This window comes from Procambarus clarkii, chromosome 12 (assembly GCF_040958095.1).
Source record: "Procambarus clarkii isolate CNS0578487 chromosome 12, FALCON_Pclarkii_2.0, whole genome shotgun sequence".
In the NCBI taxonomy this organism is placed as follows: Eukaryota; Metazoa; Arthropoda; class Malacostraca; order Decapoda; family Cambaridae; genus Procambarus; species Procambarus clarkii.
In genome coordinates this window covers 2,806,751-2,878,839 of record NC_091161.1, presented here as the reverse complement: position 1 = coordinate 2,878,839, position 72,089 = coordinate 2,806,751, and positions in this window count along the sequence as shown.

Below are 72,089 nucleotides of genomic sequence, written 5' to 3'. Positions count from 1 at the left end.
TAATCCTCATATGACAATAACTGCATTCACCTAGTAAATAACTAATGAGTAACAGCATTTAGTAGTAACTATGGAGAGCAAGATTTTTTCAAAGGTCAAAGAAAGATCCATTTCCTCCACATAGACCAACTGTAGTCTTATTTGCATCATATCTTCTGGGGATGGTGGTTGAGTGGACAGCGCTCTACACACTTGGACTTAGGGACTGGGGTTCGATCCCCGTCGCCAGCGGAAAACAAATGGGCAGAGTTTCCTTCAACCTGATGCGCCTGTTACCTAGCAGTAAATAGGTGCCTGGGAGTTAGACAGCTGCTATGGGCTGCTTCCTGGGGGTGTGTGTTTAAAAAAAAAAAATAGTAACAGTTGATTAGTTGACAGTTGAGAGGCGGGCTGAAAGAGTAGAGCTCAACTCCCGCAAGCACAACTAGGTGAATACAGGTAAAACCCAGGCAATAATTATGTAAATTGTCATATGACGATAACCTCATTCATCTAGTAAGTAACTAATGAGTAACATTTATCAGTAGCTAATGAGAGTAGGATTTTTTCAAGGATCAAGGTAAACTCTTATTACATGCAAATAGATCTAGTATATCCTTAATTGCATCATCATGTAAAACCCAGAGTATAATTATTTAAATCGTGATGTGACGATAACCGCATTACCCAGTGAATCAACATATGACAATAACCGCATTCATCTAGTAAGTAACTAATGAGTAACATTTATCAGTAGCTAATGAGAGCAGGATTTTTTCAAGGATCAACTCTTATTACATGCAAATATATCTAGTACAGTGGCATCTTGACATACGATTGCCCCACTTACGATAATTTTGAGTTACTATGTAAATTTCATCGAAAAATGCGACTCGACATCCGATGGTGTCGTCGGCTTCCGATATGTGTTGGTACACATTTGGGTTGACCGAGCGCGTGGTTCCCAGTCACGTGGCTGACCTGCCTCAGTTTACTACAGTTGCCCGCTTAGTGACGATCGCGCCTATAAGAAATTCCGCTTCTGTGGTGATTTTTTGCATTTTGAACATTAAAGTAATTACTGTATATCACACCATGAGTCCAAGGAAAGTCAGTGGTAAGGCTCAACATATGAAAACCCATGTAAGGATGACCATAGAGCAGAAACAAGAGTGAGGAATGTCTCTTCTTCAACAATTAAGAAGATGTGTGTAGCACGGGAAGAATTACAAACCTTTGCTGAAATGACTCGCCCAAATCAAGCTGCAGTAGGTTGTTGCCTTAACCTATTCAATGACACTGTGATGCATCATTACAGACAAATGTTAAAACGAAGGGAAAAACCAATGTCTCTTGACAAATTTGTAGTGAGACAAACAAGCACTGAACCACAACCAGGTCCTAGTGGTATTCAGGCTAAACGTAGGAGAGAGAGTACCCCAGAGGAAACATCACTGCTTGATGTGATAATGGAAGGGGACTCCCCTTCCAAACAGTAACAACTCTCCTCCTCCCTCCCTCATCACCATCTTCCATATGCCATCAAGAGCCCTCCATAAAGGTAAGAGAAACTTTGGTACTGTATTGTAGTTAGAAAAAAACATTGTATTCAGTATAAAATGTATTTGTATGTTAATATTTTGGAGGGTGGGGAATGGATTAATTCAATTCCCTTTATTTCTTATGGGAAAAATCGCTTCGACTTACGATCCGTCTCTGGGAACGGATTAGCATCGTAAGTCGAGGCCCCATTGTATATCCTTAATTGCATCATGTAAAACCCAGAGTATAATTATTTAAATCGTGATGTGACGGTAACCGCATTACCCAGTGAATCAACATATGACGATAACCGTTGTCTAAGGGTTAAAGAACAGATAAGAGCCACATGAGCTTGAGAAACATACATAACCTGATGATTGTATTTAGCACTTTGAGTGTCACTTTTTGCTCAAGATGGTTCATAAACAGATTTTAAAATCCAATCTAAGACAAAACAGGCTGACCTAATGATGGCATCCCAGCATCCCAAACAAATGTGGTAGACTCTGTACTAATTCCAACTAATTCCTCAGAAACCAAATCTAGTAACCCATCTCAGATAGCAACTCTAATCTACAAATAAAGCTTGAAGGTTCTTAGCTTGTATCATAGCAATACTCTACAAAAAAATCACTTGAACCCATAGCCTTTCCAGATGTTCTTAATATTGCTAAAGTAATCCCTGTCCATGTAAGTGGGGATCTCACTGAATTTAAAATTTTTAGATCAATATAAATCCTGCCCACCTTGTCCAAAATATTTGAAAACTAATCTACAAATAGTTGTCCTAGATAAACTCAATGTACTTAGTTCGTGCCAGTATGGCTTCAGACCCCATACCAAGCATTCATAATGTTTTAACACTATCGGTCACTGGGCAGGCGCGAGGTCAACTTAGGGGTCATGCACCCGACGTGCGGGCGAGTGTGCGGGTAAGCCCGCAGTGACACCTAAATGTGTATACTCGTTTCAGCTTTCTCACCTTAATTCTCATGCTACATCGCTTGTTTTGGTATCATTGTGTTCACAATTAAATTCCTTACAGGTGTGTATAAATATAATGTCCAAAAGCCTGGCGTGACTTCCAACAGCAAAGCCTAAAGTCGGCAAAAGTTACCTGTGAGCGCACAAAATCAGTAAAATGTGCATACTCGTTTCATTTTTCTCACCTTAATTCTCGTGCTACGTTGCTCGTTTTGGTATCACTGTGTTCGCAATTAAATTCCCTACAGTTGTGTATGAATATAATGTACAAAAGTTTGGAGTGCCTCCCCGCAGAAAAGCCTAAAGTTACCCGTGAACGAGCACCAATTTGTACTCAATGTGTATACCAATTTGCAACCTAATGTGTATACTCGTTCAGTTTGATAACATCAATTTCGTGTTACGTCTTTCATTTTGGTATCAAATTGTTCGCAATAAAAAGGCGCTTATTTTAAAACTAGTCCCATAATAATAGAGCAATAACTGGAATTTTAACAAATATTTTAATTCTGGAAGCTCGCCATCACAAAATTATTTATATCTTTCCAGTGTTCTGACATAAATTTTTGTGTTACATCTTTCATTTTGGTATGAAATTGTTTGATGTAAAGGCGCGCATTTTAAAACTAGTCCCAACATAATAGCACAATAAATAGAATTTTAACAAATATTTTAAAATTTTGACCAAAAACCTATTTATAATCATAAAAGTGTTCGGACATCAAGTTTCATGTTACATCTTTCATTTTGGTATCAAATTGTGCGCATTCTAAAGGCACTTATTTTGATACTATCCCTAGGTCGATTGGATAAAAAATGAATTTTATACAAATATTTTTGTAGTGGATGCAAGTCCGGTCCAAAGTTAGGATTCAAGAGAAAAATAATTGACGAGAGTCCAGTCCAAAATTACCGATAGTGTTAATTAATATGCTTGACCTGATAGATGCAGCTCTTGATAAAAATGAGTACTGTACCCCATAGATTTATTTGTTTTTCTACAAAAGTCATTGGACACCGATCACCTCAATAAACTTCTCAAACTCCAACACCATGGAGTCAGAGGTTACTCCCTGTGATACTTGCAATTTTACCTCAGCGATAGGGACCAGAGTGTTTCTGTGAACTTTGCCACTTCTCCCAGTCTGCCACTTAATATTGACATTCCACATGGTAGTATACCAACTCATCCTCCTGTTTAGATAGTCCTTTTTGTAACATAGAGCAAACATTGATGTACTAAGTAATTAGATAGTAGAATTTGGTACTACTCACTATACTGATTCTGAAAAAATTAAGCTAAAAAACAAACCTTAGGCTTAGCTTAGGCTTAGCTTAGCACACATATGTACTACATTAGGCCTCAGATTGCATGAATGAGGCCTAGGAAGGTTAGGTTAGGTTAGTTTAGTTTGTCTTTGCATCATAAATACAAAACCTTTTCCAGTTTGTCCAAATTCATTAGTAGTAACCACTCGATTATCCGGGATTCGAACATCCGGAAAACGCCTTTATACAGCCAAAATCGTGACCGGATAAAGTTATCTCAATATCCGGCCAAAATGGCCATGGGAGCCAGATAAAAGCTAGTTTAGCCGGATAAAAAATCGGAGCTGGTTAACTTGCTGCCGATGTTACACTATCCGGACAGTCAGCTGGATAATCATTGAATTGTCCGGATATGAAAGCCATGGGGCGGGCCGTACTGTATTAATCCCGTCTGGCTGTGGCTCGAGGCGCATGGTTGAGGAGGGGGTGGGGTGGGTGGGTCGTATCGGGAGAGAGGGGAGTGTTGGGAGGGACCACCTGGGTACAGGAATTACCATTAATTTTATAAAAATTCATCATAGCCGAAAACAAAAGAAATATTAGTAATTATGTAATAACAAATATATAAGTTTCCTAAAAGCAATTTGCACAGGCTAAAGTTTCCTTAAAAAATATTGAGTTTTTTCCTCCTGGCAGCTTACATAATGTGCTATAGCTGCCCCAAGTGGACATGTCCAATCCTGGTCAACCCATGTGCTCCCGTCCCTCGTGTTATACCACAGTGCTGCGCCATTAGAGAAATATTTTTTTAAATACCTTTTTTATTTTCATAGTAACTTTGAACATTTTTGGCCAAGACTATGTCTGGTAGCAGCATCAATCGTTCTGGAGGTGTTAAGAGGAAGAAGGTTGCCCTAACAATTAAAAGACAAGTTACGTGTTATACAACTTTGTGAAAATGGCCGGTCGACTTCAAGTGAAGTGAAGCCTGAGGCGAACCAAAGAGCTTATCATACAACAGGCCAATGAACACAGAAGGCAAGCTAAACTTTATTTTTATATAGTAAGAAAATCAAGCCAAGCGCCTTCAACAAGTGAGGCGTCACAGGCAAGCCAAGCGCCTTCAACAAGTGAGGCGTCACAGGCAAGCCAAGCGCCTTCAACAAGTGAGGCGTCACAGGCAAGCCAAGCGCCTTCAACAAGTGAGGCGTCACAGGCAAGCCAAGCGCCTTCAACAAGTGAGGCGTCACAGGCAAGCAAAATGCCTTCAACCAGTGAGGCTTCTGCAGCTGGCAGTCAAAACTAACTTTGCTTAACCCTTAAACTGCGCAATAAGTCATATGACGTGTTGAGTAACTTACCGAAAAAGTGCGCATCACGTCACATGACGTGTTGGAGTACTAGGCAAGATTTAAACGGCCCGCGGATACACGGGGTTCACCACACCTTTATCAGGGCTCTTGTAAACAGACACCATTTTTTTTAAAAATCGTGGGCCAAACTCCCGGGTGTTAGGGGCCTCAGTATTGAGTGAGCTACCAAGCCTGACGCATGCAGCATGAGCTCACAGCACTGCTGTTCAGCTTGTGACCACAGCATCGCATAAAAATGCCATTATATACTTCTTCATGCTATTATGTAGCGATGATATTATTACAGAAGACCCCTGACTGTGATAAAACTGACCAGGGTTCTGATAATAGCAGGATTGTGGTGATATTTAGCGTTGTGCGCCATGGAGGGAGGAGTAATGCTGTGGGAGGGAGGGTGGTGGCGATGTCTTCTGACTGTGTGTGGCCACCTTTTATTGACTGCACTCACCATACCAGCTTAGTGGTTTGCTATGGTGAATACAAATGTAGATACTTATATATAACATGTGTATAGAGGGTATAAACAGCAAGAGGAGTAGGTTGGGAGCCGCCATTTTGGTGAGGGCGGTGGCGTCGTCTGCACGATGCCACCGTGCAGACGACGGTGTTGTTTACTCGTTACCACGATGGTTTTTGGGCACAATACCAGTTTACTTGTACAAGTATGGTGAATGAAACAGGTAGATATTTATATATAATGAGTGTATATAGCATAATAACACCACAAACAGTATTGTTGGAGGAGAAATATTAGTGCGTCTGGCCTTGAGGGCAGCAGCCATCAGCTGTGTGAGGTCCTACGTCTTTGTGCCTTTACTCACCATACAAGCTTAGATGTACAGTTATGGTGAACAAAACATGTAAATACTTATATATATAACGTCTGTATATAAAAGCAAAAACAGTATGGTGTGTGGAGAATGGTGGCAAGTCAGGTGAGGTGAGGGAAGGAGGGAGTGGCAGCCAGTGGCGCCTCCACACTGCTTTGTCACAGTTGTGGCCCGCGCTGGTAAAGGTTCCTGCGGTGGTGGTGACGACGGCGGCGGCGGCGGCGGCGACAGCAGCGGCAACAGAGATGAGAGCGACAACAGAGGCGGTGGCAGCGACGTCGTCAGTCAACTCAGGGATGACAGCAGTGTTAGTGACACAGAAACATTAACTGGAAGAGGAAGTCAATCTGCATCAGCATATTTTAAAATGATTCATGACCTTAACGAACGCGCTCAAGCCAAGTACAAGAATGAAAAAGATAATATTCTGAGTGACAGTAATTATGCCATATGACTTACAGAGAACATTCACTCGCGGACCATCCCGAGTTGCTCAGTGATCAAGAAACTGATGATGTCACCAGATGTTCCTGACGACACCAAACGCCAGGTTGGTGTGGCTCTTTATGTCGTAGAGTCACTTATTGGCACATTGTGTAAGTGGGACGAGGACAACAATGGGACCACCAGTCCCAGGGAGGAACAACACCAAGACGATGGCTGCTGTTGACACAAGAACCATTAGGTTTCTCAGTTGGAACATTCGTAGCATCAACAAAAGACTGAATGACCTAATTGCATATGTTACCAGTAACAACATAGATATAATTGCTTTATAGGAGCCCTACACGTCCAACATGATAAACAAAACCCCACCAAAGATCAGAGGGTATTCATCCTATAATAACAGTAATGCCACAGGCCTATTAACATACATCAGAAGTGATTTACCGCACATTCTTGTGAGCACGTCACACAACGTACACACACAGTACCATCACTTTCATGTACAAACTACAGGCCACTTTTCATTCCTCAACGTATATGCCGGAAGCCAGAAACTCAATGTAACATTGCTCCCAGATCTAGACAATCATGGGACAATATACATGGGAGATTTTAATGCTAGACATATTACGCTGGGAGACATTACTAACAACAATAATGGATGCAAATTTATCAAATATGTCTATGACAACAGATTAACTGTATATACTATGGATACCCAAACTCATTTATTGGGAAGCAGACTTGATTATGTAATGGGTAGAAACCTTGTGCAAGATAGGATGGAATGTTCGTTGGTAAATCACTTAGTTAGTGATCACTATGCAGTTTCTGCTTCCTATGAGGTACAGTGTGATGTACCTAATAGACATCAGAGACGGAAAATGAATATTCCATATGGCTTGCATAACCACTTTATTAATTGTATATCAAAATGGTATCAAGATTACACAATAACGAATGTACAAGCCTTCTCCAGAGATCTTGTTGTTACGATTACTACCTACTACGACACATGGGTGTGTTGGGGAACAAGTCGTAAGCCTAGCAGAAGTGGGCAACACCTGCCACCACCCAAGTGGGTCCTTCTTGAGGTTATCTTGAGATGATTTCGGGGCTTTAGTGTCCCCGCGGCCCGGTCCTCGACCAGGCCTCCACCCCCAGGAAGCAGCCCGTGACAGCTGACTAACACCCAGGTACCTATTTTACTGCTAGGTAACAGGGGCATAGGGTGAAAGAAACTCTGCCCATTATTTCTCGCCGGCGCCTGGGATCGAACCCAGGACCACAGGATCACAAGTCCCGCGTGCTGTCCGCTCGGCCGACCGGCTTCCTTGACCCCGTATTTGTTAAAGAACATGAACGAGTAAAGCAACTTGGAGATACGTACAAACGAACCAAAGCACAAGGTGACTTGCATGCATTTCTAGTTGCAAATAGAGAGGTGAGAGACATGAGCAGCATTATACGTAATAAACATTGGGAAGAGTTCCTACAAAGTATAAATGAGCAAACAACACTTGTTGAAGTTTGGGAAAAGATACGAAAAATCTCTAGAAGCAGCCCAACCAAACCGCTGCACCACAGCCCACTAGAACAAGCAAACATTCTCCTTGATCAATGGGCACTAACATCAAGCTACAGCTCACTCCCAATTAACATACAGCAGAAACTTAATGACACACGCCCCAACAGACAACGAACCATCAGTCTTGCCTGTACAGCTATCGACGTGTCGGACCTTAATGATGTAACTGAATGGGAATTAAATCATGCACTAAAGATGGGAAAATCAACTGCTCCTGGAGAGGATGGTATTACTTACAGTCTACTGAGATTAGTCTCACACGTACCAGGTAATCCACTATTAGTGTTGTACAGAATGAGTTTCCGTGAAGGAGTATTACCTGATGCTTGAACAAAGAGTGTCATTGTTCCCATCCCCAAACCACACTCAGATAATTATAGACCCATATCTCTAACATCGTGTGATTGTAAAGTGCTTGAACGTATTATTCTTAACCGACTCATGTATCGTATACAGGGGCACCTGTCACCTCAACTGTTTGGATTTATGCCTGGGCTCAGTACACAACACTGTTTTGCTGAGTACTTCGCACATATTGAAGCTTCCCCTCAAACAGTCTTCATCGACCTAGCAGCAGCTTTTGATACAGCAAACAGAGAAATCATACTGGAACAGCTTGCCGAGCTGGGAATACAAGGAAAATTACTGAAATGGATAAAGGGCTATTTGTCTAATCGAACAGCATATGTTTTGTTTAATGGTGTTAAAAGCATAGCGAGCAAACACTTTGAACTGGGAACTCCACAAGGAGGGGTCTTCAGCCCCTTGTTGTTCAACGTTTTGATGCATAAACTTATTAAAGATCTTCCAACTAATAATGAAGACACTGTCATTTGTTATGCTGATGATATATGTTTACAGGCTGCCTCCGAGCCTAGAATGCAAGTTCTGCTCGATGCTTTTGCTACTAGAGCTGAGGAATGTGGCCTCCTTATCTCTGTACAGAAAACTCGTGCCCTCATTCCATGTGGTATTCCACCACCCAATTATCATATAGATGGGCGAGAACTTGAGAACTGCGAGTCTTACAGATACCTTGGTGTCCCCATTAACGACCTGGGTACCTTTCTTCTCTCAAGAGGAGACTGTGGAAGAGATTAAAGCCCTTGCGGGTCCTTGTTGGTGTCAATCATGGAATCAACGTGATACTTGCTAGAATGTTTTATGTATCATTTATACGCTTTGTGATTGACTACAATGCTCTACATCTCACACTATATACTGACAAAGAGCTGAAATCTCTTGAAACCTTGCAAAATGAAGCTGTGCGTCTCAGCCTTGGGGCTCCAAAGTCCAGGAGAATAGTTAATATGAGAGCAGAGTTAAAATTACCTACCATAAGTGAGAGAATTTTGTCTATTAGCACAGTTTTTGGCATGAAGGCATTGAGTAGATCTAGACAACACATGAAGCTTCAAGCTAAACTTTCTAATATGCTGCACTCGCCTGAGGTCTATAGAAGAAGAACGAAATCTGATTATGTATTTTGGTTCTACAAGGTAGCCAACTCCATCAAAATATTAAATATGTACCCAACTCAATTAATGATTAATCAACCAATTACTCCATGTTAACTGGGATCTATCAGTTGATTTTGTAAATGCGCCCAAGAAAGATAGTGTGCACTCTACATTATTAAAACAGTTAACACTGAAAAGCATCACTGAAAGTACTCAGAGTATGGGTAACGATGTGTATCAGTGCTATACCGACGGCTCTGTAGAAGAAGGTGGACGATGTACCGGATGTGCATGCAATATATTTGAACAATCTTCTCTCGTACATACAGCAATGAAGCGCGTCAATGACTGGGCAAGTACAACTCAAACCGAACTTGCAGGCATATACCTTGCCACTGAATTTTTAAAAGACAAAGGCAGTGGACTTGTATACTGTGACTCGCAGAGTGCACTCCTGGCATTGAACGCAGAGTAGTGACACTCATAAAATAGTCAGTGATATTCAAATGAATGTTTTAGCTGCTAAAGAAAACAGATTTGAAATTAAATTCCTATGGATACCATCACATGTTGGCATCTCAAGGCATGACACTGTTGATATGCTTGCAAAGACAGCCTGTAGAAAACCAGTGGTAGAAATTGATATGGGTGTTTCATTAGCAGTGACAAAGAGAATACTTAAACAAATATCTAATGAAGATCTCACCGACCTAACACATTCACAAAGACCTGAAAGTTGTAGCATTAAATATTATGATAGAAATCGTGAGGAGACATTCACATATGGGACTAATAGAACAAGAACCCGGCAATGTGATGTTATAGTGGCCAGAATTCGCCTGGGATATAGACGTATCTGGCAGCTTTCTCAAAACCCAAATGTCGAGTACACAATGTGTCAACTTTGTGAAAGAGAAAACATGCACTCTCTTGAACATTATATAGTAGAATGTCCCATATTGTCTGACTTTCGCCCTCCTGGGCTGAGGTATGCTGAACTGTGTAATTACTATGAGTACTGGAACACTTGATGATATATTGGACTTGTATCCAAGATTGACCATGTAATGTATTATTTATACAATGTATGTATGTGATGTAACTATATAACCTGAGCTTGTAAAAGCACCTTAATCACTTTCAGTGATAAGTGCTTAATTGCACACTAGTTTCTCTGTCAGCTATCTCACCCTGTCAGAGTAAAAGAGACAAATGTATGTGAATGCACGTGTGTGTATATATGCATGTATATATGTGTGTGTATGTATGTGTATAAAGTACATATGGAAGCTGATCAGAATTGCATTTCACCTTTGTAAATGCACATTAATGACTCTTCGAACACTTTATGTAGGGCATACGTAAATCTGTGTATCTATGTATTTACGTATGTAGGTTAGCTTAGCATTTTAAAAGTACCGAATCACCTTCTGTGGTTGATTGTTCAATAAATCCCTGAACTATATGTTTAACTGATCTCTAACCCTGTACATGGAGGACAGAAGAAAATGTATATATGCTGGTTAGCATTGTAAGTGTGTGGTCACGTCTGTGGTAGAAAAAAAAAAAAAAAAAAGTGGCGAGCTGCCGCTGCCTGCCACTGTCACTGCCACTCAGCATATCAACTTTGTGGTTCGTTATGGTGAACACGAATGTAGATACTTATATATAGTGTTTGTATATAGTGAATAAAAGCAAAAACAGTATTGTGGGAGGAGAATGTGGGTGAGTCAGGTGACTTGAGGAAGGGCGTGAGTGGCTGGCTGGTACACGGCGGTCACTCCTCGTTACTTTTTGACTCATAATAGCAACTTAGTGGTTCATTATGGTGAACAAAACATGCAGATACTTATATATAACCTGTGTATATAGTGTAATAACTGACAAAGTATTTGTTCACTGATTGATGAACATAATTGAATCAACAATATGCACACCATATTTTTGAGTACAGCGATGATTCACTCATTTTATTATATAAATATATCAAACTGCACACTATTGAATAATATTACAGCAAAAAAACTATGAAAAATCAATTAGAGACATTGAAATAATTAGGTAATTATCTCTTTGTGGCAACTCCGGCCTGACAGCTGGCAATCAACAGACCGCCTGGGACGCACGCTGAGTCAGCGCCTGTTTTTTGCCAGACTTCCCCGCCCTATAGCGGGCAATATATGCCACTTACGATTTTTTTTTATTTTTCCCATGATCAGTGAACACAAATTAACAAGTTAGGAAGAAAAAAAGATTTTTTTTTTTTCAAAATTACATGCGCCTGTGGGGAACAAAGGATGTTATATTCCTAGCATGTTAAGGGTTAATGAACTGTACAGTAATACCAAGTGTCAATTTTAGTGTTGTGTTAGTATAGGTTACGTAAATTGTCAAGAATTTTTAACTTCAAGATGTGTGGCATCAATCAAGAAGACGAACAACAAGATAAGTTGAAGTTTCTAGTTGAATATTTAATAATTATATGTGGCAAGGCAATTCAAATTATGTTGTTTGTAGTATAAAAATAGTTGGAAATGGTTAGTTTTGGACTCAGAAGTGAAAACGTACCATTATCCGGAACACGTGATTATCCGGCTGGGGGTCCTTCCCATATAGTCTGGATAATTGAGTGGAGACAGTATATTGTCTCAAAGCCCTCCAAATGTACTCACTAGAAAGAAGACGAGATAGATATCAAATAATATACACGTGGAAGATACTGGAGGGCCAGGTCCCAAATCTACACAGTAAAATAACAACGTGCTGGAGTGAACGATATGGAAGAAAATGCAGGATAGAACCAGTGAAGAGCAGAGGTGCCATAGGCACAATCAGAGAACACTATAAACATCAGAGGTCCGCAGTTGTTCAACACCCTCCCAGTGAGCATAAGAAATATTGCCGGAACAACCGTGGACATCTTCAAGAGAAAACTAGATGGTTTCCTCCAAGGAGTGCCGGACCAACCAGGCTGTGGTGGGTATGTGGGCCTGCGGGCCACTCCAAGCCCTAGTGGACCAAACTCTCACAAGTCAAGCTTGGCCTCAGGCTGGGCTTGGGGAGTAGAAGAACTCCCAGAACCCCATCAACCAGGTATCAACCAGGTATAGTAGGGCCTCGACATATGAATTTAATTCATTCCCAGAGACAGGTCGCAAGTAAAAAATCTGTAAGTCGAAGCAAATTTTCACATAAGAAATAATGTAAATTGAATTAATTGGTTCCACACCTCAAAAAATATTAACTGAAAAATAGACTTTATACTGAATACCAATCATTTTGGACTACAATACAGTATGTATACCTTATCTTTATTGAGGACTCTTGTTGGCGTATGGGAGGTGTGGAAGAGGAGGAGGAGAGGTGTTACTGTTTGGAAGGAGTCCCCTTCCATTATAATATCAGGCAGTGATGACTTCTCTGGGGTACTCTCTCTCCTACGTTTTGCAGGAGTACCACTAGGACCTGGTTGTGGCTCACTGCTTGTTTGTCTTTCTAAGAATTTGTCTAAAGACACTTGGTTTTCCATACATTTTAACACTTATCTGCAGTTAGACATCACATTGTCATTTAAAAGGTCAATGCAACGGCCTGCTATAGCTTTAACTGGGTGAGTTTTTTCAACAAAACTTTGCAGTTCTTCCCATACTTCATACATTTTCTTAATGAGGAAGGGACATCCTCTACTGCCTCTACTCACAATTATTTTCTTAGGTTGAACCTTACCACCGAATTTCTTGGGCCCATGGAGTGATATATAATAATTACTTTTATGTTCAAATAACAAAAAAGCACAAAAACATGGAAATTCTTCACACTCGCGATCGTCACTAAGCAGGCGGCTCTGGTAAACTGAGGCAGGGTCGCCCGTACCACCTGGAACCACGTGCTCGGTCGACCCAAACATGTATCAACAAAGTCGCTAGTCAAGGCAAAGTCATAAGTTGAGTCGCATTTTTTGACAATTGGGGTCGTAACTCAAAAAATTTGTAGGTAGGGACAGTCATAAGTTGAGGTGCCACTGTACTGTACAGATTTCTGCTTTGTAATTGCATTGTACTTCGATATATGTACTATGGTCCTCATTGTTACTATAAGTACTACCAAAACAGGAGGATGGGCTGAGTATACTTGGTTCACTCCTTTTTCATACTTACATCAATGATCTCCCAAATGCCACTCAACACCTGAAGCAAATTCTATTAGCTGATGACATTACAGTGGCCCCCCGATTCGGTGAATCTCTGGTTAGGACACACATTCTTCTCAGGCCAGATTTATTCACCCGATTTGATGAACTCTGGTTCGCTAAAACCAGAGACAAAGGAGGCAACGAGGGAGGAGACAAAGAGGGGAAGTGGGGGGGGGGGGGGATGATTCCCACCCACAAATACGATGAGAGGATTTATTTTGGATAGAGGGACAGAATTCACAGACTGGTGGAAAATTTGTCCCATGATATCATAGGTTAGAATTAATTAATCTCTTTGTGAAATCAGCCCATAAAGCATAGGCAATATAAGGCTGTTAGGCTAGACATGCTGTCGTGCTTCACATGCTCCTAGGCTATACAAGCTGAATGTCTCGACAGGTAATCAGGCTGGACAGCCTGTCAGGCTAGATACACTGCCAGACTTGACAGACTGTTAGGCTAGATATACTGCCAGGCTTGACAGATTGTCATGCTAGACACTCTGCCAAGGCCTGACAGGCTGTCAGGCTAGACAAACTGGGTCTTGACAGTCAGGCTAAACAGTGTCAGTCTAGACATGCCTTCATGCTATCTAGACAAATTGTCAGCTAGACAACCTGGGTCTTGACAGAATGTCAAGCTAGATAGAATGTCAGGCTAGACAACCTGGATCGAGACAGAATGTCAGGCAAGACAACCTGGGTCTAGACAGAATGTCAGGCTAGACAACCTGGGTCTAGACAGAATGTCAGGCAAGACAACCTGGGTCTAGACAGAATGTCAGGCTAGACAACCTGTGTCTAGACAGAATGTCAGGCAAGACAACCTGGGTCTAGACAGAATGTCAGGCTAGACAACCTGGGTCTAGACAGAATGTCAGGCAAGACAACCTGGGTGTAGACAGAATGTCAGGCTAGACAACCTGGGTCTAGACAGAATGTCAGGCTAGACAACCTGGGTCTAGACAGAATGTCAGGCTAGACAACCTGCGTCTAGACAGAATGTCAGGCTAGACAACCTGGGTCTAGACAGAATGTCAGGCAAGACAACCTGGGTCTAGACAGAATGTCAGGCTAGACAACCTAGGTCTAGACAGAATGTCAGGCTAGACAACCTGCGTCTAGACAGAATGTCAGGCTAGACAACCTGGGTCTAGACAGAATGTCAGGCAAGACAACCTGGGTCTAGACAGAATGTCAGGCTAGACAACCTGGGTCTAGACAGAATGTCAGGCTAGACAACCTGGGTCTAGACAGAATGTCAGGCTAGACAACCTGGGTCTAGACAGAATATCAGGCTAGACAGAATGTCAGGCTAGACAACCTGGGTCTAGACAGAATGTCAGGCTAGACAACCTGCGTCTAGACAGAATGTCAGGCTAGACAACCTGGGTCTAGACAGAATGTTAGGCAAGACAACCTGGGTCTAGACAGAATGTCAGGCTAGACAACCTGGGTCTAGACAGAATGTCAGGCTAGACAACCTGGGTCTAGACAGAATGTCAGGCTAGACAACCTGGGTCTAGACAGAATATCAGGCTAGACAACCTTGGTCTAGACAGAATGTCAGGCTAGACAACCTGGGCCTAGACAGAATGTCAAGCTAGACAAAATGTCAGGCTGGACAGATTTTCACACTAAACAAACTATCAGGCTAGACTTAATACTAGGATTGACAGGCTGTCAGGCTAGATTTAATACTAGGCATGACAGGCTGTCAGGCTAGACTTAATACTAGGCATGACAGGCTGTCAGGCTAGACTTAATACTAGGCTTGACAGGCTGTCAGGCTAGACTTAATACTAGGCTTGACAGGCTGTCAGGCTAGACATGCAGTGAGTCTAAACTTAATGCTAGGCTTGACAGGCTATCAGGCTAGACATGCTGTTATGCTTGACATGCTATCAGGCTAGACAATATTAACAGGCATGACAGACTGTCAGGCTAGACATGCTGTTAGGCTTGACATGCTGTTAGGCTTGACATGCTGTTAGGCTTGACATGCTTTCAGGCTAGACTTACTACCAGGCATGACAGAATGTCAGTCTAGCCATGCTGCCAGGCTTGACAGACTGTCAGGCTAGACAAACTGCCAAGGCCTGACTGGATGTCAGGCTAGACATGTTATCATGTTTAGACATGACATGACTAGATGTCTAGCTTCATAGCTAGACATGACATCATGGCTGACATCATGTTAGCCTAACATCCAGTCTTGACAGGCTATCAGACAAGACAAGCTGACAGGATGTAATATACATGCTGCACAGAGTCTGCCAGACTAGACAGAGACCACAGGACAGCCAGACATGATCACAAGTCTCCTTCCTGTTCATCTCCCCACCCCTCACCTTCTCCAGCTTACCCTACTAGCCGAAGGATGATGTAAAATCATGTGTTTTAAATTATGTCAAAACCCATTTTATTTTCTTGTAAATGCTTATAATCTATATTTATAATATTAGCAGTACCCGGCCACGCGTTGCTGTGGCTCAGCAACGCATGTGCATTGCTGAACCACAGCAATCTTTCCTGTTCCCCACTCCTCCCCACCATTCCCCCCTGTTCCCCAGTCTTCCCCACCATTCCCCCCTCACCCGTCTCCTCGGCCTCCCAACCATTCCCCATTCCACCGTCCCCTCGTCCTCCCCACAATTCCCTACTCCACCATCCCTTCTTCCTTCCCACCATGCCCCACTCCCCTGTCCCTTTGTCCTCCCCATCATTCTCCATTCCCCCCATCCCTTCGTTCCCACCATCCCAAACTCCCCCACCATTATCCCCTCGTCCTTCCCATCATCTCTCACTTCCGTCCCCTCGTCATCCCCACCATTCCCCACTCCCTCGTCCGATGCCTTCCTAAATGGTCTGATGTTCCCATCACTGAAATATAAGAAAAACAAGTAAAATATTAAATGAAAATATGAAAAAATAAAAAAAATAAACTATACTCACAAAATGAACGGTATGGTAAACAACACAACTCAGTTCCAACGCAATTCACACAAAATAATTAAATCAAAATGAAAATAAATCAAAATCTATGAAAATTCAATTTATCAATGCAGTCAGAAACACTGAAATGGAATTGTAACATATTTAGTATAGCATGTGTGCTGCTCTTACATGCAACAAATGGCGCTGTTTTTCAAGTAAGGTATAGTTTTATCTGTCACAGGTGTGGCATCTATACTTATACTTACGAAATGAATGGTATGGTAAAGAACACAGCTCAATTCCAACACAATGTCACACAAAATACAGTGGTACCTCGAATGACGATCGCCTCAAATGGCGAACATTTTTTTTTGTAACGAACGTCCTGATCGCCAACAATTCGGCTTGTTTGGCAGCCGCTTGTTTGAATAACGACGAAACAATATGGTGGGGTCGCGCTGCTTCTTGCACATTCTCGGGCGCCTCCGACAATGCAAATAAATTATGTTGTTTTTGTTTAAAGATGCTAATGATGCTGGGATATAAAGGGGTGACTGCTGAGATGTTGCAATCCAATGACTTTTTTTGTAGAACAAAAGAAATGAAATTTATTGAAAAACAACAAATGTCAAAAAGGTTAATTCGGTGGTTGCCAGGTAGGCTGCTCCATGTTTCTTAAATAAATAAAAAGCGAAAAATAAAAAAACGGTTGAAAAAAATTGAATAATGGACTAATGCCATAAAGGTTTATTCAGTGTTTGTCGGGTAGGCTGCTCCATTATTGAGACGTAAATTAAAAATACAAAACAAATGGAACACATTTGAAACAAAGAAAAATTGCTATAATGGAGCATCCTACCTGACAAACACTGAACAAACCTTTATGGCATTTGTCCGTTTTTCAAATTTGTTCAACCTTTTTTTATATTTTTCGTTTTTTTTCTCAGTCTCGAGTACTGCTCAGTACTCACTTTGCCCTTCAGAGCAGGAGAGATTGCTGAAATAGAGGGAATACAGAGAACATATACGGCACGCATAGACGAGATAAAACGCCTAAATTATTGGGATCGTCTCAAAGCTCTCCAAATGTACTCTCTAGAAAGGAGACGAGAGAGATACCAAATAATATACACATGGACAATACTGGAGGGCCAGGTCCCAAATCTACACAGTAAAATAACACCGTACTGGAGTGAACGATATGGAAGAAAATGCAAGATTGAACCAGTGAAGAGCAGAGGTGCCATAGGCACAATCAGAGAGCACTGTATAAACATCAGAGGTCCGCGGTTGTTCAACGTCGTCCCAGAGAGTATAAGAAATATTGCCGGAACAACCGTGGACATCTTCAAGAGAAAACTGGACTGTTTTCTAAGAGAAGTTCCGGATCAGCCGGGCTGTGGTGGGTATGTGGGCCTGCGGGCCGCTCCAAGCAACAGCCTGGTGGACCAAACTCTCACAAGTTGAGCCTGGCGTCGGGCCGGCCTTGGGGAGTAGAAGAACTCCCAGAACTCCGTCAAGCAAGCAGGTATCAAGAAACATGGAGCAGCCTACCTGGCGACCACCGAACGAACCTTTTTTACATTTGTTGTTTTTTAAATTTTTCATATTTTTTTTCTTTTCTTTTTGTAACCCATAAACTGGGCATGGCTTATATATACGCCATTAGTAACATGTCCCACAATGCGCATGGCGTATATAAACGCCATCGGGTGCCAGGCACGGTTCAGATGGCCTGCGGCTACACATTAGCTTCCTCAGGGCTCTTGTAAACAGATGCCATGTTAAAAAAAATCGTGTGCAATATTCTCCGGTGTGAGAGCCACAGTACTGTGGGAGCAACGAAGGCTGACGCACGCAGCATCAGCTATCAGCATTGCTGTTCAGCTTGTGACCACAGCATCGCCTAAAAAGTAAAAATAAATATGTAACTGCTATTATTTAGCAATGACAGTATTACAGATGACCCCTGTGATAAAAGTTACCAGGATTGTGATAATAGCAGGATTGTTGTGATAATTAGTGCTGTGAGAGCACTAATGAGGGACGGAGGGAGATAGCATCGTTTACTGACTGTGTGGCCACCTGTTATTGTCTGCATTCATCATACCAGCTCAGTGGTTCTCTATGGTGAACATAAATGTAGATACTTATATATAATGTGTGTATATAGTGTAATAACACTGCAAACAGTATTGTTGGGAGAGACATTTTAGTGTGCCTGACCCGCTCCTGACCTTGAAAGAGTGAGGGAAGCAGCCGCCAGCTGACTTTGTGTAGCGACGTTTCTTAGTGCCTGAACTAACTATATCAGGTTAGTTGTACAGTTGTGTTGAACAAAACATATGATACTTATATACAACCCGTTCTCACACAAGACAGCACATATATGACTTAATGCTTAAAGTCAATATGTTGAATATGAATTAGTAAATATGTGATATATTCCCAGTTTTTTTTTTCCAAGGCCCAAACTCTTTCTCACGTACCAATTTATGTCTCACAATACCCGTCCGTCAACCTAGATAGCAGAATAGTCGTGATTGGTTCAATTATAAGGAAAATTGTAGTTTTCAGGTCCCACATGGGTTGTGAAATTTACCTACCATTGTCCATGCTCTTAGAATATTACAGATCAGCTACTTCCTATTGAAGGCTCGTAGTTTTGTTTTGAGAAATATTAATTGTTCTTAGTAAATTATAATAAGCACTAAAAATTATTACATAGAATAACAGTCCTTCACCAATCTATATTATATACCATAGTTTGTGCTTTACAAATCTTTAAAGGATGTTTTGTAGGAACGCTAACAGAAAACGATGTTACGTTGGAATGTCTATGGGGTAAACTACTGCAAACAGGATGGTATTGTGTCTACTATACCAACTACAGGATGGGTATATTGTCCACTACCACTTGTTAGGTGGGTAAGGGGTCCAAAACCACCCACAGGATGGGTATGAGGGTCACATCCATCCACAGGATGAGTATGGGGATCACATCCACCCACAGGAAGGGTATGGGGTCCAATACCACCCACAGGATGAGTATGGCGTCAACTACAACCCACAGGATGGGTATGGGGCTTCAACCACCCATAGAATGGGTATGGGGCTCCAACCACCCATAGCATGGGTATGGGGCTCCAACCACCCATAGAATGGGTATGGGTCCAATAACACCTACTGGATGTGAATGGCGTCCATTGCCGCGAGTTGACCTCGAAAACCGCAGCATTCATCTCAGAAGCATGCCTATTTCACGCAGATTCCTTAATAAACGTAAGAGTTTTATATGTCACAAGAAAGATAGAAATATAAGCTTCATTCTAAATACCTTACCATGGGCATATTTAAATTTAAAGCGAAGATACGTGTACTTTTATAATAGCCGAGCTCCGACCCCAGGCAGATCGATCGACCGAGCAACTCTCTCTCAGAACAATGTTTATTTCACGTGAATTCGTTCATAAACATATATGTTTTATGTCTCAAGAAAGGCAGACATATAAGCTTCACTTTAAACACTTTACCATAGACATATTTAAAGTTCTAATGAAGATACATGTATTTTAAAAATTACGGAGCTCCCACCCCATACAGACTGAACGACAGAGCAACTCTCTCTCAGATCAATGTTTATTTCACGTAAATTCGTTAATAAACACAAATGTTTTATATGTCTTAAGCAAGATAGAAATAAGAGCTTAATTTTAAATACATTACAATAGACATATTGATAGCTCAAGTGAAGATACATATGTTTTTATAGTAGCGCTCAGTAGCTTGTTGGGCATGGAGTGCAGACGCCTACGCACTTGCCGATATATTGTATAATTAACAAAGATACGCTAATAAAGCCTAAAATCTTATATGCCTCCAGAAAGACCGAGATATGAACATTATTATGATTGCACCAAATGAAATATATCATGTTCGAGAACAAAGATATATCAATTTTAAATTAGGTTTCGACTCTTGCTCGGGCGAGAGAGATGGGGCGACTCTCGCCCCATCTATTGGAGATTCTGTAAACTAAAAACCCAAAGCTACTCAAACCCTCCTAGCATTATTTAAGTAATGAAGTAATATGGTATATTTACTCACTATATTGTGGGTGCTGAATGCAGAACATGAGAAAACATATATTTACTCCAAACTAATGTAATTTCATTATGAAATAAGTAAATAAGTAGCATCAAAGGAAGTCAACGGTCCAAGCGTCAATGTTGTGGAGCGACTTATCCAAGATATATCGTTGTTTGGAAAGTGTTTGTTGGCATATCCAGTTGTCGCACTTCTCTGCACAAATTATCACAAATTTAAATTATAATGTTAACAAGTAGAATACGTATTTTTAATATAATCTAACATAACTAACCAGAAAACATTTAACATTTATTAAAAATATATGTTTGGAAGTTAAATCGACTTCATAGGACAATAGTTTTGTTATATATACTCGTTATTCGTTGACATGCGTTCGCTACTTAAACTACCATGTACTGTACTGTACTTATGTAAAATCTCCCATGTCTCTTCACTCATCTCACCGAACCCTACAGGCTCTGTGATATATTGTTTAATTAATTGAGATTCACAAATAAAACTTATAATTGTATATGTTATCAAAAAGGCAGAGCTTAGTTTAGTTCATTTATTATGCACCCCATACCCATCCTATGGGCGATAATGGAGTGTTACAGAGGCACATAATGGGCTCAGGGACTGAGCCCCACAATTCATATAGCCAAGCAAGTTATAATCTTGATAAGCTAGTTACAAAAGTCAATGCACATTGTCACATCAACAATGTGCTCGAGACCGACCACAAGTACAGTTTATAATTTAAGCAACTGACATATATGGAGGGCTAGTGTCATAATTGATATGTTTATCCTACACATAACCCCCTCTCCCCCATCCAATGGGCAGCGGTGGATAGGTTACAATCAAGTCGTTTTTTGCGTTATATTCAGAGATTAGATCTTATTGGGTGAGGAAAGATATTTATATTTTAAAGAAGGCTTCTTGGCTGATGCTCTCCATTGATGGAAAATATACAACCTCTTGAAAATCAATGTTAGTTTGATCTAGATATTGTAATACGAAAGTATTTATGTCATCAGAAAGGTAGAAATATAGGCTACATTTAAAATCCTTTGTCATAAATATAACTGAAGTGAAAACGAAGATATATGCATTTTGATAGTTACTTGATGGTTAGCTCTGAGAGTGTGAAGCCCTGCACACCAGCCAATAAACTGTATAATTAGTTTCTATATATTTTAATTAATCTTAAAAATCTATATGTCAGAAGAAAGGAAGATGTAGCCGTTTATGTGACAACATTTAAAAATATATATCTCTTAAGCTAAATAAATAATACCACCTTATCGCCGGTGTCCGGACACATGAAATCTACCTAAGTATCAGTATCCAGCCAGGCGGGGATCACAGGCTGCACATTACTGATAAATTATGTAATGCACTACTTGTGGTCGATCTCGAACCCATTTATGATGTGACGACTTATAGTGAATTTTGTAACTAGCTCATTAAGATTGTATCTTGCTTAGCTAAATGAATTGTGGGGTTCGGTCCATTCACTTTCTTTATTATGCACCCCATAATACCCATCCTGTGGGCGGTGGTGTAAAGGATTACAGAGGCACATAATCGGTTCAGGAACTGAACCCTCTAGTTCGTTTAGCTAAGCAAATAACAATCTTTTGACTCTAGTTACAAAATTATTAATGTACACATACTTATGCATACATGTACATATACATACGTATACATGTATACATACACATACATATATACATACACATACATATTTAATCACCCACACAAATACACACATCAGTAATCTTTTGTGTCACAAGTGATTCAACAAGAGGCTCACAACAGTCACTATACAAGGCACTTTACATCTATGAGGAGTCGCACAGTTACTAGTCTTGCTCCACACCCACCCAACTGGGCGGCAGCTTTACAGACATGTGCTCCACACCTACCCAACTGGGCGGCAGCTTTACAGTTACCTGGTGTTATTCTTCACCTATATCTTTTTCTGGTTAATCCCTATTTACATTATGCAGTTCAGGTTTCGTCGCCATACTATAGTTTTTAGTTTAGTTAATTTATCACATAATTGGTTCAGGGACTGAACTCACAATTTATTTATCTAAGCAAGTTACAATCTTGAGGAGCTAGCCACAAAATTCATAACACATCGTCACATCAACAACATGGGTTCGAGATCGACCACAAGTACAGTTTCTAAATTAAGCAAATGCCATATGTGGAGAGCTAGTGTCACAATTAATATGGTTGTCCTGCACATTTCCATAGTAGTTTGCTTGGGTTCTTTTAATTATCTTAGATATCATTGAAGAGAACCTCCTAGGTACTATACTGTATATATGCTGGTAAGAAGTATAATAATCCTGAGAAATCGTGTAAATTATGTTGTACGAGTGCTTCCAGTTAAGTAACATAGTTCATTTGTATGCGCGTGCTTGAAGAGGAAATGTTATCCCCCACCCCCCCATTGTAAATATTTGTGGGTTTCAGACCATACGACCGCGGCTTACCCTCGCCGCGGTCGAGGGTAAGAACACCGGATGTATACCCAGTATTACAAGTAAACATTAGCAATAACAATTATGGAAAGTTCCTTAACCTAAACATAGACAAGAGACTGAACTTCAGCACCCACATACAGCACATAAGGGGATGCTCTGAGAGAGAGAGAGAGAGAGAGAGAGAGAGAGAGAGAGAGAGAGAGAGAGAGAGAGAGAGAGAGAGAGAGAGAGAGAGAGAGAGAGAGAGAGAGAGAGAGAGAGAGAGAGAGAGAGAGAGAGAGAGAGAGAGAGAGAGAGAGAGAGAGAGAGAGAGAGAGAGAGAGAGAGAGAGAGAGAGAGAGAGAGAGAGAGAGAGAGAGAGAGAGAGAGAGAGAGAGAGAGAGAGAGAGAGAGAGAGAGAGAGAGAGAGAGAGAGAGAGAGAGAGAGAGAGAGAGAGAGAGAGAGAGAGAGAGAGAGAGAGAGAGAGAGAGAGAGAGAGAGAGAGAGAGAGAGAGAGAGAGAGAGAGAGAGAGAGAGAGAGAGAGAGAGAGAGAGAGAGAGAGAGAGAGAGAGAGAGAGAGAGAGAGAGAGAGAGAGAGAGAGAGAGAGAGAGAGAGAGAGAGAGAGAGAGAGAGAGAGAGAGAGAGAGAGAGAGAGAGAGAGAGAGAGAGAGAGAGAGAGAGAGAGAGAGAGAGAGAGAGAGAGAGAGAGAGAGAGAGAGAGAGAGAGAGAGAGAGAGAGAGAGAGAGAGAGAGAGAGAGAGAGAGAGAGAGAGAGAGAGAGAGAGAGAGAGAGAGAGAGAGAGAGAGAGAGAGAGAGAGAGAGAGAGAGAGAGAGAGAGAGAGAGAGAGAGAGAGAGAGAGAGAGAGAGAGAGAGAGAGAGAGAGAGAGAGAGAGAGAGAGAGAGAGAGAGAGAGAGAGAGAGAGAGAGAGAGAGAGAGAGAGAGAGAGAGAGAGAGAGAGAGAGAGAGAGAGAGAGAGAGAGAGAGAGAGAGAGAGAGAGAGAGAGAGAGAGAGAGAGAGAGAGAGAGAGAGAGGAGAGAGAGAGAGAGAGAGAGAGAGAGAGAGAGAGAGAGAGAGAGAGAGAGAGAGAGAGAGAGAGAGAGAGAGAGAGAGAGAGAGAGAGAGAGAGAGAGAGAGAGAGAGAGAGAGAGAGAGAGAGAGAGAGAGAGAGAGAGAGAGAGAGAGAGAGAGAGAGAGAGAGAGAGAGAGAGAGAGAGAGAGAGAGAGAGAGAGAGAGAGAGAGAGAGAGAGAGAGAGAGAGAGAGAGAGAGAGAGAGAGAGAGAGAGAGAGAGAGAGAGAGAGAGAGAGAGAGAGAGAGAGAGAGAGAGAGAGAGAGGAGAGAGAGAGAGAGAGAGAGAGAGAGAGAGAGAGAGAGAGAGAGAGAGAGAGAGAGAGAGAGAGAGAGAGAGAGAGAGAGAGAGAGAGAGAGAGAGAGAGAGAGAGAGAGAGAGAGAGAGGAGAGAGAGAGAGAGAGAGAGAGAGAGAGAGAGAGAGAGAGAGAGAGAGAGAGAGAGAGAGAGAGAGAGAGAGAGAGAGAGGAGAGAGAGAGAGAGAGAGAGAGAGAGAGAGAGAGAGAGAGAGAGAGAGAGAGAGAGAGAGAGAGAGAGAGAGAGAGAGAGAGAGAGAGAGAGAGAGAGAGAGAGAGAGAGAGAGAGAGAGAGAGAGAGAGAGAGAGAGAGAGAGAGAGAGAGAGAGAGAGAGAGAGAGAGAGAGAGAGAGAGAGAGAGAGAGAGAGAGAGAGAGAGGAGAGAGAGAGAGAGAGAGAGAGAGAGAGAGAGAGAGAGAGAGAGAGAGAGAGAGAGAGAGAGAGAGAGAGAGAGAGAGAGAGAGAGAGAGAGAGAGAGAGAGAGAGAGAGAGAGAGAGAGAGAGAGAGAGAGAGAGAGAGAGAGAGAGAGAGAGAGAGAGAGAGAGAGAGAGAGAGAGAGAGAGAGAGAGAGAGAGAGAGAGAGAGAGAGAGAGAGAGAGAGAGAGAGAGAGAGAGAGAGAGAGAGAGAGAGAGAGAGAGAGAGAGAGAGAGAGAGAGAGAGAGAGAGAGAGAGAGAGAGAGAGAGAGAGAGAGAGAGAGAGAGAGAGAGAGAGAGAGAGAGAGAGAGAGAGAGAGAGAGAGAGAGAGAGAGAGAGAGAGAGAGAGAGAGAGAGAGAGAGAGAGAGAGAGAGAGAGAGAGAGAGAGAGAGAGAGAGAGAGAGAGAGAGAGAGAGAGAGAGAGAGAGAGAGAGAGAGAGAGAGAGAGAGAGAGAGAGAGAGAGAGAGAGAGAGAGAGAGAGAGAGAGAGAGAGAGAGAGAGAGAGAGAGAGAGAGAGAGAGAGAGAGAGAGAGAGAGAGAGAGAGAGAGAGAGAGAGAGAGAGAGAGAGAGAGAGAGAGAGAGAGAGAGAGAGAGAGAGAGAGAGAGAGAGAGAGAGAGAGAGAGAGAGAGAGAGAGAGAGAGAGAGGAGAGAGAGAGAGAGAGAGAGAGAGAGAGAGAGAGAGAGAGAGAGAGAGAGAGAGAGAGAGAGAGAGAGAGAGAGAGAGAGAGAGAGAGAGAGAGAGAGAGAGAGAGAGAGAGAGAGAGAGAGAGGAGAGAGAGAGAGAGAGAGAGAGAGAGAGAGAGAGAGAGAGAGAGAGAGAGAGAGAGAGAGAGAGAGAGAGAGAGAGAGAGAGAGAGAGAGAGAGAGAGAGAGAGAGAGAGAGAGAGAGAGAGAGAGAGAGAGAGAGAGAGAGAGAGAGAGAGAGAGAGAGAGAGAGAGAGAGAGAGAGAGAGAGAGAGAGAGAGAGAGAGAGAAAAAAAATATCCACCGAGGTCTGATAAGTCCTTTTGGGGACCTTAATCATTAGGACGTCCAATGATTAACACAAAGTGAAGCGTATTCAGATGGTATATTGACAACATTCAGCATATCTCATAATGATCTAGTAGTACTTGGTGCACAAATACCTTTTCCAATGGAATCGCAAAACATAATTAAACACAACTGTACCGTACAGTGTTATATATTTATTTCAGTTTGAATAATTTTTAACATTAAAGGATAAATCCTTTAATTGGTTGAAATTGGTTTTAATATTTGAAATCCAATTTGTTGATGTTAAATAATATAAGGTTCAAAATTATTAAGATACATAATTTAATAACTATTTCTATTTGAAATTTAAATAACATAAAAGAGTACAGAATATAACAAATACCGACTATATAAAAGACCCGACACTTGCAGCACTTAATTATGCTATTGTAACACATTGAAAGTAAAATAACATTATTTGATTCAGCAAAGCATTTGGTAAGGTTATAATAATAATAATAATAATAATAATAATATATTAATTAAGTGTTTTAAATTATAATTCACAACTTGCTAGCGCACAAGAAACAAATCCACGAATCATCATTACATTCTGTAACACCTACACATGATCCATGGTGCCAAATATTGCAACGTTCACAGCATACCATCAGCTTCAAATCATTTGGCTTTCTGCAAATGCAGTACACTTCCATCGAGCATGACCGGATGATTCGTTTTCTTCTCAGTGTCTGAGCTGCAGGGAATGAGATGAGACACTTTCCTTCAAAGTTCTCTTGCAGATGTTGTCTCATATTCTGCATATCATACGAGGTTCACTGGATCTACACCACTTGCAAGTGATGCAGCAAACGCCACAGCATACACCCCACTCATACTTGAGTCCCTGTGTCTGCTGACATTCATTATATTGCATATCAGCTTATCATCCTGGCAATTAGCAAGAGCATACAAGATAACTTCAGTAGATTTGGATGGTAATTTATGCCTGGTGTCGTATATGTTAATTTGTCCAGTTACTCCAAAGTTGGAAACGGTGACCCAGTGACAACCATCAACTTGGATAATTTGGTCCGCCACAAGAGCACCACGGAGGTAAAGGACCGGCGAGGTATCAGGAACGAAATTACCCGCTATCATGAGGATACGCTTCCATACCAGTGGCAGACGAGTTTCGGACGTAACGGTAAAGAAATAAGACATCCAGCATGCACGTTTAGCCATACTGATGGTCTTACGGGCCACCGCACTCAGCCGAGGGCAGCGTCATAGAGCCGAGGGCAGCGTCAAAGACAGTGTCATGTAAAAGAAAGAGGGCGCGAGAGAGTGGCAGAACAGAGAGGTAGGAAATAGTAGCACGGAGGGTAAAGAGGCGCCAGTCAGCCTCGGCAAACTGCCACCTAGGGAAGGAGAGAGGAGAGTGAAAAGAGAAAAAGGTAACAAGGATGGGAAAATGATCACTCCCATGGAGGTCATCAAGGACCCGCCACGCGAAATCAAAGTAAAATGATAACAAGCACAGAGAAAGATCGAGGCAGGAAAGGGAGCGAGTCAGAGTCCAAATGAGTGGGCTCACCAGAATTCAGAAGAGACAGGGAAGAAGAGAGGATGAACGGCTTAAGAAGGCGACCCCGAGTGTTTGTCAGCACATCACCCCAAAGTGCACGTCGGCAACTGAAATAACCCAGCAGGAGCACAGGCTCTGGCAAGGAGTCCAGGTGGTGTTTAAGATCGAGAAGAGACTGTGGGACAGTGGGGGGGGGGGGGGGGGGAGATAAATAGAACAAACCGTGTACCATTTACGCACAAAGACACGGGCAGCAGAACAGTGGAGAGGCAATGAAAAAAGTAAGGGGACGAAGGGAACATCGGAGCGAATCAAGAGAGCAGAAGAGTTATGGGCCCCAGCAACAGCTGGGGGGGGAAGAGGGAGAAAAGAATAGCCACGGAAGTGACCAGGACGAGCACCAAGCATCGGCTCCTTGAGACAGACATAAAGGGGCAAAAACTGAAAATTGGAGTTGGACGTCATGAAAATTGGCGTGGTATTAACGGATGTTCCACTGAAGAATAGACATCGACAAAAAAAAAAGAGGACAGCAACAGAGAACAAAGAAGAAATAAAGGTGAAAAAGAAACACAGCACGTTAAAGAAGCACAGGGTCAGGATCAGGGTCAGCGAAGTCAGGGATAGGGGGGGGATGGGTAAACCGAGTAAAGAAGGAGGGAAAGGAGTAGGAGGACTGGCCAGAGGTGGATGAGCAGGGGTCTGGAGGAGGAGGAGACAACCGAGAGGGGCGGGAAAGAAGAGCAGGAGGAGGAGTGGCAGAAAGAGGGGAGCGCATCTCAGCAAGGGCAGTAACCAAGACGGAACCAGGGGCCAAAGAAACCTCTACAGTAGGAACATGGGGCTCTACCACCAAAGCAGGAGGGGAAGGAACGATAGAATCAGAGGTAGGGAGCGAATAAGAAAGTGAAGCCTTCTTACCTGCCGGGGAGGAGGAATGAGAGGAGCCAGGTTTCCGCTTGTGACTCAGAAACACAGGTGTCCCAGCAGCAATGTACTGGGCAACAGACTCTAGCGTCTCAATAGAAGAAGAACGAGAGTGAACAACACGATCACCAGGAAAGCGATGGATATCGGCCCACACAGTCAGGTGGGGTGGCTACCCAAGAGACGGAAGAGAATGATGGGAAGGAGGACTAGAGGGAGAGGAGAAAGAAGACACAGAAGACATGACAGACTGGGTAGAAAGAAGGGGAACCATAGACAGAGAACCAGGAGGGGGACCCTCCGGGACAGAATGGAAAGGAACAGGGGAGGTGGTGGTGGGCGTGTCCAGGTCTAAGGCTTGTGAACGGTTGTGAGATTGAGGAAGATGGGAAGGACGAGGAGAGGAAGAGTGTACCAAGCGAGCATAAGACGCGCCAACGAAAGGAGGGAGACAATGAACTTTGCGCCGAGCCTCAGGAAAAGACAAACTGTCCCGGTGCTTCAAGTTGAGGACGGCTGCCTCAAGTTTGTAACGTATACACGTGCGGGAGAAGGTAGGGTGGGCCTCACCACAATTGAGGCAGCGAGCCTGGGGAGAAGTGAACTCCAACTTAGAGTGACCCTCGCCCCCACACATGGGACAGAGAGAGGGAGACAGGACTAGAGCATTTGAGGGCACCATGCCCAAACCTCCAGCACTTATTGCAGTGCCGAGGAGATTGAATATATCCCTGAACGGAGCATCTGGCACCAGCAAGAATGAAGGAGGGCAGAAGGGTCCTACCATTAAAGGTAATCTTCACAACCCGAAGGGGCAGACGGCGACGACCACGAGGGGGACGAGTGAACGTATCCACCTGAAGGACAGAATGACCTTGGGCCTCGAGGGTATGCTTGATATCCTCGTGGCAGTCTTTTAGATTCCTAACACCGGTTGCAACATGGTGTGGGAGGAGAACAGTGCCAACACTGGCATTTAACCGAGCGTTCATGGAGACCTGAACGGGGGTCTCGCCAATGCAGGATAAGGCGGCCAAGCAGGAGGCTGCATCCTGAGGAGCAGCAGCAATGACAAGTGTACCAAAACGGGTGGGGTTGAAGGATACAGAGGCATCTACTGAATCAACAAGGTGCCTATGAAGAGAAATCGTCAGGAGGCGTAGAATCAAGTGGGAGGAGATCAAAGTATTTGGCCCACAAAGCGGGACCAAACAAGGCTTGAAACGCATCAGTACAGGAAGGAATCGAGCAAGCGTGGCCCGTGGTGAGGACGGCGTTGAGAACCCCCAGAGAGAGGAGTTAAAAGGCGCAGTAGTCACTACTAGAGACTGAGCTGTGCCATGGGACGAGGTGGTCACCACTGGGGGCTTGAGGCTCGATCCAAACAGAGGGGGGAGAGGAGCCGAGGGGAATAGTCAGGAGGGTCGGGAGGAGGAGGAGGAGGGTCGGGAGGAGGAGAAAAGTCGGGGCCCAACACAGCGGGGGCTACAGAGCCCAGTCTTCCAACATGGACCGACTCGGGGGCTTGGTCACCCACCCCACGAGCCTGAGAAGGGATAAGAACAACAGAATTTGACATGAAACTGGAGTCAGACATTCATTCACGAATGTGCCCCCATACCCACCATGGAGCCACAATTAGTGGCAGGACACCCAACAAGAAGCTATCGCCGATCATGCCGGGGCCTCCTAGGGGTGCGTCGTGAGTATACGCCCCACAAACGCCACCTTAAGAACCGTCAGTCCGTCGAGATCGGGTTCAGCGACGAAAGGGGGATTGACAATAAAAGAATCCCCTCGCTCTCGACGTTAGGTACTACAGTTCTACAGACGCAAGAGCACCTGGATGTCAAAATAGAAGAAGTCCAAAAGAATAATCAAAACTAGGAAAAGATCGGCAGGAAACGACAAGTAGATAGGAGAAGAGGGGGGGGGGGGAGAAAAACGAAACATAAGGAAAAGGAAAAGCGATCCGGTATAATTGGAGAAGACAGCAGCAGGAGCATAAGGCTCCTGCCTTATCAAAGGACAGAAGATCGTCCCGTGGAGCATCACACTCCAGCAGCCGGCCACCAAGCCACCTCATGGCTTCAACGGGCTGGATGGGGAGGGGGAGATGTGACAGGTTATTAATTCCTCACCATCTAATTGTAGTGCTTGATAAAGATGCACTTATTCCAGTCAACATCTTTCACAAAACCTATTGCTTCAGAGCAGGTAATAGAATATCTCTGGAATCTCTGGTGAACACTTCAGAAATTTTGCACCATGAGTCATCTGAAATGCGAACTATCAAAGCACAATGTAGTGCATTAAATGTTACCGAGAGTAAGAGACCATTGAAGAACATAAACGAGTAAAGGTTAAAATATTATACAAGATGTAGAGAAATTATTATCAGCACTAGATTTGCAGCATGTTCCACAGACAGATAAAAGTGTTAAGAGGGATTTCATGGAAATTTCCAAAATTGTTTGCAACCGAGGATGACCAGATTGGTCTCCTTGATATAACTGATCACACCATCCCAACAGGTGACTATGCACCTGTTTTCACCCGGCAATGGGCTCACGGAACAGGAAAAGAATGTTATCCAGCATGAGTGCCAGAAAATGTTAAGACAGGACATGATAGAGCCTATAGTATGTCACTATGGTTGGAGCCGGTGGCTGAGAGGACAGAACACTGGACGCATGATCCTGTGGTCCCGGGTTCGATCCCGGGCACCGGCGAGAAACAATGGGCAAAGTTTCTTTCACCCTGATGTCCCTGTCACCTAGCAGTAAATAGATACCTGGGAGTTAGTCAACTGTCACGGGCTGCTTCCTCGGGGTGGAGGCCTGGTCGAGGACCGGGCCGCGGGAACACTAAGCCTCGAAATCATCAAGATATGGTTGTCTCTTATTGTGTTAGTTCGTAAACCAGATGGTAGTTACCATTTTTGTGTGAACTACTGGAAGGTGAACAAAATTACTAAGGGTGATATTTATAATTAATCTCGAATTCAGGATATAATAGAACAATTCCGGGCAGCAAAATACTTTTCCACTCTTTATGCTAAGTCTGCATATTGGGCAATACCAGTGGCTGAGAAAAAGGGAAAAGACAGCATTTCCTGAGGGCAGGCACTCTTATCAGTTTTGTAGGATGCCTTTTGACCAAAAGACACCCCCCTTCATTTCAGAGGGCCATTAATTACATACTCAGTCCAGTCTTGGGAAGGCCCTCGCTACATACCTGGATGATGATGCAATATATGCCTGGACGTTTGGTGAACACTTATGAGACTCCACTGAGACTTCCTTTGTTAGATCGAGCAGGTTTTAAATTAAATGTTCAGAAGTGCACTCTGGCAGCTCAAAAATTAAAGTTTCTGGAATTCCAGGTGAGCTTAGACGGTAACAAGCCAGATCCAAACTCTTGCAGTGCCATTGTTGAAATTCCACTTCCAAGAACACCTCCCAGGAAACAATTTTAGGTTGCCACAACGTATCTGGAAAGTGTTGGAAAGTATTGGCAACGTTTGTTTTCACGCATTAGATGCTTAATTTTGTGTGGATGTAAATAAGTTTCTAAAACGTATTGCACTAATCGTTAGCTAAAAAAAAAATGAAACCTTGTGGCAACCTTAAATGTTTCATAAACGTAGTTTTTATTGCTGCTATTTATATAAATGTAGAAATATAAAAGTATATTTCTACATTTAGTAAAAAGAAACAAGATCATAATAAAGGTTAATTCATCATTTTCATTCATTTTTTTAGGAAGAGGTCGAGGAAGAGGAAGAATTCCAGATAAGAGGATGAGGTCGAGTAGGAAGGAGGAGGAGATCGAGGAGGAAGGGGGAGGAGGTCAAGGCAGAGGAGGAAGGACGATGAGGTAGAGGAGGAAGTTAAAGAGGACGTTGAGGATGAGGAGAGCGAGGAAGAAGGAGGAGGAGGGCGAGGAGGAAGGAGGAGGAAGGAGGAGTAGGAGGAGAAGGAAGGAGGGCGAGGAGGAAGAAGGAGGAGGGCGAGGAGGAAGGAGGAGTAGGCGGAGAAGGAAGGAGGGCGAGGAGGAGAGCAAGGAGGAGGAAGGAGGAGGAGAGCAAGGAGGAGGAAGGAGGAGGAGGAGGGCGAGTAGGAAGGAGGAGGCCGAGGAGGAAAGAGGAGGAAGAGGGCGAGTAGGAAGGAGGAGGCCGAGGAGGAAAGAGGAGGAGGAGGGCGAGGAGGAAGGCGACGAGGAAGGAGGAGGTGGGCGAAGAGGAAGGAGGTGGAGGAGAGCAAGGAGGAAGAAAGTGGAGGTAAAAGAAAGGCAAGAAGGAAAGAGAAGGAGGGTGAGTAGGAAGGAGGAGGAGGGCGAGAAGGAGGGCGAGGAGGAGGGAGGAGGGCGAGTAGGAAGGAGGAGGAGAGCGAGGAGGAAGAAGGAGGAGGGCGAGGAGGAAGGAGGGGGAAAAGAAGGGCGAGGAGGAAGGAGGAGGGCGAGGAAGAAGGAGAAGGGCGAGGAGGAAGAAGGAGGAGAGCGAGGAGGAAGGAAGAAAAAGGAGGAGGGCGAGAAAGAAGGAATAATAGGTCGAGGAGGAAGGAGGAGGAGGGAGAGGAGGAAGGAGGTGGAGGAAGAAGGAGGGCAAGGAGGAAGGAGGAGGAGAAAGAGAGCGAGGAGGAAGGAGGAAGAATTCCAGGTAAGAGGGTGAGGTCGAGGAGAAAGGAGAAGGTAGGAGGAGGAAGGAGGAAGAGGGCGAGGAAGAAGGAGAGCGAGGAGGAGGGCGAGAAGGAAGGAATAATAGGTCAAGGAGGAAGGAGGTGGAGGAAGAAGGAGGGCAAGGAGAAAGGAGGAGAAAGGAGGGGGAGGAGCAAGGAGGAAGAAGTGGAGGAGGAAGGAGAAGGATGAGAGCAAGGAGGAAGAAGGAGGAGGAGGAAGGAGGAAGAGGGCGAGGAAGAAGGACTAGAAGACTAGTCCTTCTAGAAGGACTAGGTGGAGGAGGAGGACGAGAAGGAAGGAATAGGAGGTCGAGGAGGAAGGAGGTGGGCGAGGAGGAGGAGGAGGAAGGAGGAGGAGGGAAAGTAGGAGGGAGGAGGAAGGAGGAGGGAAAGGAGGAGGGCGAGGAGGAAGGAGGAGTAGGCCGAGGAGGAAGAAGGAGGTCAAGGAGGAAGGAGGAGGAGGACGAAGGCTAGGAGGAAGGAGGAGTAGGAGGGCGAACAGAAAGGAGGAGGGCGAGGAGGGAGGAAGGAGGAGGAGAGCGAGGAGGAAGGAGGAGGAGAGCGAAAAGGAAGGAGGAGGAGGAGGAGGGCAAGAAGGAGGAGGGCGAGAAGGAAGGACGAGGATGGCGAGGAGGAAGGAGGAAGAGGAGGAAGGAGGGCGAGGAGGAAGGAGGAGGAGAGCAAGGAGGAAGGGGGAGGAGGGCGAGGAGGAAGGAGCAGGAAGGAGGAGGGCAAGGAGGAAGGAAGAGGGTGAGGAGGAAGAAGGAGAGTGAGGAAGGAGGAGGGCGAGGAGGAAGGAGGGGGAGGAGGAAAGAGGAGGGCGAGGAGGAAGGAGGGGGAGGAGGAAAGAGGAGGGCGAGGAGGAAGGAGGAGGGCGAGGAGGAAGGAGGAGGAGGAAGGAGGAAGAGGAGGAAAGAGGAGGGCGAGGAGGAATGAGAAGAGCGTGGAGGAAGGAGGAGGAGGGCGAGGAGGAAGGAGGAGGAGATCGAGGAGGAAGGAGGTCGAGGCAGAGGAGGAAGGAGGATGAAAAAGAGGAGGAAGGAGTAGGTTTAAGAGGAAGGAGGAAGAAGGGGGAGAGGAAAGGAGGAGGGGGGAAGGAGCAGGACGTCTGGGGAGGGGGGAATTAGGTAACGGAGGAGAAGAGGAGGGGGAAGAATAGCAGGGGTAGGAGTAGTACAAGTAAGAGGGGGAGGGGGAAGAGGAGGAGGAGTAAGAGAAGGGGGATGAGAAGGAAGGAGAAGAGGAGGGGGAGAGGGTAGGGGTTAGAGAAGGGGAAGAGGAGGGGAGAGGGGGTAAGAGAAAGTTGGTAAGGAGGGGGGAGGAGTAAGAGAAGGGGGATGAGGAGGAAGGGGAAGAGAGGACGGGCAAGGGAAGGAGGGATGAGAACAAAAGGGGAGGGGAAGGGGGATGAGGAGGAGGGGGAAATAAAAGGGATGAGGAGGAAGGGGAAAAGGAGGGGGAGGGGTAAGCGAAGGGGGGATGAGTAGGAAGGGGAAGAAAGGAGGGGCAAGAGAAGGGGGGGGGATGAGGAGGAAGGGTAAGAGAAGGAAGGTGAAGAGCAGGGGGAGGGGTATGCGAAGGAGGGGGGGGATGAGGAGAAAGGGGAAGAGAGGAGGGGCAAGAGAAGGGAGGGATGAGGAAGAAGGGGAAGAGGGGAGGGGTAAGAGAAGGAAGGTGAAGAGCAGGGGAGGGGTAAGCGAAGGAGGGGGGGGGGATGAGGAGAAAGGGGAAGAGAGGAGGGTCAAGAGAAGGGAGGGATGAGGAGGAAGGGGAAGAGCAGGGGGAGGGGTAAGAGAAGGCAGGGGCTTAGCAGGAGGAGGGGGTGATGGTCACTACGCGCGGGTATAAATGTTCCGAACCTTAATGGAATCTGACCCATATATCAATCAGGTCAACCCATGTGTTACGTTTCCAAAAGGGTCACCCATGTTAGAATCGGTGAACGCCCAGGTAATATTGTTGAAAACATCTTAATAACTTATTAAACCAAAGGTATTTTTATGTCAAAAGAACGGCAGAAACTGGATCTATATATGGAAACTCTTTCAGGACAAAATTTTAAGTAAAACTAAAGATATTTGTAGTTGTATAAAAGTTGCATTTTTCATTGGTCGTAGAGCTGGAAATCCGCAATATTCATCTCAGAACAATGCTTATTTCACACAGAATCGTTAATAAACGTATGAGTTTTATACGTCTCAAGAAATATAGAAACATAATCTTCATTTTAAATGCCTTACCATGGGCATATTTGTATTTAAAGCGAAGATACGTGTATTTTTATAATCGGCGAGCTCCGATCCCGCACAGATCGAGCAACGGAGTAACTCTCTCTCAGAACAATGCTTATTTCACGGAAATTCGTTAATAAACACATATGTTTTATATGTCTTATGAAAGATAGAAATATAAGCTTCATTTTAACTACATTACCATAGAAATATATAAAGTTCTTATGAAGATACATGTGTTTTAATAATCGCCGAGTTCCGACCCCGCACAAACTGATCGACAGAGCAACTCTCTCAGAACAATGCTTATTTCACGTAAATTCGTTAATAAACACATATGTTTTATATGTCTTAAGAAAGATAGAAATATAAGCTTTATTTTAAATACTTTACCATAGACATATATAAAGCTCAAGTGAAGATACATACGTTTTAATAGTGGCATTCAGTAGCTTGTCGGTCATGGAATGCAGAAGCCTACGCACTTGCCAATATAGTGTGTAATTAACAAAGATACGCTTATAAAGCCTAAAATATTATATGCCTTCAGAAAGACAGAGATATGCTCGTTTTTGTGAGTGCACCAAAGGAAATATATTTTGTTGGAGAACAAAGATATATCAATTCTAAAATAAGTTTCGACTCGCGGACGGGCGAGAGATAGCGCGACTCTCGCCCCATCTATTGGAAATTCTGTTCACCTAATGACCCAAAGCTAATCAAAGCCTCCTAGCATTACTTAAATAATGAAGAAATATGGTATATTTATTCACTATAATGTTGGTGCTTAATGCAGAACACGAGAAAACATATATTTACTATGAAATAATATACTTCCATTATGAAATAAGTAAATATGTGGCCTCACAGGAAGTCAACGTTCCAGGTGTCAATGTTGTGGAGCGACTTATCCAAGATATATTGTTGTCTGGAAAGTGTTTGTTGGCATATCAACCTTCTGCACACAGTGATCCAGTCGTCGTACTTCTCTCCTTAAATGATCGCAAATTTAATTTATTATATTAACAAGTAGAATACGTATTTCTAATAATATCTAACATAACTAGCCAGAAAACATTTAAGACTTATTGAAAAATACATGACTGGAAGTTAAATCGACTTCATAGAACAATAGTGTTGGTCTATACTAATCGTTATTCGTTAGTATGCGTTCGCTACTTAAAACATTTACTGTACTGATGTAAAATCTCCCATGTCTCTTCGCACATGGAACACCGAACCTTACACACTCTCTGATATATTGTTTAATTAATAGAGATTCACTAATAAAGCTTATAATTGTATATGTTATCAAAAAGGCATAGATAAAGTTGTTATCTTGAGGTTATCTTGAGATGATTTCGGGGCTTTTTAGTGTCCCCGCGGCCCGGTCCTCGACCAGGCCTCCACCCTCAGGAAGCAGCCCGTGACAGCTGACTAACTCCCGAGTACCTATTTACTGCTAGGTAACAGGGATATAAACTTACGTTCGGTCTTACGTTTTAGTCACAGATTAGATATTAGTAAAGTAAAGTTCATTTTATTCAGGAAAGTACATAAATAGTCGATTTACAAACATAATATTGGATTTATTGATAGAGCTAGTACATACAATACCTAAAGCCACTAGTACGCATAGCGTTTCGGGCATATTATTGAGAGAGGAAAGATATTTATATATAAACAAATTTTTTTTTTTTACCGACGCTCTCCCTATTGATGGGAACTACAACCTAATGAAGATAAATGTTAATTTTATGTAGATACTGTAATAAACGAAAGTTTTTAATGTCATCAGAAAAGCAGAAATATAGGAAAATTTTAAATCCCTTGTCATATATATAACTGAAGTGAAAGCAAAGATATATGCATTTTGATAGTTACTTGATGGCTAGGATTGAGTGTGTGAAGCTCTGCACTCCAGCTAATAAATTTTGTAATTTGCATATATGTTAATTAACCTTAAAAATCTATGTGTCAGAAGAACGACAGATGTAGACGTTAATGTGACAAAATTTCAAGGAATATATATATATATAAATATATATATATATTGTGACGATAATCTCCTTCAAGAGATTGAGCCTGCTCTTCCCTCCAAAAATACATCGCAACAAATATATAAAACTACTATGGAAGAAATGTCCAACAACGACAACAACATCTCCAAGGTTTGCCAGAGCGCAAAACGTATGCAGCCAGGGACACCTGCTCAGCCTCAAACCGCCAAACTACCTGTCTTGTTGCCGGCTACTCACTGATTGGCCGCCGGTCTGGCTGCAACTGCACTCCACCCCCCCATACTACTTGATGTCTGGGGCCGCCACGACCTCAGTCCTCAGAATATTCAGTGCTTTCATACGGTTAACACTTCTTCCTGGTAGACTGAGCTTTGGCTTAAGTGTACTAAGAGAGGTGATAGCTTAAAGCCAATATTCCCGCACCTCTCATTTTATTGTATATTGCACAGCTTGTTATTGCTCACTTGTCTTAACGTAACTTTTCATTTTGCCATTTAATTATTCTTATTATTTTGATTGATTGATTTTATTATACGAATTTGTATGTCCATTTTATTCATGTTTTGTTTATTTAACGTAATTAAAATTTCATTGTTAAAATTTACTTGTGTTTTGTGTGTCTTCCTCTTACCTTACCACAGACGAAGTTCCAGATTTTCTATTTTTTTTTTATTCTATGTGACGAGGCCATACCCCTAGCTTTGAACAGCCGAACACCAACGCGTTACCGTCACATATTATATGGGGGCCTGTCCGGGAGCTTCACTCAGGTACTGGTGCCAAGTGGTAATTAATGGTAAGCGTATTTAACTTTGTTAACGTAGCTTTTACTATTTTCATATTCAATTTCATTTTTTATATGGTGCGGTGTATTGTGCATTACGAGAGTAACATATGGTGAAGGCGAGACAACTTTGGATTATGTGGTGACTGTAGGCCTCAGTCATACTCTTAATTGGTCATCTCTCCCTCCGTGTTATTACTCGTGTTTACCATCTTTGTGCCTTGGATATTTCTCATTTTGACAGATCATCATATTGGTACCCTGGTACTGTGGTCTGCCCCGGGTCAAGAGCACCCAATCTTCTGCAATCTGACTGTAGGAGGACAAAGAGGGCCATAGTTCCTCTAGCTCGAACTTTAGTTGCTGAATTGGGACCTTAGCAGCAGTTCTCGTCACCAGTTGACACCTCGCACCCCTACACGTCAGTCAGAGATGATGATACATACAACGGTAGGGAATTAGCTTACTTTTTCAGAGCACAAAAGTTCGCTAATTCTGTAAGTATCATATTAAATTCAGTAGGAAAAACTTGCTTTATGTCCTATAGAGACTTGGCAAGGTATGCCTACATCCTTGGACTACCAATTTTACTTTTGAGGCAATTAACTGTTTCATTTGTTTTCGAAACTCTGTTTCATTTGTTAGTAGGATTTTCTTGCCCTTATCCTCTTACATGAGTACCGGGTACCAGATTTCCTGCGCCCTTGATTTAAATTAATCATTTAACACCTTGTACTTAACTTTAATTGTTAAAGATCCCCCAGGATAGGTACCAGTTGCCACGTTGTCCTGTTTCTGACATTCATTATAACTGAATATTCGTTGTACCTTTATTTGCTAAATTCACCATGTTTCGTCTCCAAGCTTTCCGTGCAGATCCAGCAGGTGAAATAGGGACTTTAAGTCGTGCCAAGAGGACTGAATTACAAACTCTTGCACATGAGTATCAACTAGAAGTTCCCTACCAAGCCAACAAAAATGACCTACACAACCTGTTGCTGGATCACTATTTAGAGCAAGGTACGATAGACTCTGAAACTCATGAAACTTACTATCTTGCAGATAAAACTGATTTGGCAACGATGAAACTCAAATTGGAGCTGGCCAAGATTGAACGTGAGCAGCTAAGGGAAGCAGCTGCCATACGAAGGGAAGAACACAAACGTGAGGCTGCTTTGAGGAGAGAAGAACACGAACGTGAGGCTGCTTTGAGGAGAGAAGAACACGAACGTGGACTCGCCCTCCAGGAACGTGAGGTTGCACTACTCCGTGAGCGGGAACGAGTACAGCTTGAAACCAAACAACGCGAGTTGGAGATGCAACGCGAACATGACAAGCAACAAGCGACTCTGGCTCTAGAGTGTCGTCAACGAGAATACACGTTGGAAACTTCACACCTCGCTCAACGCCAGCAAGCTACTGCCAATCTTCCCGTCAGTTTTAATATATCACATGCAAGTAAGTTAATGCCATCCTTTGTAGAAGCAGAAGTTGATGTGTTTTTTACCACCTTTGAAACCCTTGCTAATCAACTCAGTTGGCCTGTCGACCAATGGGCCACACTTCTCAGAGTCCATCTTACAGGTAGAGCTGCAGTCACACTCAGTACTTTGGCGTCTGAGAATGACTACCACACTCTGAAACAAGCAGTGTTGGACGCCTACCTCCTCTCTACTGAAAGTTATAGAAGGAAATTCCGTGACCACCTGAAGGCAAGTACCACTACCTTCCTTGAGTTTGCTAACACAAAACGGAGATATTTCATGAAATGGCTGGAAGCAGCACATGTCTCTACTTTTACAGAACTCGTCAACCTGATGCTAGTTGAAGAATTCTTGAGGCGTGTGCCGCCTCCTGTCCGTCTCTACTTAGCAGATAAAGAAGAAACCGACTACCTGAAGTGTGCTAAGTCGGCTGACACTTACAGCCTCATCCACCGGCTGACACCCGAACCATCCTCCAGTAAGAAGTCGTGGTACAGTTACGAGAAAGTGAGCCCCGATCAAGCTGGTTCGCAACTGTACTGCAAGTATTGTAGACTCTATGGACATACCATAGACAAGTGTGGTAAGTCTCAATACAAGGGAACCACCGACCAACAAAAACCCAAACCAACTCCTCCTAAGTCCGGTAAGCCTGTGATGAATGCATCCCGTTCTCACACAAGACAGCACATATATGACTTAATGCTTAAAGTCAATATGTTGAATATGAATTAGTAAATATGTGATATATTCCCAGTTACTTTTTTTACCAAGGCCCAAACTCTTCCTCACGTACCAATTTACGTGTCACAGTACCCGTCCGTCAACATAGATAGCAGAATATTCGTGATTGGCTCAATTATAAGGAAAATTGTAGTTTTCAGGTCCCACATGGGTTGTGAAATTTGCCTACTATTGTCCATGCTCTTAGAATATTACAGATCAGCTACTTCCTATTGAAGGCTCGTAATTTTGTTTTGAGAAATATTAGTTGTTCTTAGTAAATTATAATAAGCACTAAAAATTATTACATAGAATAACAGTCCTTCACCAATCAATATTATATACCATAGTTTGTGCTTTAGAAATCTTTAAAGGATGTTTTGTAGGAACGCTAACAGAAAACGATGTTACGTTGGAATGTCTATGGGGTAAACTACTGCAAACAGGACGTTATTGTGTCTACTATACCAACTATAGCTAGGATGGGTATATTGTCACCTACCGCCTGTTAGGTGGGAAAGGGGTCCAATACCACCCACAGGATGGGTATGAGGGTCACATCCACCCACAGGATGAGTATGGGGATCACATCCACCCACAGGAAGGGTATGGGGTCCAATACCACCCACAGGATGAGTATAGCGTCCACTACAACCCACAGGATGGGTATGGGGCTCCAACCACCCATAGAATGGGTATGGGGCTCTAACCACCCATAGAATGGGTATGGGGCTCCAACCACAAATAAAATGGGTATAGGGTCCAATAACACCCACTGGATGTGTATTGCGTCCATTGCCGCGCGTCGAGCTCGAAAACCGCAGCATTCATCTCAGAACCATGCCTATTTCACACAGATTCCTTAATAAACGTAAGAGTTTTATATGTCACAAGAAAGATAGAAATATAAGCTTCATTCTAAATACCTTACCATGGGCATATTTAAATTTAAAGCGAAGATACGTGTACTTTTATAATAGCCGAGCTTTAACCCCGGACAGATTGATCGACCGAGCAACTCTCTCTCAGAACAATGTTTATTTCACGTGAATTCGTTAATAAACATATATGTTTTATATGTTTCAAGAAAGGCAGACATATAAGCTTCACTTTAAACACTTTACCATGGACATATTTAAAGTTCTAATGAAGATACATGTATTTTAAAAATTACGGAGCTCCCACCCCGTACAGACTGAACGACAGAGCAACTCTCTCAGATCAATGTTTATTTCACGTAAATTCGTTAATAAACACAAATGTTTTATGTCTTAAGCAAGATAGAAATAAGAGCTTCATTTTAAATACATTACAATAGACATATTTATAGCTCAAGTGAAGATACATATGTTTTTATAGTAGCGCTCAGTAGCTTGTCGGGCATGGAGTGCAGACGCCTACGCACTTGCCGATATATTGTATAATTAACAAAGATACGCTAATAAAGCCTAAAATCTTATATGCCTCCAGAAAGATCGAGATATGAACATTATTATGATTTCACCAAATGAAATATATCATGTTCGAGAACAAAGATATATCAATTTTAAATTAAGTTTCGACTCTTGCTCGGGCGAGAGAGAGGGAGCGACTCTCGCCCCATCTATTGGAGATTCTGTCCACTAAAGACCCAAAGCAACTCAAACCCTCCTAGCATTATTTAAGTAATGAAGTAATATGGTATATTTACTATAATGTGGGTGCTGAATGCAGAACATGAGAAAACATATATTTACTCCAAACTAATATAATTTCATTATGAAATAAGTAAAAAAGTAGCATTAAAAGGAAGTCGACGGTCCAAGCGTCAATGTTGTGGAGCGACTTATCCAAGATATATCGTTGTTTGGAAAGTGTTTGTTGGCATATCCAGTTGTCGCACTTCTCTGCACAAATTATCACAAATTTAAATTATAATGTTAACAAGTAGAATACGTATTTTTAATAAAATCTAACATAACTAGCCAGAAAACATTTAACATTTATTAAAAAAATATATGTTTGGAAGTTAAATCGACTTCATAGGACAATTGTTTTGTTATATCAACCAATATATCTTTGTTATATTGTTTTTGTTATATCAACCAATCCTTGTAAAAATTTATTGTATGTATGTACCTTACCTAAATAAAATTGTATTGTATTGTATTGTATATATACTCGTTATGCGTTGACATGCGTTCGCTACTTAAACTACCATGTACTGTACTTATGTAAAATCTCCCATGTCAAGTTCAAGTTCAAGTATGTTTATTGAGATAAGCAATAAATACATCTCAAAGGGATAGAGTAGCTTAGGCTATTTCTACCCCCCCTCTACTTCAAGTCCCTCAAGGGGCGCACAAATTCAGTGAGTACAAATAGACAAATAACATTACAAGAATCCCATTTAATCTCCCATGTCTCTTCGCTCATCTCACCGAACCCTACAGGCTCTGTGATATATTGTTTAATTAATTGAGATTCACAAATAAAGCTGATAATTGTATCTGTTAACAAAAAGGCAGAGCTTAGTTTAGTTCATTTATTATGCACCCCATACCCATCCTATGGGCGATAGTGGAGTGTTACAGAGGCACATAATGGGCTCAGGGACTGAGCCCCACAATTCATATAGCCAAGGAAGTTATAATCTTGATAAGCTAGTTACAAAAGTCAATGCACATTGTCACATCAACAATGGGCTCGAGACCGACCACAAGTACAGTTTATAATTTAAGCAACTGACATATATGGAGGGCTAGTGTCACAATTGATATGTTTATCCTACACATAACCCCCTCTCCCCCATCCAATGGGCAGCGGTGGATAGGTTACAATCAAGTCGTTTTTTGCTTTTTATTTAGAGATTAGATCTTATTGGGTGCGGAAAGATATTCATATTTTAAAGAAGGCTTCTTGGCTGATGCACTCCATTGATGGAAAATATACAACCTTTTGAAAATCAATGTTAGTTTGATCTAGATATTGTAATTAACGCAGTTACCTTGTGTTATTCTTCACCTATATCTTTTTCTGGTTAATCCCTATTTACATTATGCAGTTCAGGTTTCGTCGCCAGACTATAGTTTTTAGTTTAGTTAATTTATCACATAATGGGTTCAGGGACTGAACACACAATATATTTATCTAAGCAAGTTACAATCTTGAGGAGCTAGCCACAAAATTCATAACACATCGTCACATCAACAACGTGGGTTCGAGATCGACCACAAGTACAGTTTCTAAATTAAGCAAATGCCATATGTGGAGAGCTAGTGTCACAATTGATATGATTGTCCTGCACATTTCCACAGTGGTTTGCTTGGGTTCTTTTAATTATCTTAGATACCATTGAAGAGAACCTCCTAGGTACTATAGTGTATATATGCTGGTAAGAAGTATAATTATCCTGAGAAATTGTGTAAATTATGTTGTACGAGTGCTTCCAGTTAAGTAACATAGTTCATTTGTGTGCGCGTGCTTGAAGAGGAAATGTTATCCCCCCCCCCATTGTAAATATTTGTGGGTTTCAGACCATACGACCACGGCTTACCCTCGCCGCGGTCGAGGGTAAGAACACCGGATGTATACCCAGTATTACAAGTATACATTAGCAATAACAATTATGGAAAGTTCCTTCACCTATTCATAGACAAGAGACTGAACTTCAGCACCCACATACAACACATAAGGGGATGCTCTGAGAGAGAGAGAGAGAGAGAGAGAGAGAGAGAGAGAGAGAGAGAGAGAGAGAGAGAGAGAGAGAGAGAGAGAGAGAGAGAGAGAGAGAGAGAGAGAGAGAGAGAGAGAGAGAGAGAGAGAGAGAGAGAGAGAGAGAGAGAGAGAGAGAGAGAGAGAGAGAGAGAGAGAGAGAGAGAGAGAGAGAGAGAGAGAGAGAGAGAGAGAGAGAGAGAGAGAGAGAGAGAGAGAGAGAGAGAGAGAGAGAGAGAGAGAGAGAGAGAGAGAGAGAGAGAGAGAGAGAGAGAGAGAGAGAGAGAGAGAGAGAGAGAGAGAGAGAGAGAGAGAGAGAGAGAGAGAGAGAGAGAGAGAGAGAGAGAGAGAGAGAGAGAGAGAGAGAGAGAGAGAGAGAGAGAGAGAGGAGAGAGAGAGAGAGAGAGAGAGAGAGAGAGAGAGAGAGAGAGAGAGAGAGAGAGAGAGAGAGAGAGAGAGAGAGAGAGAGAGAGAGAGAGAGAGAGAGAGAGAGAGAGAGAGAGAGAGAGAGAGAGAGAGAGAGAGAGAGAGAGAGAGAGAGAGAGAGAGAGAGAGAGAGAGAGAGAGAGAGAGAGAGAGAGAGAGAGAGAGAGAGAGAGAGAGAGAGAGAGAGAGAGAGAGAGAGAGAGAGAGAGAGAGAGAGAGAGAGAGAGAGAGAGAGAGAGAGAGAGAGAGAGAGAGAGAGAGAGAGAGAGAGAGAGAGAGAGAGAGAGAGAGAGAGAAGAGAGAGAGAGAGAGAGAGAGAGAGAGAGAGAGAGAGAGAGAGAGAGAGAGAGAGAGAGAGAGAGAGAGAGAGAGAGAGAGAGAGAGAGAGAGAGAGAGAGGAGAGAGAGAGAGAGAGAGAGAGAGAGAGAGAGAGAGAGAGAGAGAGAGAGAGAGAGAGAGAGAGAGAGAGAGAGAGAGAGAGAGAGAGAGAGAGAGAGAGGGAGAGTAAAATTATCCACTGAGGTCTGATTAAGTCCTTTTGGGGACCTTAATCATTAGGACGTCCAATGATTAACGCAAAGTGAAGCGTATTCAGATGGTATATTGACAACATTCAGCATATCTCATAATGTAGTACTTGGTGCACAAATACCTTTTGCAAAGGAATCGCAAAACATAATTAAACACAACTGTACCGTACAGTGTTATATATTTATTTCAGTTTGAACAATTTTTAACATTAACATTCCAACATTCATTTTAGCAAGTTCTCTCAGAATGACGTGTGGGTTAGCAATGTCAAAGGCTGACTTAAGATCTAGGAAAGTGGTATATGACCTATCAGTATGCAGGGTGAGGAATGTGGTAATACAGTGATGTACACTCTTTCCATGCGTAAAGCCATATATCTGGGGAGACAACATATTAATAATTTTGTAAAGGAGACGATTGAGAACATCCTCTCAAGACACTTATAGAGACAACTAGTGAGGGAGATTGGGCGAAAAGCACTCGGCTGGTGAGGTTTAGGAATGGGAATAATAACACTGTTGGTCCATGACTTAGGAAGTTCCCCAGTTACATAGCACATATTATACAATTGAAGAAAGGTATTCCCTGGAACTAGCAGAAGCATATGCAGTATGCCGTCAGTAACTCCATCCTCCCCGGGTGATGTAGCTTTGCCTTTATGTAGAGCAGAATCTAGTTCGTATTCAGTAAAAGCATGTCACAGTCATCCTCTTGATGAAGCATGAAGTCAAGGAACCTTGCCCTATCAGTATATCTATCATTTAATTCATTCTGTGAGGGTAGAGGAAGACTGTCAAAGCTGGAAGTCGTGGCCCAAGCATCAACAAGCGCATTTGCTCTGTGCAGAGGATTATGGTACGAGATCTCTGCAGCATTTTTCCCTTTGATCTTGTTGATATCCTTCCATGCCCGACTTAGTGGCGTGTGAGAATTGAGACCACTGACAAAAGTTTCCCAGTCTGTCTGCCTCAGCTCCACCATACGTTCCCTGGCCTTAGCCAGAGCCGCTTGAAAGAGCCGAAGCATTTCAGCAGTGCGGGTCCTTCTACAAGCTAGTCCAATTATTCTGGCAGTGCGTTTTAGTGTCTGCAATTTAGAATCATTATAATAAACATAAGTGCTATGACCAGTGTAATTTGGGTTACGTGGCCTGGACGATGAATCAAGTGATTCTATAAACTGTTCGATAGTACCTGTGAGCTCATTGTTAAAATCTTCAACTGATGAAGGCTCAGATGAACTGCACCAATATGACACATGAGCAACAAGATTGTCTCGTTGATCGATGGGCACAGCCAGCCTCTTCCGCTTGAACACTCCACCAGGGAGGATAGAGCTTCCAATGCTTACAGTGGCTAATATGGCCAGATGATCAGACGCCATAACTGGCACTATTGACGAGGCGCACACGGTGTGAGAGACGTTGAAACCGAGACATAGACCAAGAATACCTCCGTAGATATTCGTCGGTTCAAGGTCACCCACAATCTGTGCATCATCGTGACTACCTAATAGTGACACCAGTTGGTTGCCGTTACGATTACTGAACTGCGAATTACCAATATTCCTATGTCTAGCGTTATAATCACCTCTAATGATGGTAGGCTCAGTCTGAATACAGATAGGAAGGTCAGCATAATTAAAGTTACAAGGAGTCGATTATTTAGTACATAGTTGTTTTTCTCTTAAACTGGATGATAGAGGGGGAGTCTTTAACGTGATTGGGAATACATACATACATACATACATACATACATACATACATACATACATACATACATACATACATACATACATACATACATACATACATACATACATACATACATACATACATACATACATACATACGTACATACATACATACATGCATGCGTACATCCATCCATCCATCCATACATACATACATACATACATACATACATACATACATACATACATACATACATACATACATACATACATACATACATACATACATACATACATACATACATGCATACATGCATACATACATACATACATACATACATACATACATACATACATACATACATACATACATACATACATACATACATACATACATACATACATACATACATGCATACATGCATGCATACATACATACATACATACATACATACATACATACATACATACATACATACATACATACATACATACATACATACATACATACATACATACATACATACATACATACATACATACATACATGGGAGAATGGGGACCCCCATCGTGGTGCAGATACGTGGCGAGCTAAACTCTTGGAAGTGGCAACAAGGAATTTTCTGAGTAAGCATGTCAAGGAACCCACAAGAATGAGAGGCAATGATGAACCAGCTAGACTCGACTTAATATTCACCCTGAATGAGTCAGAAATAAGGGAAGTCAAAGTTGAAGCCCCCATAGGAATGAGTGACCACAGTGTACTGACCTTTGAGTACTTGGTGGAGGTAGGGATAACCTATCCAAGGATGGGAGTGGAGGGGAAAAGACTGAATTACCGAAGAGGAAAATATGACGAGATGAGGAACTTCCTCAGGGGAATACCATGGGAAACAGAACTTAGAGACAAGAATGTGCAGGTCATGATGAATATTGTCACCCAAAAGTGCCAGGAAGCTGCAGACAGGTTTATCCCCGTCCAAAAGGAGAAAAACGAAAAACAACAGAAAAACCCATGGTTCAACCAGGAATGTAAGGTAGCGAAACAACTGAGCAAAAGAACATGGAGAAACTACAGAAATAACAGAACACCAGAGAGCAGGGAGAGATACCAGAGGGCCAGAAATGAGTACATCAGAGTGAGGAGGGAAGCAGAGAGACAGTTTGAAAATGACATCGCGAGTAAAGCCAAGACCCAACCAAAGTTGCTCCACAGCCATATCAGGAGGAAAACAGCAGTGAAGGAACAAGTGATGAAGCTGCGGAAAGGGGAGAACAGATACACAGAGAATGACAAGGAGGTGTGTGAAGAACTCAACAAGAGATTCCAGGAGGTCTTCACAATAGAACAAGGAGAAGCCCCTGCACTAAATGAGGAGGCGGCAACCAAGCAACCTTGGAGGAATTTGACCTCACCAGTGATGAGGTCAAAAGGTGTCTGCTGGAGCTAGATGTGACAAAGGCTGTTGGGCCTGATAGAATCTCACCATGGATACTAAAGGAAGGTGCAGAAGCACTAAGTGTGCCACTCTCTATGGTGTATAACAGGTCACTGGAAACAGGAGACTTACCAGAAAGTTGGAAGACAGCTAACGTGGTCCCAATATACAAAAAGGGTGACAGGCAAGAGGCACTGAATTACAGGCCAGTTTCCTTAACTTGTATATCATGCAAGGTGCTGGAGAAGATCGTGAGGAAAAGGCTCGTAGAGCATCTGGAGGGAAATAACTTTGTAACGCACCACCAACATGGGTTCAGAGATGGTAGATCGTGCCTCACAGGTTTAATAGAATTTTATGACCAGGCAACGAAAATTAGGCAGGAAAGAGAAGGGTGGGCCGACTGCATTTTCCTGGATTGCCAAAAAGCCTTTGACACAGTACCCCATAAAAGGCTGTTAAAAAAGTTGGAGCAACAGGCAGGAGTAAAAGGACAGGTGCTCCAGTGGATAAGGGAGTACTTAAGCAACAGGAAACAGCGAGTAACTGTGAGGGGGAAGACATCAGAGTGGCGAGATGTCACCAGCGGAGTTCCACAGGGCTCAGTACTTGGACCCATCCTGTTTCTAATATATGTGAACGATCTTCCAGAGGGTATAGACTCATTCCTCTCGATGTTTGCTGATGATGCAAAAATTATGAGAAGAATCAAGACGGATGAAGATAGACAGAGACTACAGGATGACCTGGATAAACTGGAGGAATGGTCTAGAAAATGGCTGCTGAAGTTCAACTCTGCAAAGTGTAAGGTGATGAAATTAGGCGAAGGGAGCAGGAGGCTGAACACAAGGTATCATCTGGGAGGGGAAATCCTGCAAGAATCAAATAGAGAGAAGGATCTGGGGGTTGATATGACACCGAACCTGTCCCCAGAGGCCCACATCAAAAGAATATCATCAGCGGCATATGCTAGACTGGCCAACATAAGAACTGCCTTCAGAAACTTGTGTAAGGAATCTTTCAGAACCCTGTATACCACTTATGTAAGACCAATCCTGGAGTATGCAGCTCCAGCCTGGAGTCCATACCTAGTTAAACACAAGACAAAGTTAGAGAAGATTCAGCGGTATGCCACCAGGCTCGTCCCGGAACTGAGAGGATTGAGCTACGAGGAAAGGCTAAAGGAGCTGAACCTCACATCCCTGGAAAACAGAAGAGTAAGGGGAGACATGATAACCACCTACAAAATTATCAGGGGAATTGACAGGGTGGACAAAGACAAACTCTTCAGCACGGGTGGGACACGAACAAGGGGACACAGGTGGAAACTTAGTACCCAGACGAGCCACAGAGACGTTAGAAAGATTTTTTCAGTGTCAGAGTAGTTAATAAATGGAATGCACTAGGAAGTGATGTGGTGGAGGCTGACTCCATACACAGTTTCAAATGTAGATATGATAGAGCCCAGTAGGCTCAGGAATCTGTACACCAGTTGATTGACAGTTGAGAGGCGGGACCAAAGAGCCAAAGCTCAACCCCGCAAGCACAATTAGGTGAGTACAATTAGGTGAGTACATACATACATACATACATACATACATGCGTATACAAATACATGCGTATATACATGCGTATACAAATACATGCGTATATACATGCGTATATAAATACATACATACATACATACATTACATACATACATACATGCATGCATGCGTACATACATACATCCATCCATCTATCCATACATACATACATACATACATACATACATACATACATACATACATACATACATACATACATACATACATACATACATACATACATACATACATGCATGCATGCATACATACATACATACATACATACATACATACATACATACATACATACATACATACATACATACATACATACATACATACATACATACATACATGCATACATACATACATGCATGCATGCGTACATACATACATCCATCCATCTATCCATTCATACATGCATACATACATACATACATACATACATACATACATACATACATACATACATACATACATACATACATACATACATACATACATACATACATACATACATACATACATACATACGTACATACATACATACATACATACATACATACATACACGTCCAGTCAGCATATAGCTATTTCGGGACAAAATCCAATACAGTTTATATTGGTGAGACGCCACTGTGATGAGGAGTTTAAATATCACAGGAACTGTAGGTTAATGTGTGACATAAGTGAGGTTAGATGAGGCATCTACAAGCTTCAGTTGGAGGCTGATGGAGTGTTGTGGAGGCTGCTGGTACTATGTCCAGATGTTGGAGGGTGGATTTGACTCTCCCACCCTCCCTACAACTCCCCCCTTCCCCCCACATTGACCGCAGTACGTCTAAGGTTACTTTCCACTCTCGCTTACCAAGGGTATAACCCCCGCCCCCTCCCCCCCAACACACACACATGCATCAGATTCTTAACTTACAATATTTATGCAGGAGATGAGTCACAATAACGTGACTGAAGTATGTTGACCAGACCACACACTAGAAATTGAAGGGACGACGACGTTTCGGTCCGTCCTGGACCATTCTCAAGTCTCACTATCGACTTGAGAATGGTCCAGGACGGACCGAAACGTCGCCGTCCCTTCAATTTCTAGTGTGTGGTCTGGTCAACTTACAATATTTATGATTTACCAATTTATGTTACTACACTGACTCTCAATTTCACAATATTGTATAAACTTTGATGAATCGCTCGTCTATGGGTCATCCAATAATGTTAGCAGACTTCTAGATGTTACCACTGCTAGGTTTAGGCTCAGCTACAAGTACCTCTGGGAGTTTGTAACATCTGATGATGTAGATTTGACTAAATGTAAACTCTGTCAGCAGAACTATTCGCATACTTTGCGTCATTATATAATGGAATGTGAAAAATCGCGGAATTTAAAGATAACAACATCAATAGTGTCCATGAAATGTGTAAGTACTTCATTCATAATGATGTGCTGCCCGAAATCTTAGCGAAGTATCCAAAATTTGCTTACTGTAGGTAATGCATACACATGACTGTAAAGCTGCCGCCCAGTTGGGTGGGTGTGGAGCACATGACTGTAAAGCAGCCGCCCAGTTGGGTGGGTGTGGAGCACATGACTGTAAAGCTGCCGCCCAGTTGGGTGGGTGTGGAGCACATGACTGTAAAGCTGCCGCCCAGTTGGGTGGGTGTGCAGCAAGACTAGTAACTGTGTGACTCACCATAAATGTAAAGTGCCTTGTATAGTGACTGTTGTGAGCCTCTTGTTGAATCACTTGTGACACAAAAGATTACTGATGTGTGTATTTGTGGTGGTGATTAAATATGTATGTGTATGTATATATGTATACGTATGAATATGTACATGTATGCATAAGTATGTGTACATTAATAATTTTGTAACTAGCGTCAAAAGATTGTTATTTGCTTAGCTAAACGAACTAGAGGGTTCAGTTCCTGAACCGATTATGTGCCTCTGTAATCCTTTACACCACCGCCCACGGGATGTGTATTATGGGGTGCATAATAAAGAAAGAAAATGAATGGACCGAACCCCACAATTCATTTAGCTAAGCAAGTTACAATCTTGATGAGCTAGTTACAAAATTCACTATAAGTCGTCACATCATAAATGGGTTCGAGATGGACCACAAGTAGTGCATTACATAATTTATCAGTATTGAGCAGCCTGTGATCCCCGCCTGGCTGGATACTGATACCTAGGTAATTTTCATGTGTCCAGACACAGGCGATAAGGTGGTATTATTTATTTAACTTAAGATATATATATTTTTAAATGTTGTCACATTAACGGCTACATCTTCCTTTCTTCTGACATATAGATTTTTAAGATTAATTAAAATATATGGAAACTAATTATACAATTTATTGGCTGGTGTGCAGGGTTTCACACTCTCAGAGCTAGCCATCAAGTAACTATCAAAACGCATATATCTTCGTTTTCACTTCAGTTATATTTATGACAAAGGATTTTAAATGTAGCCTATATTTCTACCTTTCAGATGACATAAATACTTTTGTTAATTACAATATCTAGATCAAACTAACATTGATTTTCAAAAGGTTGTATATTTTCCATCAATGGAGAGCATCAGCCAAGAAGCCTTCTTTAAAATATGAATATCTTTCCTCACCCAATAAGATCTAATCTCTGAATAAAACGCAAAAAACGACTTGATTGTAACCTATCCACCGCTGCCCATTGGATGGGGGAGAGGGGGTTATGTGTAGGATAAACATATCAATTGTGACACTAGCCCTCCATATATGTCAGTTGCTTAAATTATAAACTGTACTTGTGGTCGGACTCGAGCCCATTGTTGATGTGACAATGTGCATTGACTTTTGTAACTAGCTTATCAAGATTATAACTTGCTTGGCTATATGAATTGTGGGGCTCAGTCCCTGAGCCCATTATGTGCCTCTGTAACACTCCACTATCGCTCATAGGATGGGTATGGGGTGCATAATAAATGAACTAAAATAAGCTCTGCCTTTTTGATAACATATACAATTATAAGCTTTATTTGTGAAGCTCAATTAATTAAACAATATATCAAAGAGCCTGTAGGGTTCGGTGAGATGAGCGAAGAGACATGGGAGATTTTTCATAAGTACAGTACATGGTAGTTTAAGTAGCGAACGCATGTCAACGAATAACGAGTATATATACAATACAATACAATACAATACAATTTTATTTAGGTAAGGTACATACATACAATAAATTTTTACAAGGATTGGTTGATATAACAAAAACAATATAACAAAGATATATTGGTTGATATAACAAAACAATTGTCCTATGAAGTCGATTTAACTTCCAAACATATATTTTTTTAATAAATGTTAAATGTTTTCTGGCTAGTTATGTTAGATTTTATTAAAAATACGTATTCTACTTGTTAACATTATAATTTAAATTTGTGATAATTTGTGCAGAGAAGTGCGACAACTGGATATGCCAACAAACACTTTCCAAACAACGATATATCTTGGATAAGTCGCTCCACAACATTGACGCTTGGACCGTCGACTTCCTTTGATGCTACTTATTTACTTATTTCATAATGAAATTATATTAGTTTGGAGTAAATATATGTTTTCTCATGTTCTGCATTCAGCACCCACATTATAGTAAATATACCATATTACTTCATTACTTAAATAATGCTAGGAGGGTTTGAGTTGCTTTGGGTCTTTAGTGGACAGAATCTCCAATAGATGGGGCGAGAGTCGCTCCCTCTCTCTCGCCCGAGCAAGAGTCGAAACTTAATTTAAAATTGATATATCTTTGTTCTCGAACATGATATATTTCATTTGGTGAAATCATAATAATGTTCATATCTCGATCTTTCTGGAGGCATATAAGATTTTAGGCTTTATTAGCGTATCTTTGTTAATTATACAATATATCGGCAAGTGCGTAGGCGTCTGCACTCCATGCCCGACAAGCTACTGAGCGCTACTATAAAAACATATGTATCTTCACTTGAGCTATAAATATGTCTATTGTAATGTATTTAAAATGAAGCTCTTATTTCTATCTTGCTTAAGACATAAAACATTTGTGTTTATTAACGAATTTACATGAAATAAACATTGATCTGAGAGAGTTGCTCTGTCGTTCAGTCTGTACGGGGTGGGAGCTCCGTAATTTTTAAAATACATGTATCTTCATTAGAACTTTAAATATGTCCATGGTAAAGTGTTTAAAGTGAAGCTTATATGTCTGTCTTTCTTGAGACATATAAAACATATATGTTTATTAACGAATTCACGTGAAATAAACATTGTTCTGAGAGAGAGTTGCTCGGTCAATCAATCTGTCTGGGGTTAAAGCTCTGCTATTATAAAAGTACACGTATCTTCGCTTTAAATTTAAATATGCCCATGGTAAGGTATTTAGAATGAAGCTTATATTTCTATCTTTCTTGTGACATATAAAACTCTTACGTTTATTAAGGAATCTGTGTGAAATAGGCATGGTTCTGAGATGAATGCTGAGGTTTTCGAGCTCGACGCGCAGCAATGGACGCAATACACATCCAGTGGGTGTTATTGGACCCTATACCCATTTTATTTGTGGTTGGAGCCCCATACCCATTCTATGGGTGGTTAGAGCCCCATACCCATTCTATGGGTGGTTGGAGCCCCATACCCATCCTGTGGGTTGTAGTGGACGCCATACTCATCCTGTGGGTGGTATTGGACCCCATACCCTTCCTGTGGGTGGACGTGATCCCCATACTCATCCTGTGGGTGGATGTGACCCTCATACCCATCCTGTGGGTGGTATTGGACCCCTTTCCCACCTAACAGGCGGTAGGTGACAATATACCCATCCTAGCTATAGTTGGTATAGTAGACACAATAACGTCCTGTTTGCAGTAGTTTACCCCATAGACATTCCAACGTAACATCGTTTTCTGTTAGCGTTCCTACAAAACATCCTTTAAAGATTTCTAAAGCACAAACTATGGTATATAATATTGATTGGTGAAGGACTGTTATTCTATGTAATAATTTTTAGTGCTTATTATAATTTACTAAGAACAACTAATATTTCTCAAAACAAAATTACGAGCCTTCAATAGGAAGTAGCTGATCTGTAATATTCTAAGAGCATGGACAATAGTAGGTAAATTTCACAACCCATGTGGGACCTGAAAACTACAATTTTCCTTATAATTGAGCCAATCACGAATATTCTGCTATCTATGTTGACGGACGGGTACTGTGACACGTAAATTGGTACGTGAGGAAGAGTTTGGGCCTTGGTAAAAAAAGTAACTGGGAATATATCACATATTTACTAATTCATATTCAACATATTGACTTTAAGCATTAAGTCATATATGTGCTGTCTTGTGTGAGAACGGGTTGGATGAATGTTGGTGTTGATGTTAATGATCTTTCTCTTTTCAGTAACCACCTGTATACTGGAACTGTCTCTGCCAACGGTTCAAATCCGGAGAGACGTTTCAAATTGAAGATCTTGAGGGACACAGCGGCTCTTCAATCGATCATCTTGAAGTCGGCTGTGCCCAACATCGTCTACACCGGAGAAACTGTCTTCATCACTGACCTCACTGCTACCACTCCATACCCTCTCGCCAGAGTCCACCTGGATTGTCCCTACGTGAACGGAGAAGTCCAAGTCGCCGTCAGGGAAAAGCCTTTTCCCATGCCTGGAGTGCAACTTCTCCTAGGCAACGACTTGGCAGAAGACCTGCAACCGACCAACCTGATCGTCATGGACAAACCCCAGGTGTGTAACTCTGTACCAAGTAACCTTATTCTAGCGTATGTTCCAGCAGAGGTTCAAGAGAGTGATGAAGTTTCTCCTCCGGTTCTCGTGACCACCCGTGCACGAGCCGCACGTCCACAGCCAGCTGACTCTACTGCTACCGCTGTCCCTCAAGACCCTCAGAAACTACCCCCGAATCTGACCAAGTTAGAGTTCCGTAAGTTGCAGAGGGAAGATCTTACTTTAACACCATTGTTTTTCCAGGCTGAGACTCAACCCGACAGTATTCCTGGGTTCTTCCTAGAGAACGACTTGCTCTACCGCAGATATAGACCCAGTAAACTGAAGGAGGAGGACGATTGGGCCAACATCGAACAACTTGTGATTCCTACCAGCCTGCGGCCCACTATTCTACACCTGGCCCACGGAGCGCTCTCCCACTACGGCTTCAACAAGACTTACCATGGAATTCGTCAAGACTACTACTGGCCAGGTATGGTAAATAGCGTCAAACAGTACGTAAAACAGTGTCATACATGTCAGATGGCAGGCAAACCGAACATCTCCATTCCCAGAGCACCACTGATTCCCATACAGGTGCCTGCGGAACCTATCCACAGACTTATAATAGACTGTGTTGGTCCTTTACCTCGGACCAGTTCAGGTAACGCCTACATCCTAACCATCCTGTGTCCTACCACCAGATTTCCCATAGCAGTTCCAGTGAAGAACATCACGGCTGCTACGGTAGTAAAACATCTATTGAAGATCTTCACTCAATACGGATTTCCCAGGGAGATTCAAAGCGACTGTGGTACCAACTTCACCAGTGATCTCTTCAAAAGGACACTGGAGGAGTTCAACATCAAACAGGTATTGTCCAGCCCCTATCATCCTGCTTCACAGGGTTCTCTTGAACGTAGTCATCAGACCATCAAAGCACTCTTGAAAAAGTTTTGTAGTGAAACCTCTAAGGATTGGGATAAGCAAATCGACCTTATAATGTGTATTTACAGAAGTCTCCCCAATGAGTCCCTAGGAGTATCTCCTTATGAGATGCTCTACGGCCGTAAGTGCGTACTCCCCTTAAGGCTTTCAAAGACTCTCTCCGAGATGCCACCTTCAGTGAGCATCAGAATGTGCCCCAGTTTCTTCAAAACCTTCAACACATTATAGAGAGAGTCCACCGTTTTGCCCATGATAATCTATTGAAAGCCCAGGAGAAGATGAAGACTCATTACAACCAGACCAGCAAAGTAAGAAAATTTAAGCCAGGAGACTTCATTCTAGCATACTTCCCTATCCCAGGTTCACCTTTACAAAACAGGTTTTCAGGACCCTACCGCGTCAAAGAGTGCAGAAGTAACAACAACTACGTCATAGAGACTCCAGATAGGCGGCGGAAGACCCAGCTGTGCCACGTCAACCTCCTGAAGCAATATAATGGTACTCCTCCCACTGTCCTGATTAACTGTTCTACCTCCACAGAACCCTACATCCACAGTGAGACCTTCCCAGCTTCTCCTCCCGAAAGCACTGACAAGGAGTCAGCGCTTTCTAATTCCGAATTCCTTAATGATCTTCCCAAATACTTTCAGGATAATAATCGTGCTCCTTTGCCCTATTCTAATTCCACTCTCACCTCGTCAGATAAGCCCTTCATCCTCCATGTCGACGCCAGTGGTACCGACGTTGGTGGTGTCATGATGCAGCAACGAGGCGAGGAGAATACACCTGTCAGCGACTACTGCTACAAGGAACTACGGAACAATTGGCAAGGAGCTACTCTTCATCATCCTGAAGCACCAGCACTTCACTCCACACCTGAAAAGTGCTCGGTCCACCATCAACACGGACCACACCACCCTACACCTCCTGCAGCACGCCCACTTCTCATCTCAACGTCTTCTACTATGGGCTTGCTAACTGCAGAAATTCAACCTGGAGACACACTATACGAAGATTCCGACAACATCTTAGCCAATGATCTCTCCAGAGTTTATGAAGTAGAAGCGACTCCATCCATTACTCCACCACATAACGAAGTACTTCTTCCAGAACCGCAGGCTTCGAGGGAGAGTTGTGACGATAATCTCCTTCAAGAGATTGAGCCTGCTTTTCCCTCCAAAAATACGTCGCAACAAATATATAAAACTACTATGGAAGAAATGTCCAACAACGACAACAACATCTCCAAGGTTTGCCAGAGCGCAAAACGTATGCAGCCAGGGACACCTGCTCAGCCTCAAACCGCCAAACTACCTGTCTTGTTGCCGGCTACTCGCTGATTGGCCGCCGGTCTGGCTGCAACTGCACTCCACCCCCCCATACTACTTGATGTCTGGGGCCGCCACGACCTCAGTCCTCAGAATATTCAGTGCTTTCATACGGTTAACACTTCTTCCTGGTAGACTGAGCTTTGGCTTAAGTGTACTAAGAGAGGTGATAGCTTAAAGCCAATATTCCCGCACCTCTCATTTTATTGTATATTGCACAGCTTGTTATTGCTCACTTGTCTTAACGTAACTTTTCATTTTGCCATTTAATTATTCTTATTATTTTGATTGATTGATTTTATTATACGAATTTGTATGTCCATTTTATTCATGTTTTGTTTATTTAACGTAATTAAAATTTCATTGTTAAAATTTACTTGTGTTTTGTGTGTCTTCTCCTTACCTTACCACAGACGAAGTTCCAGATTTTCTATTTTTTTTTTATTCTATGTGACGAGGCCATACCCCTAGCTTTGAACAGCCGAACACCAACGCGTTACCGTCACGATATATATATATATATATATATATATATATATATATATATATATATATATATATATATATATATGGGAGTTAAATACCCTAGAATTCCCATCTCTTTAGGGCTCTGAGTATGGTGCAGTGGGTATATATATATATATATATATATATATATATATATATATATATATATATATATATATATATATATATATATATTTCGTTAAATAAATAATACAACCCCATCGCCAGTGTCAGGACACAAGAAAACTATTGGCATCAGTGTGTGTAAGTACTTCATTCATAATGATGTGCTGCCCGAAATCTTAGCGAAGTATCCAAAATTTGCTTACTGTAGATAATACATGTACATGGGTGTAAAGCTTCCGCCCAATTAGGTGGGTGTGGAGCAAGACTAGTAACTGTGTGACTCATCATAAATGTAAAGTGTCTTGAATAGTGATTGTTGTGAGCCTCTAATTGTTGATCACTTGTGACACAAAGATTATTTTTTTTTTTTTTGAGATATATACAAGAGTTGTTACATTCTTGTACAGCCACTAGTACGCGTAGCATTTCGGGCAAGTCCTTAATCCTATGGTCCCTGGAATATGATCCCCTACCGCGAAGAATCGTTTTTTCATCCAAGTACACATTTTACTGTTGCGTTAAACAGAGGCTACAGTTAAGGAATTGCGCCCAGTAAATCCTCCCCGGCCAGGATACGAACCCAGGACATAGCGCTCGCGGAACGCCAGGCGAGTGTCTTACCACTACACCACGGAGACTGTAATGTGTTTTTGTAATGATTATTGATGTGTTTATTTGTGTGGGTGATTAAATATGTATGTGTATGTATATATGTACGTATATATATATATGTACATGTATGTATGAGTGTGTACTTGTGCATATAACATTAATAATTTTGTAACTAGTGTCAAAAATTGTTATTTGCTTAGCTAAACGAACTAGAGGGTTCAGTTCCTGAACCGATTATGTGCCTCTGTAATCCTTTACACCACCACCCACGGGATGGGTATGGGGTGCATAATAAAGAAAGAAATTGAAATTGTCCAGCCAGGCGGGGAAAACCGGCTGCACAATACTGATAAAATATGTAATTCACAGAGATGCGCTGATAAACATTAATGTTTTTTTTTTTACTTTTTACTTTTTTCTACTTTTTTTTTTACTACTTTTACATGGGCTTCGTGAATCTGGCCCATGACACCCAAGGGGTCCGTGTAATTTCCTAAAGCTAATTACCCCAGAGGAACAGGCCTCCTCCGATTTGTAGTTTGGTCCACCAGGCTGTTTGACGCCGCTGTCATTTACACACACATTATCTGTTTATTTATTTATTTATTTATTTATATTCAAGAAGGTACATTGGGGGTTAACAGAGAATACAGAAATTAAGTTGAATTTATATTTTATATATATATATATATATATATATATATATATATATATATATATATATATATATATATATATATATATATATATATATATATATATATATATATATAGCTATGTGTGTGTGTATGTATATATATATATATATATATATATATATATATATATATATATATATATATATATATATATATATATATATATATATATATATATATATATATATATATATATATATATATATATATGGGGGTTAAAAGATGGGTTGACATAGCAGTTGTTAGCTCTGACATAACTCCTAACTGCAGTTGTAAAACCCCCTCGTATGTTTTGTGATACGAGATTGTGCAACGTCACATCTGCACTTAACTCCAATGATATTCTGCTACTTTTCAGGAAGCAGTCGTAGGAGTACCCTGGGAGGCTACAATAGTGTGTCAATTCTAAAGAATATATATCATTTAGAATTGTCCTGTGGTGTGTAAAAATGTCAGCCAGTAATCCTACATCACACCTCAAATAAATGAGGAGGTAGTCTTTTAATGTCCTACACCCTGTAGCCTCCCATACTAATTTAGAATGTCTATATTCTTCCAAAGTTATACCTGATTTGTTTAGGGAGCTGTAGAACATTTCAATAGGAGGGAGTGTTGTGTCATTAAAGCAGCTGATTTTTGTGGTATATTCATAAGGGAAAAACTGCTTACCCTTTAAGAGTAGGTGGTGACTCTTTTTGGGCAAACCTTCTATCATTGAGTGAGTGAATGTTAAGGGGCTGGCTGAATCAATGTGGGTCTTTGCTAGGGATGAAAGACTACCTGTAATAAAAGCCAGTGAATCAAGAAATTTAAGCTTCCCTATTTCTACCTTAAGATATTTCGTCCCCTGTCTCATGAGGATATTGCTCTTAATATTTGAACCCATGGCAAACTCCCTCAAAATTAAGCCCATGTTATAAGACATTATGAGTAATTAGGACTAAACTCTCTAGAGCATTTATGTGGCGGAGGTTGCAGTAATTACATAGAGCTCCAATATAATTGAGTTTTTCCCTAAGGTGATCATGATGTTGAACCTTGAAATTGGAGGGGGTAAATACCTCCTCACAAAACTGGCAGTGAGTCTGTCTCCTAAAATGGATCATATCCTCAAGAGACATGTCTATTTCATAATGGGGAAGAGTGGATCTGATAATTTCCCATTTGGTAGCAACTCGCTGCATGAAATGAGTAACACTGTCCCCCCCAAAATAAGTAAATTTATCAATGACAGTGTGGTTCCTATCAACAATTATATAGCTGTATGCTATAGGTCTATGTATGGCTGTAACAGAACCTAGACAATCCTCAGTGCTTAGGACACACTCAAAATCAAAATAGCCCACATGGGAAGGGGGGTAACCTTTCCCCGTATTTTTAAAATGGAGTGTGTCCCCAGGCTGAGGGTAAATAATTTTCTGAGTGATGTCGCAGGAAGATGAGTGATTTGTTAGCTCAGACGAATTTTGATATTCTGAGAGACAGTTTCTACAGAAGACTGTCTTTCGTCTATGGCTGCGAGTAAAGTTCCGTAGGAACTTATCGAACTCTTTAATTAGGGCCACATGAGATTCCCCCAATAACAATAAAGGAACTATGACCGAGTACTGTCTGCGACCACGACGACAAAGAGAGACGTGATAGACGCCGTCTGTATGTTTGCGTATTGAATACAAAAAAATGGATAGTTTATTTCTATTCTCCAATTTAGAGATATCCTCCCAAGACAGAGGGAAGGATAAATTGTCGTATTTGACCATTTTCCTAATCCTAGAGTGAGACTCTACAAGTCTCCCTATACGTCTCCACTTCCACCCTTGTTGTGATGCCAGAAAAGCAGCAATGCACTGAATAATGCATGTTTTATTGTTACCAGCAGGGTTTGGGTTGAAGACCTCATACCGTCCCCTTAGAAAGGGGGGAATGATTTTACAGATCGAGTGATGGGTATAAATAGGCAGGAGAGAGTGGTGAAGTGGGGTGAGGTACAATACTTAACGCAGACGGCCCATTGGCCCATCAGATGCACCCAATTGGCCCATCCGATGTAGCCCAATGGCCCATCTGATACAGCAGACATACAAGCATAAAATGGGATGGGCCATTGGGCTACATCGGATGGGCCAATTGGGTGCATCTGATGGGCCAATGGGCCGTCTGCGTTGTCCAAGTATTGTACCTCACCCCACTTCACTCTCTCCTGCCTATTTATACCTATGACTCGATCTATCAATGTAAAGTGTCTTGTATAGTGATTGTTGTGAGCCTCTAATTGTTGATCACTTGTGACACAAAGATTATTTTTTTTTTTTTTTTTTTTTTGAGATATATACAAGAGTTGTTACATTCTTGTACAGCCACTAGTTCGCGTAGCATTTCGGGCAAGTCCTTAATCCTATGGTCCCTGGAATATGATCCCCTACCGCGAAGAATCGTTTTTTCATCCAAGTACACATTTTACTGTTGCGTTAAACAGAGGCTACAGTTAAGGAATTGCGCCCAGTAAATCCTCCCCGGCCAGGATACGAACCCATGACATAGCGCTCGCGGAACGCCAGGCGAGTGTCTTACCACTACACCACGGAGACTGTAATGTGTTTTTGTAATGATTATTGATGTGTTTATTTGTGTGGGTGATTAAATATGTATGTGTATGTATATATGTACGTATATATATATGTACATGTATGTATGAGTGTGTACTTGTGCATATAACATTAATAATTTTGTAACTAGCGTCAAAAATTGTTATTTGCTTAGCTAAACGAACTAGAGGGTTCAGTTCCTGAACCGATTATGTGCCTCTGTAATCCTTTACACCACCGCCCACGGGATGGGTATGGGGTGCATAATAAAGAAAGAAATTGAAATTGTCCAGCCAGGCAGGGAAAACCGGCTGCACAATACTGATAAAATATGTAATTCACAGAGATGCGCTGATAAACATTAATGTTTTTTTTTTTACTTTTTACTTTTTTCTACTTTTTTTTTTTACTACTTTTACATGGGCTTCGTGAATCTGGCCCATGACACCCAAGGGGTCCGTGTAATTTCCTAAAGCTAATTACCCCAGAGGAACAGGCCTCCTCCGATTTGTAGTTTGGTCCACCAGGCTGTTTGACGCCACTGTCATTTACACACACATTATCTGTTTATTTATTTATTTATTTATATTCAAGAAGGTACATTGGGGGTTAACAGAGAATACAGAAATTAAGTTGAATTTATATTTTATATATATATATATATACATATATATATATATATATATATATATATATATATATATATATATATATATATATATATATATATATATATATATATATATATATATATATAGCTATGTGTGTGTGTATGTATATATATATATATATATATATATATATATATATATATATATATATATATATATATATATATATATATATATATATATATATATATATATATATATATATATATATATATATATATATATATATATATAGGGCATATGTTTTTGTATTTTTCCTGATTTGGCTGTAACTAATAAGTATCCAACTTATTTGGATCATGATTATCTTCTTCTCAACAATGAGAGTGTTGTTTGGGCAAAGAGAAACAGAGGCAAAGAGGGTTTTCGTGGTGAAAAACAAAGCCAGGATGTTGCTTTGGTAAAGGGTGATCGAGGCTCCAGATAGAATTTTTGTGTAAGGACTAGGTTACAGGAAAGTTGCAAAATACAATGAGGAGCCCATTATGCATGAAGTGTTCTCGTTGGGAACATATGGCTTGGAAATGCCAGTTTGACCCCAGGTGTTGATACTGTGGTAAGAAACACGACTCTCGAGAGTGTAGAGTCAAGATTAAAAACGGTGAAAAAATCGTACCATCTTGTTGCAATTGTGAAACAGGACGTGAAATGGAAAGTGAAACGTGTGTAGAAGAAAGTAAGGAAGAACATGACGTACTGATGATAGAGGATAGTCAGGAAAAGGCACTTTCTCGTAGTGTTAGCGGTGTTCAACCTTCTGTAGTGACAGATGTTGAAACAAAGGTTAAAGTAAAACGGTATACAGAATTAACAAAAATAGATATGAATAATATTACTTTTGATGTTAGTAGATGTTGTGCAAGTGAGGAGAAAGCAAAAATGTTACGGTGATGGAAGATTGTCTAAGAAAAACTCGTATCCCATGGAATGTGACGGACAGGGCAATGGTAGTTTTATTATTAATCATTAAGTAGAGTGAGGATATTATCTTGGAACGTTAATGGGTTAAAATCTAGTGTGGTGGATGTGCACTATTACACTCTTAGAGAGTACTATATTACCCTGAAATGTTAAATGGGATTCTTGTATTGTGATTTGTGTATTTGTACTCATTGAATTTGTGCACCCCTTGGTAGGGGGGACGGGATATTACGCATTAAGGGGATTAAGGATAAAGCGGTCATAGGCGTGGATTAGCGATTCCGAGGTCCATCATCCCCCCCTTCCCCCCCACCCCCGGTACATGGAATTAATGACCTTAGCCAGTTAGAACTGAGGGTGGGAATTTATTTTATTATTTCCTTCCACCCTCCTAGGGAGATAGGGGAAACAAGAATTTTCCTTGTGTGGAATATTGCATGCTGCACGGTGAATCATGGGCGTTCTGTAGGTTTAATTCTAGAGTTACTAGATAGGAAAATTCGTAAAGACATATGACATTCATCAAGACCTGTGGGCTGAGTGGAGCGGAGGATCTTTGGTGGTTGACTTAAGGGTCGAGATGAGTAGTGAAGATCGTGCCACATAGAGCCACCTGTGTATGGAAATCAGATAAGAAAATCAGAAGCGGGGAGCCACATAGTGCCACTCCATATTAGGTCACCCAAGGTGTGAGTGGTAGCAGTCGAAAAAACAGTGAAGATAGGTATCTATTATGGACCACTGTGTTCATGTTCATTTACAGTAAAGTAGCCACCTATGAAGGGCAATCAGATAAGAAAATCAGAAGCAGAGTGCCACTTAGAGCCACTCCATATTAGGTCATCCAAGGTGTGGGGGCAGCAACAGTCGTGAAAACAGTGAAGATAGGTATCTATTATGTGCCACTATGTTCATGTTCATGTTCATTTATACAGAAAAGTATGACAGTATATTTAAGTAAAAAAAAAATGAATTTATTTGTATAATAAACACTCAGGTGAGCGGCAGTTATGCCCCCACTTCCCTCTATGGGACAGGTGTAAAAACAGGATCATCTCAGTAGGGGTGGTCCCCCCCCCCTCACCACCCTTCCTCGTACTTGATGACCTTGAGTGTACCGTAAGAGGGACCCGCCTCCCTTAGTTGTTTTTAAGTTGGTTATATTTTAAGCTTTTATACTTAAAGGAGAAAAAGAAATAATCCTGATGATTTATAGATTATATTATCAAAGTACATAGGGTTAAACATAGTCGTATTGTAGGTCATCTCCCCCCACATAATATTTACTAACAAGGGCCCTCCTCTGTGCCCAGAGGTCCGTTGTGGGGTCTTCCTCCCCCTCCTCCTCCTGGGACGAAGATGATGACTCATCATCTCCCAGAGAGTGAATGGGTTGTAGTGGGCCTCCCTCAGGTGACTGACTACTGACGTCATAGGGTTCACTCTCGCTGGTGGGGCGTTGTCCTTCCTCTCCTTGTGGTTCAATGACGTCACCACCTTCACTCTCGGTGGACATTCCTTGGGCTGAGGCGTTGGGGTGGGGATCCGATGGTATGTCTGGGTGACCATACGCTAGGCTAGTGTATTTATTTAGGTAAAAGCGCTTATCATCAAATGCACTTAAACCCCTCTTAGTATTGAATGTGGTTGCCATCTGTCCCCCTATATTCCTTATTTGTGAATAATTGAAAGTATTTACTACCTCATTGCTGTGTAGAGTCTCTTTAAAGTGGTTATGTGTTAAAGATCTTTGCACAGCTCGGGGAATACCCTTAGCGGTGATGGAATTTTTATTGTCAAGCAAAAGCACACTATACATTTTGGGCTTGAGTGCCACAACTTCAAGGATGTTTATCTGATACCTCTGACTTTAACAGCCCTAAAACACCCTTTTTAGAAGGATCATACAAGGGGTGAGTTTCAGGAAAATTACTCGTATCCATCCACAAACTAAGGGGTTCTTTCCCCATCTCATTAAAGACATCTTCAGCTAGTAAGCTGAAAATGAAACTGTCTGTATCACTATACAGCAGTTGTACCCTATCTGAATAGTGGTTCTTAAGTACCCTGTACCAAAAATGGTACAAACTGTATTTTGCTAGCTCAAGAATCTGGAACCCAATGTAATTAGGATGAGTAATTTTAATGAATGGTCTGGAACTGACAGACAATAATTTATTGTCACCTAAATGCACCATACGTTTAAAGCGAGGATTCTTCACCTCTCGTAAAAAGACCCTAGCTGAAGTCACTAGTTTGGTGTCAATGGCATAACGGGCAGGGTTCAGTAGTGTTTTACCAAAAACACTGTTCGTCAGTAATTTGAAGAGTGTTTTCCTATCGTTACTGGTGGAGGCATTTCTATTGTTAACGTTGGTGTTAACATATTCTGCCATAAAATCTGACTGACGGAACTCGTAAATTGCATGTATTGTTTCCACTTCAAGTCCTATCTCAATAAATAGTTTTAAAAGGTGAAGAGATATGAAATATGAAATAATGTTTCTTGGGGAGATGATCTTCAACCAGTTTAATATTTTTTTTAGGGAGATTTGTAATGTTATTTGTTTCCAGAAGTCCCCTACTAAATGGTGAGATATCCTCCATACTTATTCCCCTATGGTGTAAACAAAGGGGTAGATCGTCTGTTAGTCTAGCTATTTCAGGTCTTATGTGTTTGGTGTCAATTAAGAGCCAGTACCCTTTGTTAGAAGAGAATGGGTGTTCTGTCATTATCTTCCCTCCGCTAATGAAGGAGTTCATCTCATCAGATGATAGTCTCCTTAGTCCCCCATAGGGCAATTTCTTAGTCATACAACTCCCATAGAGGGAGTTGAAATCTAGATACAGTAAGAATGAAGACCTATCCTCCCGGGGGTTAAAAGATGGGTTGACATAGCGGTTGTTAGCTCTGACATAACTCCTAACTGCAGTTGTAAAACCCCCTCATATGTTTTGTGATAAGAGATTGTGCAAAGTCACATCTGCACTTAACTCCAACGATATTCTGCTACTTTTCAGGAAGCAGTCGTAGGAGTACCCTGGGAGGCTACAATAGTGTGCCAATTCTAAAGAATATATATCATTTAGAATTGCCCTGTGGTGTGTAAAAATGTCAGCCAGTAATCCTACATCACACCTCAAATAAATGAGGAGGTAGTCTTTTAATGTCCTACACCCTGTAGCCTTCCATACTAATTTAGAATGTCTATATTCTTCCAAAGTTATACCTGATTTGTTTAGGGAGCTGTAGAACATTTCAATAGGAGGGAGTGTTGTGTCATTAAAGCAGCTGATTTTTGTGGTATATTCATAAGGGAAAAACTGCTTACCCTTTAAAAGTAGGTGGTGACTCTTTTTGGGCAAACCTTCTATCATTGAGTGAGTGAATGTTAAGGGGCTGGCTGAATCAATGTGGGTCTTTGCTAGGGATGAAAGACTACCTGTAATAAAAGCCAGTGAATCAAGAAATTTAAGCTTCCCTATTTCTACCTTAAGATATTTCGTCCCCTGTCTCATGAGGATATTGCTCTTAATATTTGAACCCATGGCAAACTCCCTCAAAATTAAGCCCATGTCATAAGACATATTATGAGCAATTAGGACTAAACTCTCTAGAGCATTTATGTGGCGGAGGTTGCAGTAATTACATAGAGCTCCAATATAATTGAGTTTTTCCCTAAGGTGATCATGATGTTGAACCTTGAAATTGGAGGGGGTAAATACCTCCTCACAAAACTGGCAGTGAGTCTGTCTCCTAAAATGGATCATATCCTCAAGAGACATGTCTATTTCATAATGGGGGAGAGTGGATCTGATAATTTCCCATTTGGTAGCAACTCGCTGCATGAAATGAGTAACACTGTCCCCCCCAAAATAAGTAAATTTATCAATGACAGTGTGGTTCCTATCAACAATTATATAGCTGCATGCTATAGGTCTATGTATGGCTGTAACAGAACCTAGACAATCCTCAGTGCTTAGGACACACTCAAAATCAAAATAGCCCACATGGGAAGGGGGGTAACCTTTCCCCGTATTTTTAAAATGGAGTGTGTCCCCAGGCTGAGGGTAAATAATTTTCTGAGTGATGTCGCAGGAAGATGAGTGATTTGTTAGCTCAGATGAATTTTGATATTCTGAGAGACAGTTTCTACAGAAGACTGTCTTTCGTCTGTGGCTGCGAGTAAAGTTCCGTAGGAACTTATCGAACTCTTTAATTAGGGCCACATGAGATTCCCCCAATAACAATAAAGGAACTATGACCGAGTACTGTCTGCGACCACGACGACAAAGAGAGACATGATAGACGCCGTCTGTATGTTTGTGTATTGAATACAAAAAAATGGATAGTTTATTTCTATTCTCCAATTTAGAGATATCCTCCCAAGACAGAGGGAAGGATAAATTGTCGTATTTGACCATTTTCCTAATCCTAGAGTGAGACTCTACAAGTCTCCCTATACGTCTCCACTTCCACCCTTGTTGTGATGCCAGAAAAGCAGCAATGCACTGAATAATGCATGTTTTATTGTTACCAGCAGGGTTTGGGTTGAAGACCTCATACCGTCCCCTTAGAAAGGGGGGGATAAGGGACATAATCCCCCAAAACTGACCTTACACTTGCATTACAGATGACGATTTTGAGGAAATCGACATTATATAATATGAAATCACTCCCCTCTGTTTCTGAAAGCAGATCTTCCAGTCGTGTAATCATAGAACCCACCCAGGTATCAATAAGATTACCCACCTCCTCAAGAGTTACCAGTCTAGCAGGTGTTGTTATGAAGTGTTCCCTAAAGTCATCATCTGCTGTGAGTTGTTGTTTTAAAAGTGTTACCTTTACTTCGAGAAGGATTTTTAATGAAGTAAAATTGCCATGTCCCCCAAGATAATTCATGTAATTCTCTATTTCAGATATGTAATAGTCCCTAAAGTTGCTTAGGAGTCCTATAGGGTCTGTGGCGAAGGCTGAGGGGATGGAATATTTCATCCTTGTAAAGAGATCCCCCAGGGCCCCCACCCTATTAATTAAGTGGGGAGTGTCTATAGCATCCTCCCCATCTGGGGAATTTTCTTCACTAATTAGGTCATTAACTCGATTGTTGACAAGAGGTCTAAGACCACTAGGGTCCGGCTGAGAGATGTCACCCCTATCACCGCCACCATCGTCGTCGTCATCATCATCATCATCATCATCATCACTCATCACTTCCTCTCCCCCCTCCCCTCCATTTGCAATGGACTGTCTAACCCCACCTCCACCTAAGGGGTTATTGTCACGCTGTGCTTTGTCATGTTCCTCTCCTACCTGCCTCTGAATCACCCCTGGAAAATAATAATAATGATGATAATAAAAGGCAACACCCTCTCGCTAAACCTCATGACATAAGTTCTCAAAAAAAAAAAAAAAAAAGCTTCTTAAGAGAAATAAAGGTGGAGGGTTTATTCACTCACCACGGGGACATGTTTGTAGATGTTCAGAGGTCAAGTCCTCACACAGAGAGGTCCTACAATTATCACAAGGGAATGTGTGGTGAGGTCTCAAGGTGGTATTTCCACACAAGAAGCACATGAAGCCATCCTCTCTGGAAGGGAGGGTGGGCTGGCGACGTTTACCTAATGAATGAAATAGTGTATAATTTATATACACACACTCTCCCACACTCACGGAGAAGGGGAAAACCCATCCTAATATTTCTCATTTGAATTAAATATCCATAAATAAATAAATAAATAAATAAATAAATAAATAAATATATAAAATACGGTCATACCTCCAGCACAGGTTCTCCTGTGTTCACCACTAGACTGTACACATGCAGTTTCTCCGCAGAAGAAACATGTGTAACACCTATGAATGAAGAGATGTGATGAGCGCCATCCACAAATTCTACAAATATCACCAACTCGAGACATCACGATCACGCTTACCTAGAATAAATAAATAAATAAATAATTAAATATATATATATATATATATATATATATATATATATATATATAGAAAATGAAACAGGAATTTCCTTAAGTACTTTCGTATATTAAATACATCTTCAGAAGGAATGATTTTACAGATCGAGTGATAGGTATAAATAGGCAGGAGAGAGTGGTGAAGTGGGGTGAGGTACAATACTTGGACAACGCAGACGGCTCATTGGGCCATCAGATGCACCCAATTGGCCCATCCGATGTAGCCCAATGGCCCATCCCATTTTATGCTTGTATGTCTGCTGTATCAGATGGGCCATTGGGCTACATCGGATGGGTCAATTGGGTGCATCTGATGGGCCAATGAGCCGTCTGCGTTGTCCAAGTATTGTACCTCACCCCACTTCACCACTCTCTCCTGCTTATTTATACCCATCACTCGATCTGTAAAATCATTCCTTCTGAAGATGTATTTAATATACGAAAGTACTTAAGGAAATTCCTGTTTCATATATATATATATATATATATATTAGTATATTTTGGTAGCAGTCTTTCCTGTAGACATATATTATTAAATATGACCGAAAAAGTAAGATTAATAATTCTAACACGAATTTTCTCAATCTTTCGTACATTATGCTTCACTGTTGGAGGTAAATCAAAAATCACTTCTCCAAAATTCATTTTTATTTCTAGTCTGACGCGACACGGGCGCGTTTCGTAAAACTTATTACATTTTCAAAGACTTCACAAATACACAACTGATTAGAACTTGCGTTTCCCTGATTTTATATCTACATTTGAGTGAGGTGGGAAGGGTGATGTGGCATTACATTTGAGTGAGGTGGGAAGGATGATGTGGCATTAACACAAGACAGAACACTAGAGGATATTAATAGGGTATTAAAAGTATCAACACAAGACAGAACAGAAACAATGGGTATTGAATAGAAGTGTTTGTAGAAAGCCTATTGGTCCATATTTCTTGATGCTTCTATATTGGAGCGGAGTCTTGAGGTGGGTAGAATATAGTTGTGCAATAATTGGCTGTTGATTGCTGGTGTTGACTTCTTGATGTGTAGTGCCTCGCAAACGTCAAGCCGCCTGCTATCGCTGTATCTATCGATGATTTCTGTGTTGTTTACTAGGATTTCTCTGGCGATGGTTTGGTTATGGGAAGAGATTATATGTTCCTTAATGGAGCCCTGTTGTTTATGCATCGTTAAACGCCTAGAAAGAGATGTTGTTGTCTTGCCTATATACTGGGTTTTTTGGAGCTTACAGTCCCCAAGTGGGCATTTGAAGGCATAGACGACGTTAGTCTCTTTTAAAGCGTTCTGTTTCGTGTCTGGAGAGTTTCTCATGAGTAGGCTGGCCGTTTTTCTGGTTTTATAGTAAATCGTCAGTTGTATCCTCTGATTTTTGTCTGTAGGGATAACGTTTCTATTAACAATATCTTTCAGGACCCTTTCCTCTGTTTTATGAGCTGTGGAAAAGAAGTTCCTGTAAAATAGTCTAATAGGGGGTATAGGTGTTGTGTTAGTTGTCTCTTCGGAGGTTGCATGGCTTTTCACTTTCCTTCTTATGATGTCTTCGATGAAACCATTGGAGAAGCCGTTATTGACTAGAACCTGCCTTACCCTACAGAGTTCTTCGTCGACTTGCTTCCATTCTGAGCTGTGGCTGAGAGCACGGTCGACGTATGCGTTAACAACACTCCTCTTGTACCTGTCAGGGCAGTCGCTGTTGGCATTTAGGCACATTCCTATGTTTGTTTCCTTTGTGTAGACTGCAGTGTGGAAACCTCCGCCCTTTTCCATGACTGTTACATCTAGAAAAGGCAGCTTCCCATCCTTTTCCGTCTCGTAAGTGAAACGCAGCACGGAACTCTGCTCAAATGCCTCCTTCAGCTCCTGCAGATGTCTGACATCAGGTACCTGTGTAAAAATGTCGTCAACATACCTGCAGTATATGGCCGGTTTCCTCACAGACCAACATCACCTCAGCACTGAAACAAGGATTATCAAGAAACTAACAACATTATATGGAGGACCTATGGCAATTCCACGACCAAGAGATGGCTTCCTGAACCTTGCAGGAATTAACCTCACTGAGGACCAAGTCACTCTCCTAAATCTGGGCATAAACTGTCATGTTATGTCCAGACCGAGTGAAATGGCCCGGAAAGTGGAGTTGGAAATTCTGTTGGACGACATATTCGACCTCGAGACACAAAAGAAGGTCACTACCAAAGATACCTTA